Here is a 57,998-nt window from a genome sequence, read left to right on the forward strand (position 1 = left end):
GGTCCTTGCACACTGTAACATGTGCATTCAGCCAGGTGCACCATCACCTGGATCCTCAGTCTCCTTCCTCCTTTTGACCTCTAAGTTGTTGGAGAGACCCAAAGCTCAAACCTACTTTTTCCTTCTCTGTCTGTACTCACCTACTGACTCTTAACTCATTAGTGTTAGAACTGACACTTAACTGGGCTAAAATAAAAGTCACGTACCTTTCTAACACAAGTTACAAAATATATTGTGTTGTAATTGTAGTGTAAATGTAAGTGATAGGAAAGTAATCTGTTAGAAAATAATATGCATCTGGGGCAATGACTGGCACAAGGATCCCAGTTTGAGCCCCCGGCTACCCACCTGCCGGGGGTGGGGGCGCTTCACAAGTGGTGAAGCAGGTCTGCAGGTGTCTATCTTTCTCTCCCCCTCTCTATTTTCCCCTACTCTCAATTTCTCTCTGTCCTATCCAATAAAATGGTGGGAAAATGCCAGGAACAGCGGCTTCATATTGCAGGCACTGAGTCCCAGCAGTAACCCTAGAGGCAATAAATAGGTAAATAAAAATTAAAACATGGGAGTGGGGCAGTAGCGTAGCGGGTTAAGCACATGTGGCGCGAAGCACAAGGACCGGCATAAGGATCCCAGTTCGAGCCGTTGGCTCCCCATCTGCAGGGGAGTCGCTTCACAGGTGGTGAAGCAGGTCTGCAAGTATCTTATCTTTCTCTCCCCCTCTCTGTCTTCTCCTTCTCTCTCCATTTCTCTCTGTCCTATCCAACAACGGCAACAATACTAATAAATACAACAATAAAACAACAAGGGCAACAAAAGGGGATAAATAAATAAAAAAATAAAATAAATTATAATATGCATTTCATAGCCTGGGAGATAGCTGAACTGGTAGACCTCCAGTTTTGTGTGAGTTTCTTGGTTTGATCCCTTGCACTATGTGCACTGGATTGGTTGGGCACTCTAGCTTCTCTCTCTCATATAGAACTTTATCTTATAAAAATAAAAAATTTTGAGGGAGTCGGGTGGTAGTGCAGCAGGTTAAGCGAATGCTGCGTGAAGCGCGAAGACCAGCGTAAGCATCCTGGTTGGAGCCCCATAACTACAACATCAATAAAAAGGGCAAGAAAAGGGAAACAAATATTGAAAAAAGTAAAATAAAATAAAACATTTTGAGAGATGGGCGGTAGCCCAATGGGTTAAGCGCATGTGGCACAAAGTGCAAGGACCAGCATAAGGATCCCGGTTGGATCCCCTGGCTCCCCACCTGCCGGGGGAGTCACTTCACAGGCGGTGAAGCAGGTCTGCAGGTGTCTATCTTTCTCTCCCCCTCTCTGTCTTCCCCTCCTCTCTCCATTTCTCTCTGTCCTACCCAACAACGACGACATCAATAACAACAACAATAACTGCAACAATAAAATAAGGGCAACAAAAGGGAAAATAAATAACTATTTTAAAAATTTAAAAAATAAATAAAAATTAAAAAATTTAAATTATTTAATTTTAATGAGAGAGAGAGAGAGAGAGAGAACTCAACCAGAGCACTGCTCAGCTTTGGTTTATGATGGTGCTAGGGTTTGAACTTGGGGCCTCACAGCCTCAGGCATGAGAGTCTTGCATAACCATTGTGCTGTCTCCCCAGTCCTAAAATAAGCCTTTTAAAAATGATATGCGCTTTAGTATTTGAATAGTTGAATACGAGTTCACACATGTGAAGTATTCAAATGTGTGCACTCCTGCCTTGAGCAACAGTCAGCAGTAGACTGATACAGGTCTACTTGTGGGCTGGATAGTGCAATGTTCTAAACCAGGGAAAATCTCTTTGCAAAATTCTCTCCTTTAAAATTTATTTTATTTGTTACATATAAAACAGTTTCATTGGTGTATTGCACCAAAGTAAAAGACTCTGGGGTCGGGGGGGTTTACATGTCCTGGAGAAGGATGACAGAGAACCTAGTGGGGGTTATATTGTTATGTGGAAAACTGAGAAATGTTATGCATGCACAAACTATTGTATTTACTGTCGACATTAATCCCCCAATAAATTTAAAAAAAAAACAGTTTCACATCAGAGAGAGAGAGAGAGATTAGAACATCACTCAAGTACATGCAATATGGGGCAGAACCAGGAATCTCAAGCATCCAAGCCTAAACTGTAGTAGCTGAGTCACTTCCTCAGTCACCTTTGATAAATTCTAACTTTCGGGGCCAGGTGGTGGCACACCTGGTTGAGTGCACATGTTACAGTGCCCAAGGACCCAGGTTTGAGTTCCAGGTCCTCACCTGCAAAAGGAAAGCATTGCAAATGGCTAAGCAGGGCTGCAGGTGTCTCTGTCTCTCTCCCTCTCCATCTCCCCTCCTCCTCTCAATTTCTGGCTGTCTCTATCCAATAAATAAATGAAGATAATAATTTTTTTTAAAAAAATGGAAAGAAGTTCAACCTTTAAAAAAATTCTAACTTATTTCTTATTTTTATAGAGACAGAAATGGAGAAGGGTGGTAGAGAGAGAGAGACAGAGATGGAGACAGTGCTGTTTCACCACTTGTTAAGCTTCCCCTTTGAGGGTGAGGACCAGGGTCCTTGTGCATGGTAACATGTGTGCTCTACCAGGTGCGCCACAGCCTCATACCTCTTGGTAAAATCCTAAAAACAAATAAACAAACAAACAAAAAAACCTAGGGGGTGGGGCTGTGGAGAAATAGTGTAGAGGTTATGTAAAATATCTTTCAGTTTTAGTGTTACAGCTCTTTTAGAATTTGTCGAGGGGAGCTGGGCGGTAGTGCATCGTGTTAAGAGCAGGTGGCGCAAAGTGCAAGGTATAAGGACCCCAGTTCGAGCCCCTGGATCCCCATCTGCAGGGGAGTTGCTTCGCAGGCGGTGAAGCAGGTCTGCAAATGTCTATCTTTCTCTCCCCCTCTCTGTCTTCCCCTCCTCTCCATTTCTCTCTGTCCTATCTAATAGCGAGGACAACAATAAAAACAACAAGGGCAACAAAAGGGAAAATGAATACATTAAATAAATAAAAGAAACGAAAATGTCTTTCATGCCCAGGGCACTAAAGGTCCCAGATTCAACTAACTTCTAGTGCCACCATAAACCCGAGCTTAGAAGTGGTCTAGCAAAACAAACAAAAAATGGCCAGCAGATAGCTCACCTGGTAGAATGCACAATACCATACTCACAATACCATACGCAGTTTGAAGCCCCTGCCGCCACAAGGAGACTGACACAATGGAAGCTTCCTGAGTAGTGGAACAGTGCTGCGGTGCCTCTCTCTGCGCCTTCCCCCATGTTCTGTCTGAAATGGGGAGAAAAGTTGGCTGAGTGATGGAATGGTGCAGGTACAAAGTCAAAGCAATAATACCAGCGGCAAAATTATTATCATCATCATGAATAATAATAAAAAAGAAAAGAGGGGCCAGGTGGTGGCACACCTAGTTAAGCACACACATAAGAATGCGCAAGGACCCATGTTCAAGCCCCTGGTCCCCACTTGCAGGGGGAAAACTTCACGAGTGGTGAAGCAAGGTGTCTCTCTCTGCCTCTACCTCTTCATCTCCTCTCTCAGTTTCTCTGTCTCTATCCAATAATAAAATTAATAAAAAATATTTTTAAAAGAAAATAAATGGGCTGGGGAGACAGAATAATGGTTATGCAACAGCCTTTCAAGCCTGAGGCTCTGAGGTCCCAGGTTCAATCCCCAGCCCCACCAAAAGCCAGAACTGAGCAGTGTTCTGGTATCTCTCTCTCTTTCCCTCTGTATTTACACTTTCTCATCAAAATAATAAACTAAAAATATTTTAATAAAAAAATAAAATAATAAAAAAAGAAAATAAACAAGATGTTATATCAATTTAGTGGTAGGTCTGTATCTGGAAAAATGAATGAAAAGAATAATTTTGGGGGAGTCAGTCATGTAGCGCAAAGCACAAGGACCGGCGTAAGGATCCTGGTTCGAACCCCGGCTCCCCACCTGCAGGGGAGCCGCCTCACACGTGGTGAAGCAGGTCTGCAGGTGTCTGTCTTTCTCTCCCCCTCTCTGTCTTCCCCTCCTCTCTCCATTTCTCTCTGTCCTATCCAACAATGATGACAACAATAACAACAACGATAAACAACAAGGAAAAACAACAAAAGGAAAAACAACAAAAGGAAAAACAAATAAATACAAAAAATTTAATATATATTTAATGTAAACAACAAAAGTAAAAACAAGTAAATATAAAAAATTTAATAAAAAAGAATAATTTTGGATTTATAGATAAAGTGGAGTCAGATCTCAGGCTTACATCATTAAAAACAAATATTTTTCATTTATATAAATGTTTATCCTGGGGGCTGGGTGGTATGTGCTTGATTGAGTGCACATCTTTTTTTTTTTTTAATTTTTATTTAATTAACGAGAAAGATAGAAAGAGAGAGAGAAAGGGCCAGACATCACTCTGGTACATGTGCTGCCGGGATTGAACTCAGGCCCTCATGCTTGAGAGTCTAGTTCCTTAACCACTGCGCCACCTCCTGGAACACTGAGTGCACATCTTACAATGCACAAGGACCTGGGTTCAAGCCTCCAGTCCCTGCCAGCAGGGGGAAAGCTTCACAAGTGGTGAAGGAGGGCTGCAAGTGTCTGTCTCTCTCTTCTCTATATCCTCCCTCCTCTCAATTTCTGGCTGCCTCTATATAATAAATAAATAAAGATAATAAAAAACTAAAAAATATATTTGTCCCGGCATTGGAAAGTCTAAGAGGATTTAGAATAATCTGTAGTTGGGACATTTGACTTACTGCTCCTTTCCCACAAATACCAGAACATTTAGTGCTATCAAAATATACTGAGCAGAAGCAAGCCTTGAGTTTCCAAATAGCCTCAAGGGGGCAGTGTTGCTCTGTTTCAAACCACTGCCTTAGACCATCCCATTCCCTCCCCAGGGCTTTCTGTTGTCTGGTGAAGGAATCTTTCCCACATTTAAGTCTCCATCTGATCTCTAAGTTCCAGGCGCCCGTCCAACTGCCTTCTGATTGTCTTCCCTTGGACATCCCATGGGCATCTCAAACTTCACGTCTGAATATTTCTTGCTCTTCTCCCTCAAAAATCTTCCTTCTCCCTCTTTTCCTTAATTTTTATAATTTTTTAAATATTTATTTTTCCTTTTGTTGTCCTTTTTTACTGTTGTTTTAGTTATTGCTGTTGTTATTGATGTCGTTGTTGTTAGGACAGAGAAAAATGGAGAGAGGAGGGGAAGACAAAGACACCTGCAGACCTGCTTCACCGCCTGTGAAGCTACTCCCCTCCAGGTGGAGAGCCAGGGGCTCGAACCCGGATCCTTCTGCCGTTCCTTGCGCTTCGGGCCACATGCACTTAACCCACTGCTTCACCACTCATGAAGCATCCCAACTGCAGTTGGGGAGTGGGGGCTTGAACCCAGGTCCTTGCGCATAGTACTGTGTGCGCTTAACCAAGTGTGCCACAGCCCTCTCCTTGCTTTGTTTAATAACGCCACCTGCCACCTAAATGCATGTTCAGAAAGTTAGGACTCATCCACTACTCCTCTCTGCCATCACTCAGACATCAGATCCAATGGCTGCCTTCTCCTAGTCCAGCCACTCTTCGCCATTCCTCCTCCACCACCAAGATCCGCTCGACTCCCGTGATAGCTTTTTTTTTTTAACTTTTATTTCTTAATGAGAGGGATAGGAGGAGAGAGAGAGAGAGAAAGAACCAGACATCACAGGAGTCGGGAGGTATAGCAGCAGGTTAAGCACAGGTGGCACAAAGCTCAAGGACCGGTGTAAGGATCCCGGTTCAAGCCCCCAGCTCTCCACCTGCAGGGGAGTTGCTTCACAAGCGTGAAGCAGGTCTGCAGGTGTCTGTCTTTTTCTCTCCCTTTCTGTCTTCCCCTCCTCTCTCCATTTCTCTCTGTACTATCCAAAAACAACGACATCAATAATAACTACAACAATAAAACAACAAGGGCAACAAAAGGGAATAAATAAATAAATAAATAATTTTTTTTTTTTTTTTAAAAAGAACCAGACATCACTCTGGTACATGTGCTGCCAGGTATTGAATTCAGGACCACATGCTTGAGAGTCCAACACTTTACCCACTGCGCCACCTCCCGGACCACCCATGATAGCTTTTTTTTTTTTTAATGTATTTACTTACTCGCTTTTGTTGCCCTTGTTTTATTGTTGTAGTTATTTTTTTAAAAGATTTTAATTTATTTATTAATGAGAAATATAGGAGGAAAGAGAGAAAGAACCAGACATCACTCTGGTACATGTGCTGCCGGGGATTGAACTCAGGACCTCATGCTTGAGAGTTGATGCTTTATTCACTGCGCCACCTCACGGACCACTATTGTAGTTACTATTGTTGATGATACTGCCTGACTTCCCCGTGATAGCTTTTTTTTTTAATACTTTTAAAATTTTATTTATTAGAATAAATAATAATTTATTATTTATTTTGTTGCCCTTGTCTTTTATTGTTGTTGTAGTTATTGTTATTGATATCGTCATTGTTGGATAGGACAGAGAGAAATGGAGAAAGGAGGGAAGACAGAGAGGGGGAGAGAAAGACAGACACCTGCAGACCTGCTTCACCACCTATGAAGCGGCTCCCCTGCAGGTGGGGATCCAGGGGCTTGAACAGGGATCCCTAAACTGGTCCTTGCACTTCGTGCCACGTGTGCTTAATCCGCTGCGCACCCGCCCGTGATAGCTTTTTTTTTTAAGAGTACTAGTTTTAAAAATTATTTGTAGGGAGTCCGGCGGTAGCGCAGCGGGTTAAGCACACATGGCAAAAGTGCAAGAACCAGCCTAAGGATCCCGGTTCGAACAAGGCTTCCCACCTGCAGGGGCGTGGCTTCACAAGCTGTGAAGCAGGTCTGCAGGTGTCTTTCTCTCCCCCTCTCTGTCTTCCCCTCCTCTCTCCATTTCTCTCTGTCCTATCCAACAACGACGACATTAATAACAACAACAATAATAACTACAACAACAACAACAAAAACCAAGGGCAACAAAAGGGAATAAATAAATATTTAAAAACTTCTTTAAAAATTATTTGTGAGAGAGGGAAACAGACTCAAAACATCACTCTGGCACACCATCTCTACATGTTCTCATGTTCTTTTTTTGACCTCCAGGGTTATCACTGGGGCTCAGTGCCTGCACTACCAATTCACTGCTCCTGGCAGCCATTTTTTTTTCCTTTTTTGGTAGAACAGAGAGAAATTGAGAAAGGAGGGGGAAGATAGAGAAGGAGATAGAAAGACACTTGCAGACCTGCTTCACTACTTGTGAAGTGACCCCCCTGCTGGTGGGAAGCCAGGGGCTCAAACTGGGATCCTTGTGCCAGTCCTTGTGCGTACCATGCGCATTTAACTCGGTTGGGTGGTCGGTGCACCATGATACCTTTTCTTTTTGCCTCCAGAGTTATCACTGGGGCTTGGTGCCAGCACTTTGAATCTGCTGCTCCTGGAGGCCACTTTTCCCTTTTTTTTTTCTTTTTAATTTTTACTAGGACAGAAAGAAATTGAGAGGGGATGCATGAGATAAGGTAGACACCTGTAGATCTGCTTCAGGTCTTGTGAAAGCAGACCCCCTCCAGGCTGAGGGCGAGGACTCAAACCCTGGTCCTTGTGCCTTGTTCAATGTGCACTTGACCGGATGTGCGTCACTGCCCAACCCTCACAAATCCACTGTTTTATCCATTGTGCCACCTCCTGGACTGAGGTGTGTGTGTTTCATTTGATTTTGTTTATTTCATTTATAGGACAGAGAGAAATTGAGATGGAAGGGGGAAATATGAAAGGGAGAGAGAAATGAGAGCATCACTCTAGTACATGCAGTGTGGGGACAGAACCAAAAGCCTCAAGGATTCAAGCCTAACACTCTAGTAGTTGAGTTACTTCCTCAGTCATTCTTGGTAACTTCAAACTTACTTATTTTTTAGATTTTTAAAACTTTATTTTGATAGAACGGAGAGAAATTTAGAGGGGGGGGGATAGAGATAGAGAGAGAAACACACCTACAGCACTGCTTCACCACTCATGAAGTGTTTCCCTTGCAGGTGGGGACTGGGGACTTGAACTCAGGTGTGAGCTCAATCAAGTGTGTGTGTCCCCTTTTTTCTTTTAAAAGTTTATTTGAAAGAGAAGAAATCAGAGCACTACTCCAGCATAAAAAAGTTCATTCTTGGGTCACTTTTTCAGACACACACACACACACACACACACACACACACACACACCCTGTTAGGCCCACCTGGAACCTGAAATCAGTGCAGCAGTCTGGTGTTGCATTAGGCAGGCCTCTTGCCCTCACTTAGTTTCCAATTAGCCAGTCAACTCACAGCATCACTCCTGTGCTGAGGATGAGTCATCAGGACCCTCCACCTCTCCACCCCCTCCATCTCTCCACCTCTTCCCTGCTGCCTGCCCATAGCACTATCGGGATGGAGTCCCAACTTCACCAACAGAGGCTGTGCTAGTCTTCTCAGCCTGCATTCACATTTGGGTTGAGATGGGGCTAAGTCTGGAAGCAGGAGAGAAGTCAGGGCCAGCTCTCATGGGGCAATTATGCTAGTCCCCCCTCTGATGCCCAGGGCCAGAGCTGGTCTCTGCCTGCAGGTGTGCACTGCCCATAGGATTACCAGATGGGATCTTTGCTCCTCAACACGTGGGTCTCTCTCACTGGTGGGCAGCTGTGCTCATAAGGATGGGCTGCAGTAGGGTCAGGATAATGTCAGCCAGTCATTCAAGGTTGGTTTGACATTGGGAGGTAAGAGAATGTGTCCGAGGTACCTGGCCAGTTCCAGGAATGGCATCTGGTGAGGGCAGCAGGACAGCCCAAAGCCCCAGGATGGGAGGACTGTATGTACAACCCTGTGAAATGGGTTAAAGGCTGGTGGTGGGGGCAATCATCAGTTAATATGCTCCCTGACTGCCCTGGGAAGTGGGGGCCAGTGGACTGATCAGGAAGGCAGCCACTGTCAGTGATTGCTCACGTGTGCTGTGCAGACTTTCCCACAAGCTGTCCGGTGGGCTCATCTGTGAGCCTTACACAGTAGTGACCTGGCCGAGGAGGAAGCTGATCCAGCCCAGTCGTCATACAGGTGTGAGCGCTTTGACCCGGGCACAGGCAGGCCACTTGCCTTTCAGATACTAGGGTGAGATGTGATGGAGGGCCAGAGGCCCCACACCCACACCCACACCCCTTTCTTTGCTCAAGGAAGGAAGGCCAAGACATGTATTTTTTTTTTTGCATAGGACAGAGAGAAATTGAGAGAGGAGAGGAAGACGGGAGAGAAAGACAGACACCTGGAGATCCGCTTCACTGCTTCTGAAGTGACCTTACCCCTGTAGGTGGAGAGCTGGGGGTTTGAACCAGGATCCATGCTCTGGACCTTTTGCTTTGTACTATAACTTTTGTACTTAACCCGGTGCACTACCACCCGGCCCCTGACATGGTTTAATTTTTTAATTTGTATTTATTAGTTTTAATTGATAGGACAGAGATATTGAGAGAGAAGGGAAGACAGAAAAGAGAGAGTAAGTGGGGGTGAGGGAGGGAGAGAGATACCTCTAGCACTCCTTCACTGCTAGTGAAGCTTCCCTCCTGCAGGTGGGGACCGTGGGTTTGAACCTGGGTCCTCATGCACAGTAATGTGTGTGCTCAACCATGTGCGCTACTACCTGGCACCACCGATAAATGATTTACAAGTGACAAAAATCAAAGGATGGGATGCTACTACAAATTGTTTCCAAGAATATTTAATAACAAAAGGGTCAAAATAGATCATTGAACAAATCACATCACCAAACAGTGCAGAGTATGATCCAACTTTGTAAACACCCATATATTACACAGAAAGATAACTGTATGTGTGAAGAAACAACTGGAAGGAATTATTACTTTATATGTGATTGGGACTACATGAGTTTGTAATCTTGTTTTTTTCTTTTTAAAGATTCAGTTTTATTTTATTTATTTATTCCCTTTTGTTGCCCTTGTTTTATTGTTGTAGTTATTATTGATGTTGTTGTCGGATAGGACAGAGAGAAATGGAGAGAGGAGGGAAAGACAGAGGGGGAGAGAAAGACATCTGCAGACCTGCAGGTGGGGAGCTGGGGGCTTGAACTGGGATCCTTACACCAGTCCTGTGCTTCGTGCCATGTGTGCTTAACCTGCTGTGCTACCACCCAACTCCCTTAAATATTTTTTAAAGATTTTATTTATTTATTTATTTATGAGAAAGATAGGAGAGAGAAAGAACCAGATATCACTCTGGCACATGTGCTGCCAGGGACTGAACTCAGGACCTCATGCTTGAGAATCCAAAGCTTTATCACTTCGCCACCTCCTGGACCACTAATTTATCATTTTAGATAATTTTCCTTAGCATCCATGTAGTATTTTCTTTATTAAAAATTCATTATTATCTTTATTTATTGGATAGCGACAGCCAGAGATCAAGAGGGAGGGGGATGAGAGGGAGAGAGACACCTGCAGCCCTGCTTCACCACTCGCACAGCTTTCCCCCTGCATGTGGGGACCACGGGCTCAAACCTGGGGCCTTGAGCATTGTAATACATGTGCTCAACCAGGTGCGCCACCACCCGGCCCTCCATGTCGTCTTTTCTTAACCTCTTTTATTCCTTTTCTTTAGAACAGAGAGAAATTGAGAGAGCAGGAGAGAGAGAGATACACCTGCAGCACTCCTTCACCACTCATGAAGCTTTCACCCTGCAGGTGGGGACAGGGGGCTTTGAACTTTGGTCCTTGTGTATGGTAATATGACGTTCACTTAACCAGGTGCATCACCACCCGGCCCCTAATATGGTATTTTCTTAAGTGAGAGAGAAGCTTGGAGAAAAAAAAAAAAGGCCAAATAAATGTTTGCTCAAGACTTTCTAAGGAGAGAATCCCCCTGTTCCAGTGGGATGGGGTGGAGTAAAGTGATTGGGGATATCATAATACAGCCATGTCCTCGGCAGAGTGCTGGCCATTGCTAGAGTGACATGGGGGGTGTACCTCCAAGCTTCACCCCAAGAGAGACCATATTTAAGCCTTATAGGGGAAACACAGCTTTGAAGAAAATATAGCGGCACTTCCTGGACACATTCAGAAGTAGATTTTTTTTTTTTTTAACAAGAAGGCACATGGGAGGCCCAATATTGCAAATTCATTTAGGGCAAGAGTACAAAGTGATGCTATTCATCCCAGACAAGTGCAGATATGATGCAAAGAGGTCAGTGCCCCACGAGGGCCCCACAAGAGTGTGGACAAACAGATCAACAAAAGGCTGAAGGCAGTTTCAGACTAGGCCTACTGGCTCCAAAAGACACGCTCTCCTTTCTCACTCTCCTGTGGAGCTGCAGAGTATTTCTTGAATCGAGCTACCCACTTGCCTGTGTAGACACAAAAGAATATTTGTTGTATCCATGACCCCAAGGCACTGGGGTGAGGCAGACAGAGCACTCTGCCACCTGTGGTGACTCTCACCATTGTTCCACATTCACCCTTCCTGTAGCATTTGCTTTGCAGCCAGCGAGACTGAGTTGGTTGCCCTTATTCATGCTTCTAACCCGAAGGTTTGAGCATAAGCTGAATCACTGCCAAAGGTGAGCAGAGAGCCAAAATGAGCTTGGCTACTGAACATGGTAGCCTTGTCGGCTTGGCTTCTTTAATTTTCAACCTGCTCGGAGGCTTCTTCTATTTGATCTCACTTAGAGGCAGGCCTTCTGGTGGTGCCTGAAGTCTGCAGGAAGGCCAGGACTGCTGTACTTCCATCTTCACTGCATGAAAAGGGAGTCACAGCATGATTCTTATGTTCTGTTCTATACGCCTGATGGCTGAGACCAACGGAGTCCACATCTTCAAAACGGTGACTTCACAAACTTTCCTGGTGCCCCCAAACCATTGAAGAGACCAAATACTGACATCTGTCAGAAGATTTTCCAGGCCTGCACTGTCCTTGATGCTGGAGGACAGCTGTTAAGTCAGGTTCTGAAGTGGCAGGTGCCATGTCCTGGCCACCTCCTGCTCTGTGAGTGTGGAGAAGGGCAGCAGGGGAAGCAGATGCTTTGACTGGAGCAGCCTCTTGAGATGAGGGACCTGTGTCCTCATGTCACAGATGAAAAACTGAATCTGGGATCAGAAAGGGGACTTGTCCAGGCACAAGCAAGTCAGTGGTTGAGAAAGAGGAGTCTCTACGTTCCAGCCAGGGCCTGGTCCAATCCTTGAAAGTCAAAGCTAGAAGCCTCAGGCTAGTGGGGAGCTCGGCACCTTATACCCAGCCTGGGCCCATCCTCTCTATACATGGGGGCAGTCAACACCTCTTCACTTGCTTCCTAGATCCTCCCAGGCCCAGCTGGAGGGGATGCTATCTGCAGCATGGCCCCAGTGCCCCACCAAACACTCTGGAGCCCCTCCCCAGGGCTGAAGGCAGACTTCAGAGATGCTCATCCCTATGTCCCTGCGGGTAGGCGTGGGCCCAGGATCTGCTTTTAATGACTCGGTATTTCAGGGTACAGGCAGCTAGAGCCTATCTGTTCCAGCAGGTAAATTATAGGCTTAGCAAGTCAAAAATTAAACAAACACTCCAGCTGCCAGTGGCTCCAAGGAGAACAGTGGCTTCCAGGAAGCTCCCCACCCAGCTCAGCCTAATTGCTGCCTGTCACTCTCCTGGAACAGGGGCCTTTCCTTTGGCTGACAGACCTCAAGGCACAGGACAAGGTTCCTGGGCACACAGGGTGATGCAGACTTCACTGACCTGCTTCTTCCTAACTCCTGGACTCTAGTGGCATTCTCATGCAGGTGGGGAGTGCGTTCCTTCCTGCTCTGCATGCTGGCGGCCTGGAGTTGTGTGCTGAGAATAATGAGACCCTGCCCAGGTGCAGAAGTGGAAGAAGTACCCAGGCTGAACACTGCTGTGTACAGGCAGTAGTGGCATCTGAGCTGTGTGGGTCACCCACTGCAACCACAGGTTTTGTCTGCTACAAGATAGCTCTGGCCCAGTGCTGAGCCCAGAAGAAGCAGCAGAAAGAAGTGAAATCCCCCAGGAAACTGTATCAAGGGTCACACCTACTCCGCAGACTGAAGACTGCCAGGCAGGCCCAGGACCAGAGAAAACACATGTCCTGAAACATTTTTCCAGCGTCAGCTTTAAACTTGAGGCCCATTCAGCTTATTCCTACTCCAATGTGTTCACTATTCAAGGGCGAGGCTGGGGACCTGTTGACAAACCACTGGGGGTATGTGCATGCCCAGCTCCACCCCAGAAGTGGCTGGTGTTGCGCTGGGGAGGGCCACACCCCTGCTCCTACACAGACATGAGGCACGAGGCCTGATCGCGCAACCTCAAGCTCCTGGTGATCCTTGGACATGGTCAGGGCCAGGATGGTGAGGACCAGGCCTGAGACTGCCACTGACCACATTCAGCAGCCAGCACCTTAGGGTCAGTGTGTGTACACCAGACCATCAGGGCCAGTGCTGGGGCACGGTCTCCTGCAGACCCCAGAGGAAGGAAGGGCAGAGGGCCTGAGCAGGGATCACCTCCCTGTTGGACTTCACCGCCTCCCACCCCCAGCTATGACAACACTGGAAGCCCCATCTCTGGAAAGCAGCCTGGTGCTGTGGGAGGCGCTGCAGCGGGCTAGAGGCCTCAGTGGCAGCCGCAGGCCTTGACCACCATGTTGCGGTGTTTGCGCAGGATGACGTTGTTGCTGCTGTCGTAGTAGAGCACAGAAGTGGCGCTCAGCTTGGTGGGGGCACAGCACGCCTTGGGGACGGCGTCTGGCTTCATCAGATGCACCTGGGCAGCAGGGAGGGGCGGCAGGCAGAGGCATGAGCACAAGGCCTTCTCCCAGCACATCCCTCCCTCGTCAAAGAAAGGTGGGAGTCAAAGCCCAGAGGAGCCCAACAGGACGCCCCGGCAGCCCCGGTCCTGGTGCAGAGCAGTGAACGCACACACTCGCCTCACGTGCCTCTGTAGCACAGGAGTTTAAGTGTCTGTGTGTCTGTAGCACGCAGTGCAGGAATGCACATCTAAGAATGTGCTGAGCATCTGGCCTGGAGCAGCCATGACTAAGTCTGGGTCCTGCCACAGGCCTGTAAATGTCCTGTGTGCAGGTGTGGTGCCCAGCACCGCGAGTGAATGAGTGTGTGTGTGTGTGTGTGTGTGTGTGTACACAAACCAGTCAGTGTGAATCAGAAGCCTGTGTGCACAGCAGGGCCTCTCGGGGCTCAGTTGCTCCTGGGGGGACTGTCACTCCACATGTTCGCAGGAAAGAGCTGGGAGACCCGGGAGTGCTCCCGCTAACCACCCTCCTGAGGAGCCCCCCTCGGCACCCCCTCCCAGGGTCAGGCAGGTATGGTACTGACCAGGGACTGCAGGATGGCGTGGTTGGTGGCGTTCATGCAGGAGCCCAGCGGGAAGGAGCACTCCCCCTCACAGTAGTAGGCCGAGTAGCCCTGGGGGGCGATGACCCAGTCCTGGGGGGGGAATGGAGGAGGTGAGTCCCACCCGCATGCCCTCTACTGTCCCCTCAGTCCAGGGACATCACCACTGACAGCACCACTCAGGGTCACCCCTGTGCCCTCACACCCAGAGGCCTGGCTACACGCTGTCGTAGTCCCCCCAACCCCCGTCCATTCCCTGACAGTCCTCAGTGTGGCCTTCACATCTGTCCTCAGCGCTCTTGGCCTGCAGCTACAGCCAAGCCACTGCTCACCCTGCCCTGACAGCTGAGGACTCAGGGCATCTCCATTCTCATATATATTTTTGTTCGTTTTTCACATTATTATTATTATTTTGCCTCTAGGGTTATTGCTGGGGCTCGGTGCGAATCCACTGCTCCTGGAGGCTATTTTTTCCCTTTTATTGCTCTTGTTGTTTATCACTGTTGTTATTATTACTGTTGTCATTGCTGTCATTTTTTAAATTTCTTTATTGGGGAATTAATGTTTTACATTCAACAGTAAATACAATAGTTTGTACATGCATAACATTCCCCAGTTTCCCATATAATAATACAACCCCCACTAGGTCCTCTGTCATCCTTCATGGAACTGTATTCTCCCCACACACACATACCCGGTTGCTGTCATTATTGTTGGATAGGACAGTGAGAAATGGAGAGAGAAGGGAAAGACAGAGAGGGCGAGAGAAAGATAGACACCTGCAGACCTGCTTCACCACCTGTGGCTTCACCACCTGTGAAGCGACCCCCCAGCAGGTAGGGAGCGGGGGACTCAAACTGGGATCCTTATGCCAGTCCTTGTGCTTTGTGCCATGTGTGCTTAACCTGCTGTGCTACTGCCTGACCCCTATCACATTATTATTTTTTCATTATAAAAGTAACAAGTTTCCTTCAGGAAGCTCGGAGAACAGCTGAAAGAAATCTAAGAAAATAAAGCCCTCCTAGCCTAATTCTCCCTCCTCCTAAAGACCCACCTATAAACTTGAGATAGGTTTTTAAAATGTTTTTATTTATTTATTGAATATAAACAGAAATTGAGAGGGGAGAAGGAGATAGAGAAGGAGATAGACAGAGAAACACCTGCAGCCCTGCTTCACCGCTTATGAAGCTTTCCCCTGCAGGTGGGGACTGAGGGTTTGACCTTGCATACTGTAATGTGAGCAATTAGTCTTGTGTGCCACTGCCTGGCCCCAAGAGGCAGGATTTTATTTACAAAAGGAAGAGGAGCATGTGGGAGGTGGCTCAATGGTGGAGCCCAGGACTGGCGTGTGTGAGGTCTTGAGCTCCGTCCCTGCCCTGCATGTGGCAACACAATGCTCTCCGTCTCATCTCTGTCTCTCTGTCTCTCTCTCTCGTTGAATAAGTGAGTGGAAACACCTTTAAAAGAAAAAGGAGGCAAGGAGGAGGAGGAGGGTGTGGGCTCACCAGCCAGCCAAGGTCCCGGAAGCTGACGTAGAGCTCATGCCGACGGCACACCTGCTGGCCCTCGGTGCCCTGGACAGCAGCTGCAGGGAAAGGGGCAGGGTCTTTCCTGGGGCCTCCCGGGGCAGGGAGCACCTGCTGGGCACCCTTGTGGAGCAAATGAAGGAGGGGGCTCTGCTGGGCCAGGACCAGCTTGAGTCACCCTCACTGTGCCCAGCCTACTCTGACTTTCAGCCTCTGGCCTCCTGGGCACAGTGAGCAGCCCAGGGACCCCAACTGTGCAGAGGCTCCACCTCCTCCCCTCTGGAGACCCTCTGCCCTCACTGCCCACCCCCACCATGCCCCAGGGGCTCCTGGTGAAGGAAAGTATGGCCTGTGGTGGTGAGGCAGGCCCAGCCCGGGGTGGGGGGTGGGGGGGTCTCTGCCTAAACTGTGGTTCCCCCAGGCCCTTGGGCAGAGCCAAGGTGCCAGGACTGTGCGGCCTGGAGGAAGGGGCACCTGGTTCTGAGGAGATTCTGGGAAAGGTTCAGGAGCCAGGGGAGGGCAGAGGAGGGGCTTCTGAGTGGCAGGGACAGTAGGTGCAGGTGCTCAGAGGTGCAGGGTGCAGTGACTGGCCCTTGGGGGTTAGGGGGGGTGGGCTGAAGGGTGAAGTCCCTGAGTCCCTGAGGGCTCTGTCCTCACCCCCAAGTCTCCCCTAGAAGCCTGAGCCTCAGCCCCCCACCCCAACCTCACCAAAGATTCCTGGGAGCTTGTTCTGCTGCGGCAGCTCGTTGGTTTTTTTCTGGAGCCTCCTCTTCAGGGGCCTCACGGCCCGGGGGGCTCGGGCAGGGCTGGGGCTGGCCCTGAAAAAGGTGACCATGAAAGGCTGTTTGGAGCGCGGTGCCCGCTGCCCCAGCAGACCAGCCAGGCCAGGATCCACGCTGCGCCCTGAGACAGAGAGGAGAGAGGGCGTCACTCGGGTGCTGGCTCTGTCCGGGGACATAGCAGGGTCCTCTGCTGGTGGGCCTGGATGGCTAGGAGCTGAGGGGACCCACTGTGCCTCAGTTTCCTCATCTGAAGATGGAGTGGTAGCCCCAGGGGACAGATCTGAAGGAGCAGCTAGTGAGAAGCCTAGGCTGCAGGGTTTTATTTAGTAACCATAGACGCTGCCATGGAAGCAGCTCACAGGAGTCAAAGCTGCACCTCTGCCCTGGATTTAATGCTCCACTGAGGAGCCTGAGGCACTGGGTGGCCCGGCCTCTGCAGGGACTCAGCCAGGCTCCCACCTGCTTTTTTAAAATATTTTTTTTATTCCCTTTTTGTTGCCCTTGTTGTTTTATTGTTGTTGGATAGGATAGAGAGAAATGGAGAGAGATGGGGAAGACAGAGAGGGGGAGAGAAAGAGACATCTGCAGACCTGCTTCACTATTTGTGAAGTGACTCCCCTGCAGGTGGGGAGCCGGGGCTCCAACCAGGATCCTTATGCCGGTCCTTGTTCTTAGCCATGCTGTGCTACCACCCGACTCCCTCCCACCTACTTCTCACAGCTATGAGGCCCAGATAATTTCTAGGGGTGTTGCCACAGGATAGAATACTCACTGGGTGAGCCTCCTGCAGGACCGAGTGAGAGCCTGCTCGGCAGAGACCCCAGGAGCAGGGCCACAGAGGAATTAGGCTCTCGAACATAGTCCCAGAGCAGGTTCCACCCGCATTAGACTCATCCCACAGCACTGGCCATCAAGGTCATTCTCCACTGGCTGGCGTAGTCATTAAAAACAGAAAGAATGGCAGAGACAAGAGGAGACCCTGGCTTAGGGATAGTGAGACATATAGAAACAGAATTTCTGGGGGAGTCAGGCGGTAGTGCAGCGGGTTAAGCGCATGTGGTGCAACGTGCAAGGACTGGCTCAAGGATTCTGGTTCGAGCCCCTGGCTCCCCACCTGCAGGGGAGTCGCTTCACAGTCGGTGAAGCAGGTGTGCAGGTGTCTATCTTTCTCTCCCCCTCTGTCTTCCCCTCCTCTCTCCATTTCTCTGTCCTAACAATGATGACATCAATAACAACAACTACAACAACAATGAAAAACAACAAGGGCAACAAAAGGGAAAATAAATAATAATAATAATAAATAAATAGAATTTCTTTGAAACTTTTATTTTTTTAATTATCTTTATTTATTGGATAGAGACAGCCAGAAATAGAGAGGGCAGAGGGAGATAGAAAGGCAGAGAGAAAGAGGGAAAGAAAGACATCTACAGCTCTGCTTCACCACTTGCAAAGCTTTCCCTCTGTGGTGGGGACCAGGGGCTCGAACCTGGGTCCTTGCACATTGTAACATGTACACTCAACCAGAGATGTCACCACCCAGACCCCAAATAGGATTTTTTTGCAGACTGAGGATGTCATGGAAAGCATACTCATTAGCCATGGAAACTTGACTTCACTAATGAAAATGTCTTCCTGGGAGACTAAGGCAAGTATAAACCTATGGGACTACATCAAATTAAAAAGCTTCTGCACAGCAAAAGAAACCACTACCCAAACCAAGAGACCCCTCACAGAATGGGAGAAGATCTTTACATGTCATACATCAGATAAGAGTTTAATAACCAACATATATAAAGAGCTTGCCAGACTCAACAACAAGACAACAAATAACCCCATCCAAAAATGGGGGGAGGACTTGGACAGAATATTCACCACAGAAGAGATCCAAAAGGCCGAGAAAAACATGAAAAAATGCTCCAAGTCTCTGATTGTCAGAGAAATGCAAATCAAGACAACAATGAGATATCACTTCACTCCTGTGAGAATGTCATACATCAGAAAAGGTAACAGCAGCAAATGCTGGAGAGGGTGTGGGGTCAAAGGAACCCTCCTGCACTGTTGGTGGGAATGTCAATTGGTCCAACCTCTGTGGAGAACAGTCTGGAAAACTCTCCGAAGGCTAAAAATGGACCTACCCTATGACCCTGCAATTCCCCTCCTGGGGATATATCCTAAGGAACCCAACACATCCATCCAAAAAGATCTGTGTACACATCTGTTCTTGGCAGCACAATTTGTAATAGCCAAAACCTGGAAGCAACCCATGTGTCCAACAACAGATGAGTGGCTGAGCAAGTTGTGGTCTATATACACAATGGAATACTACTCAGCTGTAAAAAATGGTGACTTCACCGTTTTCAGCCGATCTTGGATGGACCTTGAAAAAATCATGTTGAGTGAAATAAGTCAGAAACAGAAGGATGAATATGGGATGATCTCACTCTCAGGCCGAAGTTGAAAAACAAGATCAGAAAAGAAAACAGAAGTAGAACCTGAAATGGAATTGGCATATTGCACCAAAGTGGTGGGGAGAATACAGGTCCATGAAAGATGATGAATGACATAGTGGGGGTTGTACTGTTAAATGGGAAACTGGGGAATGTTATGCATGTACAAACTATTGTATTTACTGTTGAATGTAAAACATTAATTCCCCAATAAAGAAATAAATTTAAAAAGAAAAAAAAAAATGTCTTCCTGGGGGTCAGGTGGTAGCGCAGCGGGCTAAGCGCACGTGGCTCAAAGTGCAAGGACCAGCTTAAGGACTCTGGTTTGATGACAGCAATAATAACTACAACAATAAAAAACAACAAGGGCAACAAAATGGAATTAATAAATAAATATTAAAAAAAAAAACAAGGGCAACAAAAGGGAAAAAATGGCCTCCAGGAGCAGTGGATTCATGGTGCAGGTACCGAGCCCCAGTGATAACCCTGGAGGCAAAAATAAATAATTAAATAAATATTAAAAAAAAAAAGAAAGTCAGAAAACAATCTAAATTTCTAGAGAGAAACAGTATCTAAACAAGTTATGGTATATCTATTCAAAGGCATGTTATACAGCCATGTGTTATTTAACGACATGGAGGTGTTCTGAGCATTGTTAGGTGCTAGCATTAATCTGTGGACATCCTAGAGTATAACTGTACAAACCTACATGGCAGGACCTATCACACACCCGGCTTGTATGAATACTGCTTTGACAAGTAAATAATCAAGAAGCCACTTGAAATACAGAGATGTACAGGAAAACATTTTTTTTTTTTTGCCTGCTGGGTTATCGCTGGGGTTCAATGCCTGCACCACAAACCCACTGTTCCTGGAGGCCATTCCACCCCCCTTTTTTGTTGTTGTTGTTGTTGTCATTATCGTAATTGCTGCCATTGATGTTGTTGCTGTTTGATAGGACAGAGAGAAATTGAGAGAGGAGGGGAGACAAAGACGGGGAGAAAAAGATAGACACCTGCCTGTGAAGCGACTCCCCTGCAGGTGGGGAGCCGGGGGCTCGAACTGGGATCCTTATGCTGGTCCTTGTGCTTTGTGCCACGTGCACTTAACCGCTGCGCTACTGCCTGACTCCTGACTTTGTATAAATTTAAGAACCCAATAGAACCTCTTTATTTTTTTAGGGATATATATATATATATATATATATATATATATATATATATATATTTAAATTTTTTAATGAGATAGATAGGAGGAGAGAGAAAAAGAACTATACATCACGCTGGTCCATATGCTGCCAGGGATTGAACTTGAGACCTCATGCTTGAGAGTCCAATGCTTTATCTTTTACCTTCTGGATCACTGGAATTACTTATATTAGATAGAGACCATAATTGTTCAGTCATTTGACTTTTATTTTGGTTGTTGTTAATTGTTTGTTTCCAGAGACCTACTCAGCTCTGGTTTATGGTGGTGCTGGGGATTTAGCCCCATGCATGAAAACCTTTTGCATACCCATTATGTTATCTCCCTAGCCCCTCATTTTATGATTCCTGACAGTGCTAACGGTTCTATCTTCACATGTTACTTCAATGCTGCAAACTTTGACACACATGTTTACACAAGCAGAGGTAGCATGTACACAAACACACAAATGTGCTCTTGCATACAGTGCACATATATGTATATAAATAAACATATATATTGCTCCAGCAGCAGGTCAAGGGCATGGTCAGCCCCACCCACAGCCCTGCTCAAAGGTCAGCCCTCAGGCCTCTGTACTTTACACCAGGAGCCAGAGTTGACAGAACAACTAACCAATCCACAGACTAACCTTCACCCTCTGAAATCACCTGTCAGGAACACCTGCTCATCCCTTTAGAGGCTCCACTCAGGAGCACCCTGCTGGGAACGACAGGCAGCTGAGGGATCTGAGGGGCAGAAGGCCCAGAGAGAAGCCACTTGGCAGAGTTTGGGTCATAAGGAAGCAGCAGAGCCAGGAGATGCAGTGATCCCACTGGGCAGAGGGGAGGGCCCTGCACACAGGAGAAAGAGGCAATAGGGGGGTGCAAGCAGCTCAGAAGTGGAGCTCCACAGCCTGGCTGGCATACAGGCAGCCTTGGCCAAGCAGCCCTCCAGGCCTGTGTGCTGCCACCTGTGCTGTGAGTCCCTGGGGAGCCCTGTCACCAAGGGGCAGGTGTGGGCATCCTTTCCTTATGGTTGCATTTGCTGTTTTCCTTTTCACAAAAGGGGCCCTGGCACAGAGAGAGTGGCATCAGATCAGTGAGGCAACAGATCCTGGAGGAGCTTCCTGAGCCAGATCTGTGCTGGGTGCCAGGAACCTGGAGGAGCCTTTCTCAGGCCAGGTGAGTCTGAGGAGCAGCCTTGGAAACAACTAATCCCAGATTCTTCTTTCCTTTCCTTTCCTTTCCTTTCCTTTCCTTTCCTTTCCTTTCCTTTCCTTTCCTTTCCTTTCCTTTCTGTTTGCCTGTGAAGCAACCCCCCCCTACAAGTGGGGAGCCAGGGGCTTGAACCAGGATCCTTAGGTGGGTCTTTGCGCTTCGCGCTAGGTGTGCTTAACCCGCGGTGCCCACTCCTCCCCCTTTTCCCCCTTTCTTTTATTTTTTCCAGAGCACTGATCAGCTTTGGCTTATGGTGGTGTGGGGGACTGAACCTGGGACTTCAGAGCTTCAGATACAACAGTCTGTTTGCATAACCATTATGCTGTCTACTCCTACCCCCAGATTCTTATTTTACAGAAGCAGAAACAGAGGCCCAGTGAGAGCAGCAAGTTTTCAAGGTTCCAGACCAACAGTCATGCTATGCCCAGCCTTTCCCAGCACACTGCAGAAGTGGGGCTGACATCAGTAAGGGGCTAATATCTCTTCTACCAGAAGAAGCTGGCAGGCCTTGAAAAAGGACCCCCTGAAGAAAAAAAAAAAGAAAGAAAAAAAGGAAGGAAGGAAGGAAGAAAAAAGGAAAGAAAGAGGACCCTCTGATCTTCTAGAACCCAGAGCTCCGACTCCCATCAACTGTGCTTTGGACAGGATTCCCTAATTCCAGTCTGTCTAAATGATACACCACAAAGCATTCAGCTCTGGCAGGCCCCTTTTAGAAAGGGGGAATTTTGTGACTGGGGAAATAGGTCAATTAGCAAAATGTCAGATTTTCATATATGAGGTTCCTACTTCCATCCCCACCACTCATGTACCAGAGAAATAGTCTGGCCTGTCTCTTTCTCCTCTTCTTTGTCTCTCATGAATCTTTTCCCCTCATATGCAGTACATATAAAACTAAAAAGGTGGGAGCTTCAGGAACCTCAGGGCCACAAGACCCCTGCCTCTGTAACTGAGCTGGGGAAGGAGCTGGCAGGTGTGCTGTCCCCTTTGCAGATGGTGAGGCACAAGCTTCCAGATGTGATCACTCTGACCTTTCCCTTATGCCTGGATGGAAGATGCTGCTGCCCTGGTTCAATGGAACCCCTGAGACCTCCAGTCTGCCCCAATTTCTTATTTATTCACTTATTATGTGAGTTTGAGAGAGTTAACCCCATCACATGTACAGCTGGGGGTCAAATCTGGGGTCTCATATATGCAAGAGATGAATTCTACCACTAAGCTACTTCCCAGTCACCTTTCTTCCATTCAGTCATTCATTCATTTATTCATTCTTTTTATTATTATTACTTTATTAACTTTATTGAATAAAGACAGCCAAAAATCGAGAAGGAAGGGGGTGAGAAAGAGGGAGAGAAACAGAGAAACACCTGCAATATTGCTTCACCACTTGCAAAGCTTTCCTCCTGCAGGTGGAGTCTGGAGGTTCGAACCCAGGTCTTTGTGCATTGTAATATGTGTGTTCAATCACGTGCACCACCACCAGGCTCCTCATTCATTCTTTCTTTTTAAATTGTTTATTTATGAAGAGAGAGAAAAACCAGAGCATCACTCTGGCACATGTGATGCCAGGGATTGAACTCACAATGTCATGCTTGAGAGTTCAAAAATCTAGGGGCCAGATGGGGGCACACCTGGTTGAGTGCACATGTTACTATATGGAAGGACCTGGGTTCAAAGGAAACGCTTTGTGAGTGGTGAGGCAAGCCTGCAGGTGTCTTTCTCCCTCTCTATCTCTCCCTCCCCTCTCAACTTCTGGATGTCTCTATCCAGTAAATAAATAAAGATAATAAAATGTCTTTAAAAAAGAGTTCAGGGAGTCGGGCGGTAGCGCAGCGGCTTAAGCTCATGTGGCACAAAACACAAGGACCAGCATAAGGATCCCGGTTCGAGCTCCCAGCTCCCCACCTGCAGGGGAGTCCCTTCACAGGCGGTGAAGCAGGTCTGCAGGTGTCTGTCTTTCTCTCCCCCTCTCTGTCTTCCCTTCCTCTCTCCATTTCTCTCTGTCTTATCTAAAAAAAAAAAAAGTTCAAAATCTTATCTACTGTGCCACCTCCCAGTTCACATCCCATCAGGACTTAATTACCTTGGCACCTCAACTGCCCTGTCCCTTTCCCAGGCAGGAGCTGGAACTCTTTTTTTAAAAAATATATTTATTTATTTATTCCCTTTTGTTGCCCTTGTTGTTTTATTGTTATAGTTATTATTGTTGTTGTTATTGATGTCGTCATTGTTAGATAGGACAGAGAGAAATGGAGAGAGGAGGGGAAGATAGAGAGGGGGAGAGAAAGATAGACACCTGCAGACCTGCTTCACTGCTTGTGAAGCAACTCCCCTGCAGGTGGGGAGCCGGGGGTTCGAACCGGGATCCTTATGGGGTCCTTGAGCTTTGCGCCACCTGCACTTAACCTGCTGTGCTACCGCCTGACTCCCTGGAACTCATGATTTAAATCCCCTTTGCAAATGGTCTGGAGAAGATTGTTCCCATCTCTCCTCAAGGCTTCTTTCTGCTTTGGATGCCACTTGGTCCTTCAGTAGAGTTTATGTATCACCTCGCCCTGAAGTCATGGGTATGATCTTGGTGTGACCCTGCAGGACACTAAGGAAGCCTAGAAAACCCAGGTATGGACCAGGTTCTCCATTAGTTGTGACACATATGTCATAGAATATACTTTTTTTTCTTTCTTTAAACTATTTCATGATTCATTGATAAGGAAAAACACCTATTTTTATTATTTTATTTAGACTTATTTTATAGAGACGGAAAAAATTAAGAGGGAAGGTGGAAACAGAAAGAGACACTTTAGGGATCGGTGGCAGCACAGCGGGTTAAGTGCATATGGTACAAAGCGCAAGGACTGGCTCAAAGATCCTGGTTCAAGCCCCCAGCTCCCCACATGTAGGGGGGTTGCTTCACAAGTGGTGAAGCAGGTCTGTAAGTGTCTATCTTTCTCTCCTCCTCTTTGTCTTCCCCTCTTCTTTTTTTTTTTTTTAATTTATTTCTTTATTGGGGAATTAATGTTTTACATTCAACAGTAAATACAATAGTTTGTACATGCATAACATTCCCCAAGTCTTCCCCTCTTCTCTCGGTTTCTCTCTGTCCTATCCAACAGCAGCAGTGATGACAACAATGACAATAACAACAAGGGCCAAAAAAAAGGTGGGGAATGGCCCCCAGGAGCAGTGGATTTGTGGTGCAGGCACCGAGCCCCTGGAGGCAAAAAAAAAAAAAGACACTTCCAACACTGCTTCACCACTCATGAAACTTCCCCTTGCAGGTGGGGGCCAGGAGATTGAACCGCAATCCTGTGCACTGTAACATGTGTGCTCAACCAAGTTCACCACCACCCTGTGCCTGGAAAGCACTTCAACAAAATCTTACAAGATCATCTCAAACTGCATAGGATTTAACCTAAACATCAGTCAGTGAAGTGAGTATTCAATGAGCTCAGTAGTGGTTCCTCAGTGGTGTACAGAACATATACAATGTCTGTTTTTCTTTTTTCTTTTAATTCCAGTCATATTCCTCTTGAGAGAACAAAGTCTACCTAATGATAGAAAGTCTGGGTCTCTGAGAGAATCTGATCAGACTGTGTAATGTGCAAGTGTGATTACCAACCTTCACTGGATGCGATCTGAGTTCACAATGAAAAACACATGCTCTGAGACTGTTTCCTGCCTGAGTTAGGCTGTAATCCACTGTCTGCATCAGAGGGTTGGGGAGATGAAAAAGGCTCTCTGTGCTTCTTGATATCTCCCGTTGTCAAGCCCTCCTCATCCCTCAGCCCATTGCTCAGTCAGTGTCAGCCCTCTCTTCTTGGGCACCTCAAATGCTTCTTCAGTCCACATAAGCTTCCCAGTCAGTAGCTTGTATGTACATTTCCTCAAAGCTTTGGGTCCATTACTCTTCATGCAGTGTGCTGTGTGGCTACCATCCTGGTCTTGCCTCAGGACCCCAAATCCATCACACACACACACACACACACACACCCCATTCCTTTCACCTTCTTTCTGGGGATCATCCAACTAGCCAGGTTACTTGAAAAACAACATACCTCTTTTTTTTTTTTTTTCTCCTCCAGGGTTATTGCTGGGCTCGGTGCCTGCACCATGAATCCACCGCTCCTGGAGGCCATTTTTTCCCCCCTTTTGTTGCCCTTGTTGTAGCTTCGTTGTGGTTATTATTATTATTATTATTGCCCTGTTGACGCAATTCGTTGTTGGATAGGACAGAGAGAAATGAAGAGAGGAGGGGAAGACAGAGAAGGGGAGAGAAAGACAGACACCTGCAGACCTGCTTCACCGCCTGTGAAGCGACTCCCCTGCAGGTGGGGAGCCGGGGGCTCGAACCGGGATCCTTACGCCGGTCCCTGCGCTTTGCATCAGATGTGCTTAACCCACTGCGCCACCGCCCGACCCCCAACAACATACCTCTTAACAGGGTGAGGCTTAAGTGTCCCCCTGGAATTGTGACAAATGAATCATCAACAGAGAAAGAACTGCCCCCAGGACAAATGTCACAAATGTGACAAATGTCTGCTTGTCCACACTGGTGAGACCTGCACTCACTTCATCCTTAATGAAAATGAACCCAAGGCTAGCGTTACACTTTCACTGTGGAGATGAACAATTATTTTGGGCTCCAGTGCTGCAGCTGGCCTAGATGACAACCTGAAATTCAAGAGCTGCCTGATGCTCGTGTCCTTGGGTCACTGCAGACTGGGCTTTCCCATCTTCCTCTTTCTGCTCAATTCCTTTCTCACACCCCCTATCTCACCCATCCCTACATAAGCATTAGGAACATAGCAGCTTCTGGGGCAGACGTTACCACATCCATAATCTCTTCGACCTTAACTTCTGGGATTTCTGCAACTTTGCACACAGCAGGTTGAAACTCCAAGTGCTTTTCCTGAAGATGATGATTGCTGCATGATGGGCTTTCCACCCTTTCACCAAAGCAAACTCTGCATGATGGTGAGCTCCAACAGATAGGGCGCCCAGGAAACTCCCCCAGCTCCCTTGGATGACTAATGGTGGTATGGTGCCATGCTTATATACCTGATTGGGGTGCTTACTTCCTGAACCATGGTCCTGAACTCCATAGGGATATAAAGGTGGGCACTTTGGTCCCACTACAAGGATTTGCTCAGCCCAGTGCCCCGGTTTCAGTTCCAGTTCAACTTCCCAGTACTGGTGCTAGAAGAGCACCTCTTCCCCCCCCCCCCCCGCTTCCCCCCTCATAAGAGCAGATGAAGTAGGTGTTTTGCTTGATGCCTGTGAGGGGTCTGGACACAGTTTGTCTTCAAAATACTAGCATCTGAATTGCTATGGCATGCAGTCAGAGAGATAATACAGTGGTATAGCAAAGAAATTGCAAACTTAATATCCCAAGTTAGATCCCTCAGCATTGTATATACCAGAGTGATGCTCTGGCACTTTCTCACTCGTTAAACAAAGCTAAAATCAAATAAGTAAATAGCTATGGTAAACGTGTCACAGCCCAACAATCAATCAAGCATATTTGCTACTTATTTGCCACACATTATTATTTATTTGGATCTTATTAGTTGTTGCCATGTCCTACAAGACAGACTTCCAGGATTCCATGTGGCATTTCCTTGCTGCTATTCCTCAGGTTCATCTGGGCTGTAATAATTGCTCAGCTTTTACTTGTTGCTGATGACCCAGCCAGTTCTGCAAGGTACTTGTCAGGGGTTGTGATGACCTTTAGCTGGACCTGTCTGGTTTTTTTCTTATGGTCTGACAGGGTTACGGCTCCTTGGCAGGAAGGCTGCCCAGAAAAGGGCAGGCTCACCCCAACACATGCTCCCGTGACACAGAACTTCCAGGATGTGCTCTTATGAACCTGGTCTCCTGGCTGAGGCCTTCCACTAAGTAGCGTGTCCTCCCCCTCCACTGCCTGTCAGAGAGGAACATCTCTGTACACAGCCCTCACTGAAAACTGGGGGTGATGCTACACATCGTGGAGGGCTGCCTCAGAAGATACCTGACTCAGAGGTGTCACTGCTGCTAAAACAATCAGCTCCCCAAAGCTCCACCAGCTGCCTCTCTTCCCCTAGATCGGGGTCCCACCTGCCCTCTGTCCCCTGCTTTCTCCTGTCTGATCCATCCAGCAGGGCAGCCCCTCTGCATCTCAGACAACCTCATGACAACCTGCAGCCTTTCTACCCCCACTACCTAGGCCCCCACCCAAATCTCTGCTGAATGAATGAATGTCTGGCCTGCACTCTACAGATGCCTGGAAAGTAAGTAACCTGCAAGGCGCCCAGGTCCAGGTGGGCTCATACCCTGGCCGAGAAAAACTCCCAGTATAGTGGTCTGGGAGATGGCACAGTGGGTAAAGCATTGGGCTTTTAAGCATGAGGTCCTGAGTTCAATCCCTGGCAGCACATGTGCCAGAGTGATATCTGGTCTTTCTCTTCCTATCTCTATCATAAATAAATAAATCTAGAAAAAGAAAGACAGAAAGTAAGGAAGCCAGGAAAGAAGAAAGAAGTAAAGAAACTCAGTGTAGATGACTGCTCCTGAGAATAGAAAGGTCACAAGCTTCTTGGAGAGAAAAGACATGGACCCACCGCTCAGCAGCTCTGAGCTGGTTCTGCAGGACAGGAGGGAGTCACGTGGATGGGGCCTCTGCTGCCCTACTGTGCCCTCTCAGCTCAAACACCACCACAGTGCGGCAGGATCAACCCCCCAAAAAGGAACAGTGGACAAAGGTGTGGCTCCACGCCAAGGAGCAGCTGCAGCTGTGCATATGGCCCCAGGCTGGAGGAGCCCCCAGAAGAGCATATGCTGAGCCCAAGTCTTACCATCCTCTGTTTCCACATAGAGGCGGAGTCCCAGGTCCTGATTACGGTTCAGCAACCATCGGTCACTGGCTGCTGTCACATCCAACACCAGCCAGCCCTCGTCCCCAGCTTGGAGCGTCTGAAGATCCAAAAACAACAAGTCAGACTCCCTGTGGACACGAAACAACAATTAACAGAGGGCAGAGGCCTGCACAGCTGCCTTTGTGTCCCTAGCACCCCCTGGGGGCCCTGCAGTGAGCCCATCCCCCAGCTCTGGGCCAGGCCTATGAGCCTCTCTGCATCATGCTCACTGCAGTACCCATGCTGCCAAAACAGCACTGCATCTTCGGTACAAAGTGTTGTTGTACCCACGTGCACACAGGGAAACTGAGGCTCAGGACCTCAATGCCCTCTCTGGCTCCACAGCCAGGACAGCAGGGTAGGGACTAGAAGCCAAGCCAGAGGATGGGCCTCCCTGCGGGTCTGGGGGCCAAGTGTCCCTCCTGCCCCAGGGGTGCTCCCGGGATACCCCTGTTCTCCAGGAAGTTGCTCCCAGGCTGGGCGATACAGTGCAGGCTGGCCCGGAAGCACGCTGGGGCCGCACCTGTTGGTGAGCTCCCTGACCACCTTGAACACGCTGATGTGGAGGGTCTGGTTGAGTGGGCGGCTGCTGGGCAGCTTGTAGATGCGGAACTGGGCAGCTGTGACTGCCTCCCCTGCCGGGATCTGGGTCAGGTCAAAGAGGAACTCCTTCCAGTGCGGCTCTGGGAGCCCCAGTGTGCAGTCACGCTCCACTGCAAGACAAAGCAGCCTGTCACTTGGCTGCAAGGTGGGCAGCAGAGGGACAGCCAAGGGGCTGCTCCCAGCTATGCCGCTTGGGGGAGCCAGGCCCTCGAGGCTGGCCCCCCACAAGGCTCCCACACAATACCTCACACCCAGGGCAGCTTCCATTCCTGGCCCTGCCTGTCCCACTCTGTCCTCCCAGCTCTGGGCCTCACAGAGGAGGCAGAGGCCGTGCCATTGCTCTGGGGAGACAGACAGAAAGGTGGGGTGGTGACTGGGAGACCCTGAGGGCATCTCAGCAGCATAGAGCTGGGACATGTGGGAGTGTGCGGGGACTCTGGATTGGAACTTGAAGGGTGACGGCCATGATGTCCAGGGAGAAGGTTGCTACAGAAGAGGGAACCTGGGTGAATAAAGACCTGGAGCTGAGGAGCAGGGGACATGGGTAGGGAGGTAACCACAGACTCCACATAGAGGAAGGGTGGGAGGAGGCTTCTGGAACAAGGTGGAGGAGGCAGAGGACCAGAGGGAGGCAGGGCTGGAATGAGACCAAAGCAGGAGTAACAGTTCCTGGGGGTTCTAGTCAGGTCCTAGCACAGACCAGGGTGGTGGGATCTAAGCAGGCTTCCCAGAGGAGATGTCTGATCTGGTCCAGAAGGCTGGCATGGAGTCTGGGGGCAGAGGAGGGGCTGGAAGAGGCAGAAAGGAGGGAATCTATGCAGAGGTGGCCTTGTACACACAGGTATGGAAGTGCAGGGGCCGCCCCAGATTAACTGTAGGGGAATGGGGTGTGCTAAGTCCTGCAGGAACTCTGGCTGAACACTTTGGGGTCTGGTCAGTGGGGGCCTGTGTCAGGGCAGCGGGGGAGGGGTGTGGTTGAGGGTGTGGGAGAACAACGCCTGGAGGGGCAAGGAAGATACTGGCTGGCAAGGGTAACCAAGGGGCCACCTGGAGGCGGGGGGCTGGGCCTTGGATGCACAATAAACCCCATGCTTCCCTGATGCCCAGAAGTACCCAGGACAGTCTATTTAGGGCAGCTCACTCAGGCCTCCTGTCACTTTCAAACACTCAAAATCTGTGTTTCCAGAAAGCGGGGGCAGGAGCCACCCAGAGCCTCCCCCAAAACCCAACACTGAGATTTTAATTACACGTCTGTGAGTCTTTTCAGAAATTCTCTCTCTGGCTGCTGGGCTCAGTGACCACAAGTCACCGGGTGGGTGGCAGAGCCGGATGTGGGAAGCACTTCCTGTTCCCTGGTGGGGACTGGCCCAGTGACAGACAGGCTGACAGCTGCGCTGGGTGCGGTCAGAGACAGGCAGGCCTGGGCAGGGGATGAGCTGTTTGTCCCCAGACCAGGGAGAAGAAAGGGAATGTCCACCATCCAGCAGGGGCCAGACACTCAGCAGCACCCACCTGGGGCTGGTTCAGGGCAGCGTGACGCAGGGTGAGGTCACTCTGCCAGGTGGTGATGCTCATCCTGAATGTCTACACCTGTGTCCCCTCTCCCTACAGTCTCTTCTCCTCCCTTCCTCTCTCTCTCTCCCTCTTCCCCCCGCCCCACACATCCTTGATGGCAGTTGTTCCTGTGGATCCAGGGACCACACATGGCCACAGTCATGTGGAAGTGTAAGAAGTCCTGCTTGGGGCCAGCAGACAGCTCACCTGGTAGAGTGCATGCTCGAGGCCCTGGGTTGGGGTCCCAGCACCACATGGGAGCACTGTGAACAGTAATGGGGGCTTCAGGGATGGTCGAGTGGTGCTGTGTGTCTCTGCTACCTCTCTGTTTCTCCCTGCCTCCCTCTCTGTATAAAAATAAGCTCAAGGTGGTGGTGTCATGCACGCTGGATGCCCAGGCTCTGCAATAAAAAAAACCCACAGTGCAGTGCAGGATAGAACAGGTCCCTGTTGCTGACTGTCACCGGTGTGATGGCTCAGAGTGAGAGATGGAGAGTGGCTGAGTCACACCCATTGCGGACCCCTCTCAAAGCATCTTATCTGCTAAAGGGGCTGAAGGGTGAGTCCTGGGCCTCACTGGGAATCTGTCCACAGGTCCAATGCTGATCCTATGGGTCAAGGGCTGTGGGAGCCACCCGCAGCTGCCAACTCTCTTTAGGCCCCAAACTCTGCTGCCCTCCCTTGCTGATCTAGGAGCACACGTGCACTGGGTAAAGAGAGTCTCAGTCAAGCAAACTGAGCCCCACTCCAAATGTCCATCCAGTAGGTCTGTGACATCCATATGCCAGCCGGTAGTTCCAGCACAGGGAAGAGTAGCTTCTCCCTGGCTGTCCCAGGAAGACACTAGAAAGCTGAACATTTTTAGGTAAATGACTTCCGTAGACATATGTGAAATATCCTGCATTTATCTTTAAAGCAGGCATTAGTATAACTGGCAAAATAAGAAAGTGCTCTCTTACTTTGTGTGTGTGTGTAGGTGTGTAGGTGTGTGTGTGTGTGTGTGTGTGTGTGTGTCCTGTAACCCTCTGGATCAACAGCCTTTTAGTAATTTCTCCTTTGGATCAGGAAAGGTATTTTACCAAAGCTCATGCTGGGACCTGGATTTCCCCTCAATTCCTCAGCAGGCTGCCCCTGATTTACCACTGAGAAGTATAGACACTGGCCAGTGGCTGAGGTTCCAGGTCCCAGCCTTGACTCTGCCAGTGACCTGGTACTTCCTGTGTGGCCTCAGACTCCCCAAATATGAAGTAAAAATATGGGCTCTTTTCTAGCATAAAAAGCAGGGATCATGAAGTAGGCAATGATGGGCATTCCTTGGGAATAGGGGAGAGGAGCTGACATCTAACTTCCTTATTTAATTGGCAGCTAAATCAATTACATCCATTAGGAGATGAAGTCTGAAGGTCAAAAGTCATTGGGGAGGTGATGAGGGAAAGGAAGATATCAATTCCCCCCTTTTTTTACAAAAAGATTTTATTTATTTATTGATGAGAAAGATAGGAGAGAGAAAGAACCAGACATCACTCTGGTACATGTGCTACCAGTGACCTCATGCTTGAGAGTCCACTGCCTTATCCACTCAATTTTCCTTTGCTTTTTTCTTCTTTTTCTAAAAGTGTTTTTATTTACATATTGAACAGAGACAGACAGAAATGGAAAGGGAAAAGGGAGACTGAGAAGGAGAGAGACAGCGAGACACCTGCAGCTCTGCTTCATCACTCGCAAAGCTTTACCCCTGCAGGTGGGGACCGGGGCTTGAACCCAGGTCCTTGAGCACTGTAACATGTGTGCTCAACCAGGTACACCACCATCCGGCCCCTTCAAGTTTCTTTTCTATATAAAAGCATGACTGGAGAAAACGTAAACATATGTCAGTTCAACTAGAAGGCAATTGGAAGGCTTCCTGGGAGCCCTCCTGCCACCTGCCTGACCTTTGTCCAGGAACTTACTCTTAAGGGCTCATTTGACGCAGGGGCAAATGAAAACTGTAAAAAGTCATGTTTGTTATTATAGTTGGCACTTGGTTATGGCTCAGCAGTATTTCCTTTACAGCACATCTTCACACCCAGCCTCCACAGTCCCTTATAACCAGGGTTTGGAATCTCCCAAAGATGCCCAGGCTCAGAGAGGCAGTACCTTTGCAATGCCAATGTGACCAGCCCTGAGTTGACTCTGGCACAAAGCAAAGATTGACTTTTTTTAAAGCTTGAATTACTCTTTTTTTTTTTAATTTAAAAGGTTTATTTATTTTTGACCTTTATTGTTTTTTTTTTTAATTTTTACTTATAAAAAAGGAAACACTGACAAAAACCATAGGATAAGAGGGATACAATTCCACACTATTCCCACCACCAGAACTCTGTATCCCATCCCCTCCCCTGATAGCTTTCCCATTCTTTATCCCTCTGAGAATATGGGCCCAGCATTATAGGGTGCAGAAGATGGAAGGTCTGGCTTCTGTAATAGCAAACTCCACAACACTGGAGCTCAGAGGACAGAGATCACTACTTATGTCTCCTTCCTCTTTCATACACACATGGAGATGTAACACAAGAGTCCAGTGAGCCTCCATTATAGTGAACTTCTACCATATGCTCCTGAAAAAATGGCATAAATTAGCCTAGGTACTGGACCCTGAAGCATGAGGTTCTGGGTTTGATTCCTGGCATCACATGTTCTACCTTTTAAAAATATTTTCTTTACTTATATATTAATGATAAAGATAGGAAGAGAGAGAGAGACAAAGAACCAGACATCACCCTGGCACATGTGCTGCTGAGGAATGAACTTGGGACCTTGTGCTTTATATAGCGCTTTATACTGTGCTACCTCCTGGACCACTATCACGTGCTTTATTCTTGCGATGCTCTATTTCTCTCTCTCTCTCACTGATAAATACATCTTTCCCCCAAATGGCACAAAAATCTCTCTGTGTAGTGATTGTTTGATGACCGTAGAAGGAAAGGTGAAGGTTTGTACAATGTAATTTCTTGGGTTTTCCCGGTGAAATTCTGCTGGCAGTATGGGGTTGGAAAGCTCATTCCTGGATTCCCTGGATTCCCTGGCATATTCAGACAGGATGGGTTGCTCCCTGCCTGTCCTATGTTCTGGACTCTAACCTTGGAGATATGTACTGCAAGGAATCTTTTTCTTTATCGTGGTTCTGGAAGTGAGGGGAGAGGGGATCACTGCTGTTTGGAGGAAGGTTTCTGGGCAACAAATAATCTCCTCACCTGCAAAATTATGGGGCAAAGATTCCTAATATGAGGGCTTCCCATAGTTTCACCTTAGTTGCCTGTGGGAGAAGACTCCTAACTGCTGTCTTATCATTATCTAGACTCCCCCTAAGAACATTCACTTTTCCCATGCCCATTCTTCTTCTTCTAGCGTTTGCCCTTCTTCCGTAGCCAGTCAACAGCGTCAGGTTGAGCTTGATGTAAAGTTTCGAGACCTCCTTTGAATCTGGAGAGATGGCAGTCGTTGACTATGTGGGTCATAGTCTGTCTGTAGCCGCAGGGGCAGTTTGGGTCGTCTCTGGCTCCCCAGCGATGGAACATAGCGGCGCACTGGCCATGGCCTGTTTGATAGCGATTGAGGAGGACCCAATCATAACGTGCTAGGTCAAAGCCGGGTTGACGCTTGCAGGGGTCTGTGATGAGGTGTTTGTTCTTTACCTCAGCTGACTGCCAACTCTGTTTCCAAGAGTCTGGAACAAAGAAGTTCAGTGTAGGTGTAGGGGACCAGATTGGGTGACGAGATGTCAAGCGTTGGACAGGGTGGGCGAAGATATCCGTGTATATTGGCAGGTCCAGTCGAGCGTAGACGCGGAAATGAACTTAGATGATGCCGCATCCCGACGAATATCTGGCGGGGCGATGTTGCTAAGAACTGGCAGCCATGGAACCGGGGTGGAACGGATGGTTCCAGAAATTATCCTCATGGAGGAATATAATTTGGAATCGACCAAGTGGACATGGGGGCTACGGAACCATACTGGGGCACAGTATTCTGCAGTGGAATAGCATAATGCCAGAGATGATGACTGTAGTGTGGAAGCGCTCGCGCCCCATGAGGAGCTGTCCAGTCTTGCAATGATGTTATTCCTCGCGCCCACCTTTGCTGCAGTTTTTATGAGATGTTTGTAAAATGATAGGGTGCGATCGAGAGTAACGCCAAGATAGACTGGCTGGGCTTCATGCCGGATTCTCGTATCCCCAAGCTGCACATTAAGCTCACGCGAGGCCGAGGCATGGTGTAGATGGAAAACAGTACTACTGCTAAACAACTACTAAAGCAGTATGATGAGTCGGGCGACCCAGATGTGGCTGACCATCTCATTGCCTCCCTGGATGCAGCATGTCAAGCCCGCTGGCAACAACTCACGGAAAGTCTGAACTTCACCCACTCAAGTAGGAAGACCTGGAAGCTTCTTCACAGTCTGGGTGCCGGTAGCCAACCCCCTCCCGTCTCCCATCCTCCTGTATCTCCAAACTCAGTGGCCAGTCACCTAACTCAAGTTGGACGTGCTAAGATCGACCCAGTCTGGAAAAGAGAAATTTCCCATGAGTGGTCATCCCACTTCCGGTTATCTTGTCCATCTCCCTTTACACTGTCTGAACTGGAAGACGCTTTGAAGAGGGTTAAACCGGGAACAGCTGCTGGCTATGATAACATCACCCCAGAACTCATTCTTAACCTGGGTCCCACGGCAAAGAAGTGGCTCGCTTCATTCCTGTCCCACATCTTGGAATCCGAATCTATGCCCAAAGTTTGGCGTCGTGCGAAGATAATAGCGGTTTTGAAACCAAAGAAAGACCCAACACTGGCCGCCAGCTATAGACCAATTTCTCTCCTCTCCGTGTGTTACAAACTCCTTGAGAGGCTGCTTCTGTCACATATTTCTCCTCTTACAGAGAAATTCCTATCACCCGCCCAAGCTGGTTTCCACCCAGGAAGATCTACCTGCGAACAAGCCCTGGCCCTCTCAACTTACATTGAAAATAGATTCCAGAAGAATTTAAAGACAGGTGCTGTCTTTGTTGATCTCACAGCAGCCTATGACACGGTCTGGCACCGTGGTCTCCTAGTCAAGATCTCAAGATGCCTGCCTCCATGGGTGGCCAACACTATATCGTTTCTTCTCCAAAACAGAAGATTCCGGGTGCATCTGGGTGACAAGTCTAGCAGATGGAGACTTGTCTCAAGTGGCCTCCCCCAGGGCTCTGTTCTGACTCCTACGCTATTTAATATTTACATCAATGACCTCCCAGAAACTTCTTCAAGGAAGTTCATCTACGTCGATGACATCTGCTGTGCAACTCAGGCATCCAAGTTCGACATCCTCGAGGAAACACTCACGAAAGACATGTCTCTGATATCTGATTACTGTAAAAAATGGCGATTAATCCCTAGCATTGCAAAAACGGTATCATCTGTTTTCCCATGCCCATTTAGGAATATTAACTCACTTATTCAATATATTTGCATAACAAAGCTTACTGCATGTGCAGTAAACAAGAGTGACCAGCCCTTGCTCCTGTGGAATTTACTTACAGTGGGGTAGGGAAGTCAGGTAGCAAACAAGAAAGTAGATAAACCAACCCACAACGACCCTGGGTCCATGCTCCCAGAGGGATAGAGAATGGGAAAGCTATCGGGGAGGGGATGGGATATGGAGATTGGGTGGTGGGAATTGTGTGGAGTTGTACCCCTCCTACCCTATGGTTTTGTTAATTTATCCTTTCTTAAATAAAAATTAATTAAAAAAAAAGTCTGGACTAGAGATGAGGCAGCCTTGAGTTTTATAATATTTTTGGTATACATTTTGTTTTTATTTGTTTTGCCTGAAATAAATTAGATTGTATTTGCAAAAAAAAAAAAAAGTAGATAAACCAGATCACTGTACAGAATGAGTGCTATGAAGGACCCCGAGAGAGAGGGCTAGCACTAGGAACAATTCAGGAAAATGGGGTGTCATGGGATACAGGCCATAATTATCAGCTCAAAAATGTTATGTCATATTCTTTACTTTACTTTGAAATAACTTTTTAAAATATTTATTTATTCCCTTTTTTGTTGCCCTTGTTTTATTGTTGTAGTTATTATTGCTGTTGTTACTGATGTCATTGTTGTTGGATAGGACAGAGAGAAATGGAGAGAGGAGGGAAAGACAGAGAGGGGGAAGCAACCCCCCTGCAGGTGGGGAGCCGGGGGCTCAAACCAGGATCCTTATGCTGGTCCTTGCGCTTTGTGCCACCTGCAGTTAACCTGCTGCCTGACTCCCAATCATTGTTGGGGTACATGTGCTGCTGGGGATTGATCTCAGAACTTCATGTTTGAGAACCTAATGCTTTATCCACTGTGCCACCTTCTGGACCTGATAACTTTTAAAACATTAATTATTAGTGAGAGAGAAAATGAAGGAAACACAGAGAACCAGAGGACTATTCTGGCATATGTGGTGCTAGGCTTGAACTGATGTTTATAAATGCTGAGTGCTACCTTCTGGACCAACAGTTTTAAATTTTGAGAAAAGTGTTAATAATAGTACAGAGAGAGACTTCAAGTGGTGTGGCCGTGGAGTAGCAGCCGCCACATGATCACTCCCCCAATCAACTAGGTGAGGCAATGAAGAATCGCCTGAAAGCTCCTCATTTTACACCTGGTACTTCTGAAGAAACTCACTTAGCCACACACAGGTGAGTGCAGCAGTCAGTGGCCAGTGGGCAGAAAAGGGGAGAGGGAGAGATTCTCAGGACAGAAGCCGGTCCTCCCAGCAGCTGGTGATGTCTTGATAGTTAGACAGTAGAGCACATGATAGACAGCAGGATGGTGGGAAGTTTCTGGGTACTTAACCTGTGACCTCAAGGGCATCAGGATATTGAACTTCTCTCAAAGATTCACCAGCCTATCAGGGAAAAAAACCTAGCATAAAAAACCTAAAGCTGGGAGTCGGGCTGTAGCGCAGCGGGTTAAGCGCGGGTGGTGCAAAGCACAAGGACTGGCATAAGGATCCCGGTTCGAACCCCGGCTCCCCACCTGCAGGGGAGTTGCTTCCCAGGCGGTGAAGCAGGTCTGCAGGTGTCTATCTTTCTCTCCTCCTCTCTGTCTTCCCCTCCTCTCTCCATTTCTCTCTGTCCTATCCAACAATGACAACAACAATAATAACTACAACAATAAAACAACAAGGGAATAAATAAATAAAATAAATATTTTTTTTAAAAAAAGGAAAAAAAAACAAAAACCTAAAGCTGTGTGGCCTGTCCAGACTGATACAGTTGGTTTAAAATAAATCCAGTCTGTCTCTTGAACACTCAAAGAAAGCACAATAATTAATTTCCAGAGGCCAGAATATGTGGAGAAAGGGCCCACTGTCTGGGAAGTCCATGCCATTATCTCCATAAGAGTCTGAGCGTGTTGATCCCGAGTTCCCTCCCACCTAAGGGAAAGAGACTTTAGGCAGGTCCCTCCTGACCTCATGAACTTATTATGATGGATGGGCTTTTCTGGGCGGGGCACCTTCCTGTACATGCTCCCCCATTCCTTTTGAACAAAGGCCATGCATTAATGTGTACGGCCAACTTGAAATATCCTGGCTTTACTCAAATGGCCCTCTTCCCTCCTGCCCGGAGGTGCTCTGTTTAATGCCCCCTTCCCCTTCTGCCCGGAGGTGCTTGTAATCCACCCTTAGAAAAAAAGGCTTACCTATGTATTGTAAGCTCATGACCGGATCCTATATGGTAACTTCCCAGCTAAGATCAGACACCTGACAGGTCAAGATTTGACTCTGCATTGTGTGTATGATTTAATGATTATTTCTACCTTCTCTCTGAACTTTGGGTATATATTTTGTACCCCCCAATAAATGAGTTGTCCTAAGAGGCTTCTCCTGGAGCTGACTGGTTGTGTGTTTTCTTCCTTTCTCTCTGTGCACATGACCCTCATAGCCAAAGCCCCCCTAGGGTCCCCAGAGGCCACCCTGATCTCTGCTGCCAGTGGCCAGGCAGGCAGAGAGCCCCAGGACGACCCATAAGAATACATACTAAAACACCACAGCAAGACCCTATTTTGTTGTCACAAACAATTGGCTGGCAACACGTGGAAGAATCTCCCCTCCAGGACTCACCCACCCACAAAATAAACACGTAGCCACAGCACAGTCTACTTGCTCAATGACAGAAATCACACTCAATGCACAAGCTTAGAAGCAACCAAACAGTGATGGCTGGATTTATGAACGATTAGACAGACACAGGTCTGGAAAAAATGGCAGAGATAATGAAGGCAATTCAAGAAACTAAACATACAGACACCAGAGCACCACCCAGTTCTGGCTTATGGTGGTGCTGGGGATCGAACCTGGAACCTAGAAGCCTCAGGCATGAAAGCCATTTGCATAACCATTATGCTATCTCCCTAGTCTAACATCTCACTTCTAAGAAATTATCCCAAATATATTTCACAAAAACTTAATATGCATGCATGCATAAGACTATATGTTACAGTAAGGTATTGTAATTTGTTGCAATAAAAGACTGAAGACAAGTCAATGTTCATCAACAGAAGGTATGATGAATAAACTATGGTGGATCTTCTTGATGAGGTGCCAAGAAATCATACACATTATGCAAAAAGTGATCTTCAGGATATGTTGTCATAAAAAAAACCACAAATGGGGAGTTGGGAGGTAGCACAGTGGGTTAAGCGCACATGGTGCAAAGCGCAAGAACCAGCATAAGGATCCCGGTTCGAGCCCCCGGCTCTCCACCTGCAGGGGAGTCGCTTCACAAGCGGTGAAGCAGGTCTGCAGGTGTCTCTCTTTCTCTCCCCCTCTCTGTCTTCCCCTCCTCTCTCCGTTTCTCTCTGTCCTATCTAACAACGACATCAATAACTACAAAAATAAACTAACCAGGGCAACAAAAGGGAATAAATGAATAAATATTTTTAAAAGAACTGCAGTGGCAGGACAGATTAAACACAGCTTTTATCTAAGAAAGGGTCAAAACAGAAATATCATAAAGAGGATATATGTCAAGTATCTATATGTGTATATAGATAACTGTACTTTTCCCCCTCTTTTATGCAACAGAGGGTAATGAAGTGGTGTGTGTATGATGCATCTGTGTATGATGCTACCCTAGTCCAATTTTTAATTCTTTATCAAGAGAAAGAGACAGAGATAGGGAAGACAGGAGGTATAAAAAGAGGGAGGGAGAGAGAGAAAGCGAGAGACAGAGAGACAGACAGACAGAGGGTAGGGAGAAGAGATAGGCAGACAGTATGAGATACCCATGTATGCTCCACCATCCACAGAATTCCCCCACAGAGTAGTCCATGGTGCTCCTATATGGTGCTGGGGACCAAACCTAGATGTCACTGAGTAAAGCATACACTTTACCATCTGAACTGTCTCCCAGCGTGGATAACTGCACTTCCTTTTCTTTCTTAAAAAAAAAAATTATTTCAGATAGAGACAGAGAAATTGAGTGGGAAGGGGAAGATAAAGGGGGGGGAGAGAGAGACTTGCAGCATTGCTTCACTGCTTATGAAACTTTCCCCCTGTATATGGAGACTAGGGGCTTGAACCCAGGTCCTTGTGCATTGTACTGTGTGTGCTCAACCAAGTGCACCACAACCCAGCCCCTTAAATAAATGTAACAAATTTTATTTAAAATCAGTAATCCTTATCATGATGATGCTATCTATTACTATGTACACATACAAAGTGTAAAATAAGGGAGTCGAGTGGTAGCACAATGGGTTAAGCGAATGTGGCATGAAGCACAAGGACCAGCATAAGGATCCCAGTTCGAGCCCCCGGCTCCCCACCTGCAGGGGAGTCCCTTTACAAGCGGTGAAGCAGGTCTGCAGGTGTCTATCTTTCTCTCCCCCTCTCTGTCTTCCCCGTCTCTCTCCATTTCTCTCTGTCCTATCTAACAATGATGACATCAATAACAACAACAATAATAACTAGAAACAATAAAACAAGGGCAACAAAAAAGGGGAAAAATGTAAAATAAACAATTATTATGTTAATGCTTCTAGGGTAGAATTAGTCAATGTAAAAGAAGATAAAGAGATATATAAATTTAAAGTGAAACCCTATAGTCCTAAATTTCAACTGGAAATGCTAGTTTAAAATCAGATTTTTTTTTTCCTCTTAGGAAATACATATTCCCAGAAGGATAATTCCTCACCATAATAATAAATAATAATAAAACCATTATAACAAACTCACAGCTAACAACATTCTTTCTTTGTTTTATTTATGAGAAAGATAAGAGTAGAGAAAGAACCAGACATCACTATGGTACATGTACTGCTAGGGACTGAACTCAGGATCTCATGGTTGAGAATCCAGTGCTTTATCCACTGTGCCACCTCCTGGACCACAATTTTTATAAATACTTAAAAAGTTTTTTATTGGGAGTCGGGCGTAGCTCAGCGGGTTAAGCGCAGGTGGCGCAAGGCACAAAGATCGGCATAAGGATCCCGGTTCGAGCCCCCGGCTCCCCACCTGCAGGGGAGTTGCTTCACAGGTGGTGAAGCAGGTCTGCAGGTGTCTATCTTTCTCTCCCCCTCTCTGTCTTCCCCTCCTCTCTCCATTTCTCTCTGTCCTATCCAACAACAATGACAGCAATAACAACAACAACGATAAACAACAAGGGCAACAAAAGGGAAAAATAAAATAAATAAATGTAAAAAAAATAAAAAAAAAGTTTTTTATTGGTGGGAGTAGATAACATAATGGTTATGCAAACAGATTCTGATGCCTGAGGCTCCAAAGTCCCAGGTTCAATCCCCCACACTACCATGAGCCAGAGTAGTGCTCTGGCAAAATAAATAAAGGAATAAATACATTTTTCATAGTTTTAATTTATTTATTGAATAGAAACAGGCAGAAACTGAGAGGGTAGGAGTAGATAGAGAGGGTGAGAGAAAGAGATATCTGCAGCACTTTTTCACCACTTAAAAAGCTTTTTTCCCTGCTGGTGGGGACTAGGGACTCAAACCTGGCTCAAACCCAGGTCCTTGCTCATTGTAACATGTGGGGCTCAACCAGGCATACCACCACCTAGACCCTCAGCTAACAATATTCTCATTGGGGAAAAGTAGAAAGCTTTCCCGTAAAACCAGAAATCAGACAAGGACGTCTACTGTTTCCACTGTTATTCAACATAGTCCTCGAGGTCCTTGCCACTGTAATCAGACAAGAGATGTCAAAGGTATATAGATTGGAAAGAAAAAAAAATCAAACTATTACAATTCACTGGTGACATGATCACAAACCTAGATAACCCCATAGACTCCACCAAAAACTATTGGAAATAATAAATTCAGTAAAGTAACAGGATACAAAAATCAATACACATAAATCTGTGGCATTTTTAAAAAATTTATTCCATTTTTGTTGCCCTTGTTATTTTATTGTTGTAGTTATTATTGTTGTCTGTCTTCGTTGTTGGGTAGGACAGAGAGAAATGGAGAGAGGAGGGAAGCAGACCTGCTTCACTGCTTGTGAAGCGACTCCCCTGCAGTGGGCAGCCAAGGGCTGGAACCAGGATCCTAACGCAGGTCCCTACACTTTGCGCCACGTGCGCTTAACCTGCCGCCTGATTCCCCGTGGCATTTTTTTTTTTTATACAAACAAGGAATCAGAGGAAAGGGAAATAGGTTTTTTGTTTGTTTGTTTGTTTGTTTTTGTTTTTTACACCAGGCACACAAGAAGCCACAAATTGTCAAAACACTTCTGAGAAAAAAGAAAAAATAGGGAGTTGGGCAGTAGCACAGTGGGTTAAGCGCACCTGGCACAAAGGGCAAGAACCAGCATAAGGATGCCGGGTTGGAGTCCCCAGCACCCCACCTGCAGGGGAGTCACTTCACAGGTGGTGAAGTAGGTCTGCAGGTGTCTATCTTTCTCTCCCCCCTCTATCTTCCCCTCCTCTCTCGATTTCTCTCTGTCCTATCAAATAACAATGACAACAATAATAATAACAACAATGATAAACAAGGGCAACAAAATGGGAAAAATGGCCTCCAGGAGCAGTGGATTTGTACTGCAGGCACTGAGCCCCAGCGATAACCCTGGAGGCAAAAAAAAAAAAATCTAGATATTTGACCAGAAACCCTAAAATTTATAAAGAAAGTGTCAGTGAAACTTTTTAGGACCTTCACATCAAAGATATTTTTGGACACTCAACCCCCTGGGCATAGGAAATGAAAACAAAAATAAATAAATGAGGTTACGTGAAACTAAAAACTTCTATACCTCAAAAGCAAACTACATAAAGATAACCAGAAAACCCAGTAAATGGGAGAGGATATTTGCACATCACAGATCCGACAAATGACTAATATCAAGCATCCATACAGAATTGGTACAGATCTACAAAAAGAGTAAAAATAGGGAGTCAGGCTGTAGCGCAGCGGGTTAAGTGCAGGTGGCACAAAGTGCAAGGACCGGCATAAGGATCCTGGTCTGAGCCCCTGGATCCCCACCTGCAGAGGAGTCGCTTCTCAAGCGGTGAAGCAGGTCTGCAGGTGTCTATCTTTCTCTCCCCCTCTGTCTTCCCCTCCTCTCTCCATTTCTCTCTGTCCTATCGAATAACAACGACATCAGTAACAACAGCAATAATAACTATAACAATAAACAACAGGGGCAACAAAAGGGAATTAATATTTTTAAAAATCTTTTTAAAAAATCATTTCCTCATCAATGTGTCCTGGAACCCCACCTCTCCAGAGCCTTGCCCCACTAGAGAAAGAGAGAGATAGACTGGGAGTATGGATCGACCTGCCAACACTCATGTCCAGTGGAGAAACAATTACAGAACCAGACCTCCCACCTTTTTCACCCCATAATGATCCTAGGTCCATACTCCCAGAGGGATAAAAAGTAGGAAAGTTTCCATGCATGTACAAACTATTGGATTTACTGTCGACTATAAAACATTAATCCCCCTATAAAGAAATTTAAAAAAACAATTATTTTTTTCTTGAGGAAAATATTTTTATTATTTTTATTTTTTTTCCCTCCAAGGTTTATTGCTGGGGTTTCGTGCCTGCACTAAGAATCCACTGCTCATCGAGGCCATTTTTCTGTGTTTTTTGTTTGTTTGTTTTGTTTTGTTTTCTTTTTTTAATTATTTTTTTGCCCTTGTTTTGTTGTTGTAGTTTTTTTTTTTTGTTGATGATGTTGTTGTTGTTGGATAGGACAGAGAGAAATGGAGAGAGGAGAGGAAGACAGAGAGGGGGAGAGAAAGATAGACACCTGCAGACCTGCTTCACCGCCTGTGAAGCGACTCCCCTGCAGGTGGGGAGCCGGGGGCTCGAAACAGGATCCTTATGCTGGTCCTTGCGCTTTGTGCCAGGTGCGCTTAACCCACTGCGCTACCGCCCGACTCCCTGTTTGTTTTCTTAAGAATAGGACAAAGTGAAATTGAGAGGGGAGGGGAAGATAGAGAGGGGGAGAGAAAGACACCTGCAGACCTGCTTCAATGCTTGTGAAGTTTCCACCAAGCAAGTGGGCACCAGGGGCTTGAACCCAGGTCCTTGTGCTCTGTATTGTATGTGCTTAACCAGGTGAGCCACCACCCAGGCCCTGATCTGTTTTCTAAAAAAGATATAATAATAATAAAATAATAATAATAACATCAATGATAAACATAGGGGCTGGGCAGTGGTGCACCTGGTAGAGTATATACCTTATTATGCTGGAGGACTCAGATTCAAGCTCCCACTCCCCACCTATGAGGAGATGGGGACTTCATGTGCTGTGAAGCAGTACTTCAGATGTTTCTTCACTGTTTCTTTCCCCTCTCTGTGCCTATTATCTCTACTATCCAAAGGGGGGGGTGCAGGGAATAGTGGAGTTGTGTAGGCACTGATTCCATCAACAAAAGGACAAAAATTGTTTCAGTGTGAACTCAGCACAATGATTCAAAGAAGCACTTTGAGGGGGCAGGAGGTGGCACACCTTGTTAAGTGCACATATTACAGTGCACAGGGACTGGTGTTCAAGCCCGCAGTCCCCACCTGCAGGGGGAAAGCTTCATAAGTGGTGAAGCAGGGCTGCAGGTGTCTCTGTCACTCTTCCTCTCTATTTCCCCTCTCAATTTCTCTGTCTCTATTTAATAAAAAAAAAAATAAGGTAAAAAATTGGAGAAACATTTCAATGTAGGCAGAATTTGAAAAATTTCAACTAATGCTGAATCTGGGACAGCCCTTGGGTTAGAAAGCACCTGAGAGCTTCATGCTTCTTTTTTTTTTAAATTTTTTTTAAATATATTTTTTTAAATATATATTTTTAATTTTTATTTATTTTATTTTTGAGAGAGATGAAGAGAGAGAGAAATACACACAGAGCACTGCTCAGCTCTGGCTTATGGTGGTGCAGGGGATTGAACCTGGGACTTGGGAGCCTCAGGCATTAGAGTCTGTTTGCATAACCATTATGCTGTCTCCCCCGCCTAAATATTTATTTTATTTATTTATTCCCTTTTGTTGCCCTTGTTGTTTTACTGTTGTAGTTATTATTGTTGTCGTCATTGTTGGATAGGACAGAGAGAAATGGAGAGAGGAGGGGAAGACAGAGAGGAGGAGAGAAAGATAGACACCTGCAGACCTGCTTCACCACCTGTGAAGCGACTCCCCTGCAGGTGGGGAGCTGGGGTTCGAACCGGGATCCTTATGCCGGTCCTTGTGCTTTGCACCACCTGCGCTTAACCCGCTGCGCTACAGCCCGACTCCTGAGCTTCATGCTTCTAACAGTCTCTTGATACTCAGCCCCAGAGTGATGTCTGGACAGGTGGGACCTGGGCCCAGCACTGAGGACAGACAATGCTACCTTTGGCCTCACAGGCATCTTGTTTTCAAAGCTGTTAAAGAATTCTCTTTCTGAACTGCCTTACTGTGAATACAGGAGAATAACCAATCACCTCTCCTACAGTCTTTTCCTGCAGCCTCTGTTAAAACAGTATCTTTAAGATATTATTTAAGGAGGGCTTTGGGGGTGCCAGGAGGTGGTTCACTCAGGAGACTGCTACTCTGTGTAAGGACCCAGGTTCAAATCCACTCTACTACCATCACATGTAAGTCCCTGCATCGGAGTGGCACTGCAGTGTTTCTTCTTCTCTTTCTTTATCTAGAAAAGGAGAAGGAGGAGGAGGAGGAGGAGGAGAAGAAGAAGAAAAAAGAAAAAAAGAAAAGGCTGCTGGGAGAGGTGGAGTCTGAGTCTTGAAGGCACTGAACCCCAGCAATAACCCTGGTAGGAGAAAAAAGAAAAGAGAAAAAAAGCTGTGCAGGGCAAGAGGAGGACCCGATGGGCCCTACCACCACCATCGACATCCTATCTATGCAGGTGTGAGGCCCTGCACCCACCACTCCGCTTGGACCTCCACACCCCGCACCACCAGCCCCATATAAACCAAGGCTTCAGCTCTTTTTGTGCCACGGGGAAGTCACAGTCACCCACATTATTCAAATCTGTTTTGGTTTTGATCAAAGAGTAAGATTTCTTTCTTTCTTTCTTTCCTTTTCTTTTCTTTTTTTTTTAATATTTTACTTATTTATGAGAAATACAGGAGGAGAGAGAACCAGATATCACTCTGGTACATGTGCTGCCAGGGATTGAACTCGGGACCTCATGCTTGAGAATTCAGTGCTTTATTCATTGTGCCACATCCTGGACCACAAGAATAAGATTTCAAATGGCAGCTCTAACTCCAGCCCTGGGTGGCTATTCAGAAACCAGAATCTTCTAATGTCCTGTGTGTCCTTCCTGCTCTTGGACATTCCCTGGTCCTGGCAGGGCCTATGCGAAGACTAAATTGGCCCATCCAGGGGGCTTCCTGGGCCGTCTGGCTGCCAACACCCTCCCCCAGAGATTCCTGGAAGTGGCTCTCTCCCTGCTGTCCCCATCCCATCATGGCTAAGGTCACTGTCCTCTCAGGCCAGCTGTGGATGCCCCTGTCCTCTCTGTTTTTTTTTTCCAGAGTGGCCTGTCCTCCCGTCCCCTTTCAGGTCCCTAGTTTGTCTGCTCCTCTGGACAGTTTGAGGGCAGGTTAGAGCAGTGTGGGGTGGCGACAGTGGCTCCCCATATTCCCGTGTTCTGGGGTCCCATAGACAGAAGGCCTGGCCCATTCTTCCCAGGCTCCTGATCCCTAGGACAGCAGCTCACCATGCAGTCACTGGAGTGGGGCCTTGCTGCTGCTCTGGGAGTGGCTTCCGTGTGCAGTGTGCCCATCAGGAGCCACCTAGCTTCACTGCCGTGGGGCCTCCTCACACACCCAGCCCCAGAGCGAGCAGGGCAGGTGCCCCTGGGCCCCAAGGGAGGATGGACTGGGTCTGTCTGGCTAGTTGTGCAGGTGACAAAGGCTGAGGGCTCACATCAGGCCTCCCACAGGATCTATTTCCATGGCCTGTGCAGGCCCACAGGGAGCTACAGCACTGCCCACCCGGCCACTCTGCACCCGGAAGTGCCCTCTCCCACCCAGAAATCTCAGAGATGCCAAGAGGCCCACAGCTTCATTCAGAAGTATTTTTAGTCAGTTCTCATTACGGACTTTTTTTGAACACTGTTTCCATAAATGGCTCTGCTCTTGTAATTACTGTTCAGGCCCCAGACGGCTGCAGACCCCAAATTAAAAGATAACCCCACACTCCACCACATCAAGCCCACCAACACCAAAAATAGACCCAAGGAGATGTGAGCAGGCAAACTGCAATTCCTCTAGCGAGCTTGGGAACGTCCAGAAGGATGTGGTCAGGTGACACATCCCTTTCTCCTGAGGGTGGTGGGTCCCCATGAGAGGGGGGCTGAGTGCATCTTCCTGTACTTTTAAAAAATATTTATTTATTCCCTTTTGTTGCCCTTGTTTTATTGTTGTAGTTACTATTGTTGTTGTTATTGATGTTGTTGCTGGATAGGACAGAGAGAAATGGAGAGAGGAGGGGAAGACAGAGAAGGGGAGAGAAAGGTGGGGAGCTGGAGGCTCGAACCGGGATCCTTAAGCTGGTCCTTGCGCTTTGCGCCACCTGTGCTTAATCTTCCTGTCCTGAGCCTCACCTGGAGGGGCCCCACCAAGGGGCAGGAGTTGGGCATCATCAAAGCTGGAACAGCCTTTTAGGAAATTGAGCCCAGAAAGACAGACTTTGCAGGAGCCACGTGTCAGATATGGCGTCTCCCTGTGACATTCACACTGGGAGCCCATGAGAAAGAGTGGCCTTAGAGTCCCCTGGGTCACGATTCTGGGGAAAGGGTTCTACAAGGATTTTCTGTCACCAGGTGCCCCCAAAGCACCTGTTGAAGCCACCTCCCTTCAGTTTGGGTCTGTGGGACTCAGGTTTAGGCCGTGCCCACTGGGCCCCCCAAGGATGGTGAGGGTGGCCTGTCTGTCCACTGCCAGGCCCAACCCCTTCACCTGACTCTCCGTGCTCCCTGCCTCCTGCTGCTCTCCTGCTCCCTTCTACTTTGCGGTTCACTGATGACGCCCTGCCGTGAAGGGCCTGGGGGCACCATGGGGTGAAGACTCAGGCTTTGTCCCTGCTGTCAGGTTGTTCATGGTTTCTGGGATGGAGAGGGGGCAAAGGAGAAACCAGGCATGGCTGTGAATCACAGACAGACAGACAGGCAGCAGCAACTAGAATCATGTGAGAAAAACACACAGTGAAGGACGAAGACTCTAGTCATGGAAGGAGCCTGTCTTAGGGAGAAGTGGGGAATGGGAGAATTCAGATTCATGAAAACCCCTGTCCACCACTTTGTAAAAGCAGGATGACGGTGAGAATATTCTGTGTAAGAAGACAGAACATGAACAAAGGCATGGAAGTGCATACAGTCTCTCAGCTCCTGTTTATTCAGTTCCTCCAATGAGGCAGGTATCCAGTTGAACATTTCACTAACTTTTTTTTTTTTGCCTCCAGGATTATTACTGGGGCTCGGCTCAGTGCCTGCACTACCAATCCACTGCTCCTGGAGGCTATTTTTTCCCTTTGTGTTGCCCTTGTTGCTTATTGTTATTATTATTGTTGTTGTTAATGTTGCTGTCGGATAGGACAGAGAGAAATCAAAAGAGGAAGGGAAGACAGAGGGGAAGAGAAAGACACCTGCAGACCTGCTTTACTGCTTGTGGAGCGACTCCCCTGCAGGTGGGGAACTGGGGGCTAGAACCGGGATCCTTTTGCTGGTCCTTGTGCTTTGCACCACCTGCGCTTAACCCGCTGCACTACCGCCCAGCCCCTACTTTCCTTATTTTAAGATAAGAGGCAGAGAGGTAGAGACAGCGTGAAAGAGACCACAGTACTAAAGCTTCCTTCAATACAATGTAGGTCATGTACGTAGCAAAGCGACACACTGTCCAAGGAAACTATTTCATTGTCTTTCATGGTATATTAAAGGTGAAGAAATGAAGTTCCTAGACTTATATTTCACTTTTCTGTGTGTGAGTGTGTGGAACTGGTGCTTGGTGTTTATGTGATTTTACCATTTCTGGATCACTTCTTCATTTAGAAAGAGACAATGATGGAAGGGAGACGCTTTACCATCAGAGCTTCCCCTAGTACTGTGGCACTCCTATGTGGTGTCAGGGCTCGAATCTGGGCTGCATGCAAGGCAAGCAACCTACCAAGTAAGTTAACTCTTTAGCTCCCAGCTCACTTAAAATGCTTTTACTGGGGGCCAGACGGTGTCGCATCGGGTTAAGTGCACATGGTGCAAGTGCAAGGACCTGCGTAAAGATCCCGGTTTGGGCCCCAGCTCTCCAACTGCAGGGAGGTCGCTTCACAAGTGGTGAAGCAGGTCTGCAGGTGTCTTTCTTTCTCTCCCCTTCTCTATCTTCCCCTTCTCTCTCAATTTTTCTCTGTACCATCCAACAACAACAACAAAATGAAAAAAATGCCAGGAGCAGTGGATTAGTTGGGCAGGTACCAAGCCCCAGTAGTAACCCTGGAGGCAAAAAAAAAAAAAAAAAGCTGTTATCAAATAATGCTGGAGAGAGGGTCAGGAATAGACCATCACTCTGGCACATGTGACATTAAGGATTACACTCAGGACCTCATACCTGGGAGTTCAACACTATCTATTGAGTCGCCATGGGGTATGCCTTAGCTCACTTATAAAGAAAACTGAGGGAGTCGGGCTGTAGCGCAGCGGGTTAAGCGCAGGTGGCGCTAAGCACAAGGACCGGCATAAGGATCCTGGTTCAAGCCCTGGCTCCCCATCTGCAGGGGTGTCGCTTCACAAGCGGTGAAACAGGTCTGCAGGTGTCTATCTTTCTCTCCCTCTCTCTGTCTTCCCCCTTCCCTCTCCATTTCTCTCTGTCCTATCCAACAACAATGACAACAATATTAACTACAACAATAAAACAACAAGGGCAACAAAAGGGAATAAATAAATAAAAATAAATATAAAAAAATTAAAAAAAAGAAAACTGAATAATTGCTCACAGTTTAAAGTGGATTATCAGAATTAAAATGCAGGTTGAGGGAGTTGGGCGGTAGCACAGCGGGTTAAGCGCACGTGGTGTGAAGCGCAAGGACCGGCAGAAGGATCTTGGTTCCAGCCCCCGGCTCCCCACCTGCAGAGGAATTGCTTCACACGCAGTGAAGCAGGTCTGCAGGTGTCTTTCTCTCCTCCTCTCTATTGTCCCGTCCTCTCTCCATTTCTCTCTGTCCTATCTAACAACGACGACATCAATAATAACTAACGCAACAATAAAGGACAATAAAAAAGAAAATAAGTATAAAATAAAATAAAATGCAGGTTGATTATATCCACAGAAGAATCACTGAGAGAGGGGGTTGGGCAGTAGTGCGGTGAGTTAAGCTCACGTGGTGTGAAGCACAAGGACCCGTGTAAGGAACCTGGTTTGAGCCCCAGTTCCCCACCTGCAGGGTAGTCTCTTCACAATCAGTGAAGCAGGTCTGCAGGTGCCTATCTTTCTCTCCTCTTCTGCGTCTCCCCTCCTCTCTTGATTTCTCTCTGTCCTATCCAACAACATCAATGGCAACAATAACAATAATGACAACAAGGGCAGCTGAAATGGAAAAAAATGACCTCTAGGAGTGGTGGATTCGTTGTGCAGGCACCGAGCCCCAGCAATAACCTTGGAGGCAATATATACATTCACTGAGAGCCAAATTCCTGAAACAACCTAAGTCCCTACTCACAAGAATAAATACACTATAGACATGTAATACAGTATAATTCATTATTAAAAAAAAACCTATAAGATTAGAAGCATAGATTTATTGTGAAAGAAAAAGACACATTGAGTGAAAGAATGTTACTATATGATTCCAGTACACGAAGCTCAAAGAGCAGAACAAATATATGTATAGTGATGGAAGTCAGAAAGTGGTTGCCTGGCAGGTATTGGATTCCCAAGGGCACCAGCATTACCTGTTCCTGTGTAGTCTGCATTTTGCATAATGAGCATGCTCTATTTCTGTAGATACCAGAGTACTAAAAGCACTTTAAAAACAGGATTCTCGGGTAGGGGTAGACAGCATAATGGTTATGCAAAGAAACTCTCGTGACTGAGGCTCCAAAGTCCCAGGTTCAATCCCCTGCATCACCATAAACCAGAGCTGAGCAGTGCTCTGGTAAAAAAAACAAAAAACAAACAAACAAACAAACAAAAAAACCAGGATTCTCAGTTTATAGCAGACATTCACCACCATGTACCTTCTGATGGTCAGGCCACAGGCTGGATGAAGACAAGCATCTGAGAATTTGGTGTTGATATATATATATAATCTTTATTTATTTATTGGAGACAGCCAGATATTGAGAGGAATGGGAGACAGAGAGGGAGAGAGATACCTGCAGCCCTGATTCACCACCTGCAAAGCTTTCCCCCTGCAAATGAGGACTGGGGGCTTGAACCCAGGTCCTTGTGCATTGTAATGTGCACTCAACCAGCTGTGCCACCACCCAGCCCCTTATTATATATATTTATTGGCGCACTAGATCAGCTCTGGCTTATGGTGGTGCTGGGGGCTGAACCTAGGACCTTTGGTGTCTCAGGCATGAAAGTCTTTTGCATAAGCATTAAGCTATCTCCCCAGGCCACAGTATCATCTATGGAAAGAGCAGAGGCTGTGCAAGGCTGAGAGAAGAGCTGCTGTGCAGCCTTGACAGGTATGTGACAGGTATGGAGGCTGTGGCATGAGGGTTCACTGTCTGCCACCTCCCACTCTCCCAGAAGAGCCCTAGGGTGGTGCTGTAACTGCATTTTACAGAGGAGGGAACTGAGAATGGTAGATTGAAAGCTCGCTCACACTCAGAGGAGGTGGCCATCCAGTCACAAATCCTGCCCATCACAGGTTAGAGTCCTCCTCCCAGTTCTATTCCTGTCATTGTTCAGCCCTTTCCTAGTTGGCAAGGCTTGACCACTAGACAGTCACTTTTATGACTTTTGTTTATTATTTATCTCTCCCATTACGTCAGCTCATGAGGAATGGACTTTGCTTCAATGACTGTCATTTCTGAGTAACTAATATTGTGCCCGGTACAGACAGAGAGATACAACATAACTCCCTGGTGAGTGAACTGATGAACCTATGAGAGATGGACTTACTAGAAGAGCAAAGAAAGGAGCCCTCAGGCTCACACAGGTTAAGTGTTACCCCTTCAAGGTCTGGATGCAGGATGGGGGCCAGCTCCCTTTTTCCCACTCACTCCCGCCTCTCCCAAATCTAAGAGACTTGGTTCACCACCCCTAGTCTTGTCACTTGAAACATGGGATGGCTTAGTATAGTTCAAGGAAGGGGCAGGAAGCAAGTGAAGACAGTCCTGCTCTATTCCTTCTGTCCGCAGTTTGTGCCTCAGTTTCTCTTTCTGGAGCCTGGGCATGGTTACTCAGCTGACAATGGTGGAAAAGGATTCATGCAGAACAGCCCTCCCCACCTCCCTTCCTATATGTAGAGGAGTTGGGCTAAACTGAGCTGCTGGGGACCCAGCCAACCACACTGCACTGGGCCGAGAGGGTGGATGGCGCTGTGAGAAGGAGCCTTACACAGAGTCACAGAGCCAGGACAGGAAGGTGCCTGGTTTCTCTGACACCATCACCATAGAGTGGATAAGGAAGCAGATGCCCAAGGAAGGGCATGGTCTGGGGCATGCTGGGGCATGCATGAGTCAAGACTGTGGGCCTGAGAGTTGGGCGGTAGTGCAGCGGGTTAAGTGCATGTGGCACAAAGTGCAAGGACTGGCGTAAGGATCCCAATTAGAGCCCTGGCTCCCCACCTGCAGGGGAGTTGCTTCACAGGCGGTGAAGCAGGTCTGCAGGTGTCTTTCTCTCCCCCTCTCTGTCTTCCCCTCCTCTCTCCATTTCTGTCCAATGACAACATCAATAACAACTACAATATACAACAAGGGCAACAAAAGGGAATAAATAAATAAATAAAAATTTAAAAAAAGAGTGTGGGCCTTATCTCCCAGCTTTGGATCCACCTCTCCTGAGCACAGGAGCAATGCTGTAGTGTCTCTCCCTCCCTCTTTAGCTTATTTTTTTTCATATCAGAACTGATGGATGGAATATTGTATGTCCAAGACTCGGAAACACACACACACACACACACACACACACACACACATACACACATGGGAGACTTAAGCTTGTGATTTGTCTCTCCCATCAGAAAGTCAGCTATATAAAGAAGGGACTTTGTTTCATTTACTGGCATTTCTCAGTAGCCAATAAATGTTCCTGGTGCAGAGCAGGCGCTACACAACTCTTTGTTCAGTGAAAATGGACGTAGGAGTGTTTCCTACCAGAGAACCAGAAAAGAGATTCTGAGGCTAAAGGATACAGTGTCACTCCTTCAAGGTCCCAGGGCTGAGCAGGTCGGGGCCAGGCCCCTCATTTCCACTCAGTCCTGCCTCTTCCAAATCTAATAGCTTTGGTCCAACCCTCCCATTTCTCCACCTGCAGCCCTCCCCTCCCACTCCCTTCCCCCCGCAGCTGGATGAGGAAACAGAGGCTCAGGGAAGGGGGCAGACGTAGCTTGGGCCATGCAGCAATCAGTGGCAGCCCAAGCGGTACAAGGCCCTGGGTCTGGTTTCCCAGCTCAGGACTCTCCTCTCCTTCAGCACAGGTGACACCAAGGCCAGGCTCCCTCGGATCTTCCCCCCATCCCAGAGTAAGAGACGCCCACCCCCTCCACCACCACTTTGTCCGGGGCCAGGGGAGCCAAGAGTCCACCAGGCAGAGCGACCCGCAGACCTGGCCTCCCACACTGACATGGGATCTCAGGACAGGGCCCTCCTCAATCGCTATCGAACAGGCCATGGCCGGTGCGCCGCTATGTTCCATCGCTGGGGAACCAGAGACGACCCGAACTGTCCCTGCGGCTACAGACAGACTATGACCCACATAGTCAACGACTGCCACCTCTCCAGATTCAAAGGAGGTCTCGAAACTTTACATCAGGCTCAACCTGATGCTGTTGACTGGCTACGGAAGAAGGGCAAACGCACGAAGGAGTACAGGGCTTCCAGAGCACGTGCCCAGACACGCGGAACAAGGGGGGGGGGGCCATGGCGGCAGTGGCCGCAGGCCCTCGACCTCTGGGTCCCACCGGAGTCCCTGGCGCTCAGGGGCCCGGCTGACAGCAGGGCCGCTTCTCGGGAGCCAGGTGAGGATAGAGGTGAGGCCGGAGGAGACCGAGCCGCGCGTGGGCTCTGCCCGCAGTCCCTCTGCGGTTCGATCGCAGGGCTCGGAGCCTGGGTCTCAGACGAGGCGGGCGCCGGGGAGGTGTCGGTCCGCACACGGCCCAGGTGCTCATCCCTGAAATGCCCCTGCAGTCAGGGCACCGGGCAAGGGCGGCCCTCCGACAGCCGGCCCGGCCGCCCACAGCCCGGGCTCCTCTGAACAAAGACGCGCTTGTGAGCCCCGCTGCGTCAGCGGCCTCAGGTCTCAACGAAGCAGCGGAGGCGGCGGCGGCGGCGTGGGAAGAAGCCGGGCCTGGAGCGCACAGCCTGGATGAGGCCGTGCAGGTGCTGTGTGACCCCGGGCTGCTGTGAAACCTCTCCGAGCCCACGAAAGGCAGCTCGGGGGAGTCGGGCGGTAGCGCGGCGGGTTAAATGCACGTGACGTAAAGCGCCAGGACCGGCATAAGGATCCCGGTTCGAGCCCCCGGCTCCCCACCTGCAGGGGGTCGCTTCACAAGCGGTGAAGCAGGTCTGCAGGTGTCTATCTTTCTCTCCCCTCTGTCTTCTTCTCTTCTCTCCACTTCTCTGTCCTATCCAACTACGACGACATCAACAACAACAATAACTACAATAACAATAAAAAAGACAAGGGCAACAAAAGGGAAATAAAAAAGAAGTAAATAAAAAGAAAAAAGGCGGCTGGTGAAACAGCTGACAGGCTACCCTGTGACTGCAGTGAGGACTTGGGGACTTCAAAGCCCAGTTTTTATGCTGAAAGTAGGTGGAACCGCGTTCTGGCTGACGTTTAAAATCTGCCTCTGATCTTCGCGTGCAAGAGGCTGTGGGGACGCTCGGGTCGCGCCACACCCGGCCCGGGGCAGCGGGGGCGGGTCAGCAGGGCCCTCGCCAGGTCCAGCCTGCAAGAGGGGCGCCGACTTCCCGAGACGCGCCCAGCCCCGGAACCCCGACTACGGGGAGAGATGGAGCCCAGAGCCGGAGGGACGCCGGCCGGGATCACGAGCAGAGGCCGCAGCTGCCGCCAGGGGGAGCCCCGGGGCCGGGGCGCAGGACGCGCACGGGGGCCTCGCCCCCCAGAGCGCCGCTCGGACGTCTTGGGGAGCCCGCGGCGGCTCTCGTCGGGGCTGAGCCCCGGTCGGGGTCCCCCACTGAGCCGCAGCCCCGGGCCCGTGGGGGCGCAGCGCCCGGCTGCGGGCTGGGGGTCAGAGGCCTGGGCGCCCCCGGCCCCCGCGAGTCGCCCGGGAGCCGCACGGGCGCGGGGACACGGCCGGGCCCCCGGGCTGAGGGCCGAGAACGGGCGTCCCGACGCGGCTCTGCCCGGTGCCCGCCGTCCTCGCGGAGGCGGCCGCGTCGTGTAGTCACCGGCGGCGGAGCTGAGCGGCCGCGGCTGAGGGCGGGTGGCCGCGGGTCCCCGCCCCGCCCCGCCACATCCTCGCGCGCTAAGCGGCGGCTCCGGGTCCGAGTCCCGCTCGGGGCCCCCCGCCCCCGCCGACAGGAGTCCGAGAGGCTTCTGGAAAATGGCTCCAGAAGGGGGGTCGGAGGGGCATCCTCAGCCGGGACCCGCCCCCGGTCTCCTCAGGCTCCTCGGGCCGCCGCCTCCCCGCCCCACCGCCCGCAGGCCCCGACGGGGCGGGACTCGCCGGGGTCGGTCCGCGCCCCGCGCCCGCTCACCCATGTTGACGAAGCTCATGACCAGGTCGGCGCGGCCCAGGCGCCGCTCGCGGGCCGCGTCGTCGTCGTCGTCGCCGGCCATGGCGTGGTAGAGGTCCAGCATGAAGAGCGGCGCGGACGCGGGCAGCCGGGCGGCGGCGGGGGGCGCGCGGGGCCGGGGCCGGGGCCGGCCGGGCAGCCCGAGCACCGCCAGGATCTCGCGCTGCACGTCGCGCCGCTCGCGGGCGCCCAGGCGGCGGGGCGGGAGGCCGGGCGGGGGGCGCGGGCCGGGGCCGCCGGCGCTCAGTGCGCACAGCGCCAGGCCCAGCAGCCACAGCGGCCCGGGACGCGCGGGCATGGCGGCGGGGGGCGCTCACCCCAAAGCCGCCCGGCCGCCCGGTCGCCCCGACGGCGGAGGGCAGGAGCCCCGGAGCGACCCCCGCGCGGAAACCCCTGGGGCGGGGGCTGCACCGGGGCCGTCGGCGATCCCGTCGGTGGCTGCCGCGCCCGCGGTTCCGAGGCGTCCAGGGCCGCTGGCGGGTGCGGCGGGTGCGGCGGGTGCGGCGGGCGTGCTCCGGGAGGCGCTGGGTGCCGGAGGAGTCGCAGTCTGGAGTCTCCTGAGCTGGCGGCGCCGTCCAGGCCGCTGTGTCCGCCTCCGCCTGGCCCCGCCCCCTCCTGGCCAGCCAATGGGGCGCGGTGGCGGAATGGGGCCGGGAGAGATTGCTGGCCAGGTGACTCACAGCAGGGCCGCGACCCGGGTGGGCGGTGGGTAATGGGTGGCTCAAACTAGAGTGCTGCGATCTGCTTATGCGGTTTTCAGAATCGTCTCCAGACCCCCACACACTCACAGGTCGCGCTTGCGGCGGCTTCAGATGGTAGTAGGAGCCCGCTTTTAAAGTGTGCCATGTCCTTGTGTTCCACCCAGGAGGGATCCTCAAGTCCCCGTCCACCCAGCGAAAGACCTGGAAGTCCCACTCTAATACACGGAGTGAACCCTCTGAACTTGAAGCTTCATTTCCTTCTGGAGGCCACCGCCTCCCCCAACCATCATCAGAGAAACTTCCCTGCTGCTTTGTTCACTGCGCTGCTTTTGAATGAACTACTCTTTCCCAGACACCTGCTCTTCACTGCAGAGGACTCACCAAACAGGACAGCGCCCCAAGAGCTACCACCAGGGCAGCACCTGCCGCTTTCACTGTGCTGCTCCAGCTGGTGCGAAGAAGTGCAGACTCCAGCCAGACCAAGGAGCTCTGGGGCCTTTGCTGACCCAGGGAATCATTTTTAAAAAATTATTTATTATTGGATAGAGACAGAGAGAAAAATTGAGAGGGGAAGGGGAGATAGAGAGGGAAAGAGACAGAGCGAGACACCTACAGCCCTGATTCACCACTTGTGAAGCTTTCCCCTTGCAGGCGGGGACCAGGAACTTGAACTTCCGAGGCCCTTGTGCACTGAAATGTGAGTGCTTAGCCAGGTGCACCACCGCTTGACACCACCCCCCCCAATACGTTTTTGCATGTCTTAATGGTCACACCTTGCAGCAGCAAGAGGGCTCTTCCAGTGAAACTTATGATTAACTTGACGCCGGTAAGGTAGGTATCCAGTTGCATGTTTCACTGATGGGAGATAGACCTACTCACTTTTTTAAAATTTATTTTTGTCTCTAGGGTTATTGCTGGGGCTCGGTGCCTGCACTACAAACCCACTGCTCCTGGAGGCCATTTTCCCCCATTTTTGTTGCCCTTGTCATTATTATTGTTGTCATTGCTGTTGTTGGATAGGACAGAGAGAAATCGGGAGAGGAGGGGAGACAGAGGGGGAAAGAAAGATAGACACTTGCAGACCTGCTTCACCACCTGTAAAGCGACCCCACTGCAGGCAAGGAGCGGGGAGCTCAAACCAGGATCCTTATGCCGATCTGTGCGCTTTGCTCCATGTGCACTTAGCCCACTGAGCTACCGCTCCTCCCCCAGCTAAGTTGATTCTTACACCAGAATTCATTTATCCCAAGTGTGGATGAATACAGATGGCAGTGCCCTTTAAAAATTGGGTCTCACATTCCCACAGACTGTGGGCTG

The 57,998-nt window shown here is 48.6% G+C and overlaps 1 protein-coding gene across 1 annotated transcript; it reads right to left on the reverse strand.

The window, feature by feature from the left end:
• Window positions 1-9,752: 9,752 nt before the first annotated feature.
• LOC103117103 (bone morphogenetic protein 8A) lies at window positions 9,753-56,423 on the reverse strand. The gene is made up of 7 exons (XM_060206154.1): window positions 55,942-56,423; window positions 28,966-29,155; window positions 28,383-28,531; window positions 16,633-16,827; window positions 15,904-15,983; window positions 14,381-14,491; window positions 9,753-13,811 (listed from the first exon to the last, which is right to left on the reverse strand). Exons 1-7 carry the CDS (start codon window positions 56,276-56,278, stop codon window positions 13,662-13,664), a joined length of 1,212 nt encoding a protein of 403 aa, XP_060062137.1. The 5' UTR covers window positions 56,279-56,423; the 3' UTR covers window positions 9,753-13,661.
• Window positions 56,424-57,998: the final 1,575 nt, after the last annotated feature.

Source organism: Erinaceus europaeus, chromosome 13 (assembly GCF_950295315.1).
Source record: "Erinaceus europaeus chromosome 13, mEriEur2.1, whole genome shotgun sequence".
NCBI classification, from domain to species: Eukaryota; Metazoa; Chordata; class Mammalia; order Eulipotyphla; family Erinaceidae; genus Erinaceus; species Erinaceus europaeus.

Coding starts and splice junctions, on each gene's coding strand:
- LOC103117103 (XM_060206154.1), bottom strand. CDS start 56,278: ATGCCCGCGCGTCCCGGGCCGCTGTGGCTGCTGGGCCTGGCGCTGTGC. Junction 16,828..28,382: donor CTATGTGGAAACAGAGGATG/GTAAGACTTGGG, acceptor TCTCTGTCTCAG/GGCGCAGCGTGGATCCTGGC. Junction 14,492..15,903: donor TCCGGGACCTTGGCTGGCTG/GTGAGCCCACAC, acceptor TTCCCCCCCCAG/GACTGGGTCATCGCCCCCCA.